The sequence below is a fragment of the Ahaetulla prasina genome, chromosome 12 (assembly GCF_028640845.1).
Source record: "Ahaetulla prasina isolate Xishuangbanna chromosome 12, ASM2864084v1, whole genome shotgun sequence".
Taxonomy (NCBI): Eukaryota; Metazoa; Chordata; class Lepidosauria; order Squamata; family Colubridae; genus Ahaetulla; species Ahaetulla prasina.
In genome coordinates this window covers 6,749,706-6,821,274 of record NC_080550.1, presented here as the reverse complement: position 1 = coordinate 6,821,274, position 71,569 = coordinate 6,749,706, and the positions used below count along the sequence as shown (strand labels likewise).

Sequence of the window (71,569 nt, the reverse complement as noted above, 5' to 3'; positions counted from 1 at the left end):
GCGAACTGGTAGTATTTCACCCCTGATTTGATCCCTTATCATCAGCTGTACTGGAGGAAAGATTTCATGAGATCCCTTATTCATAGAGACTTTGCCCATGTGGTACCCAGGAAGTAGAAACTATATTTATTTATTTATTTATTTATTTTATTTATTTATAATTTAATTTTTATACCGCCCTTCTCCCGAAGGACTCAGGGCGGTTTACAGCCATATTAAAACCAACATAAAATATAAACACATATATTTAAAACCAATTAAAAACCAATTTACAGTAGGCCGAAACTCTAAAACGGTCATAGACCGAATAAAACCCATTAAAATTTCATTTAAAATTTCGCTTAGGCCAGTCCCGAACGATGAAATAATAAAGTCTTAAGTTCGCGTTTGAAGGTCCGGAGGTCGGGGAGTTGGCGCAACCCTGGAGGCAGCTCATTCCAAAGGGCAGGTGCCACCACAGAGAAGGCTCTCCCCCTGGGGGCCTCCAACCGGCATTTTTTTGGTCGACGGCACCCTGAGAAGGCCCACCCTGTGGGAGTGCACAGGTCGTTGGGAGGCTATTGGTGGCAGAAGGCAGTCTCGTAAATAGCCCGGTCCTAAGCCATGGAGCGCTTTAAAGGTGAGAACCAACACCTTGAATTGCACCCGGAAGACTACCGGCAGCCAGTGCAGGCCACGCAGGAGAGGTGTTATATGGGAGCAACGAGCTATATATTCCCATATGGTGTTCTTTCTATGGTGCCCCAAAACCTGCCCTGATCACCCCAAACATTTCCAAATAGAAGGATCATGCAGATAAATTTTATGCTTTTATGCTGCCCTCTGGGAGGAGGTTTTCTAGGTATTTCTAGCAGGACAACCAGATTCTGTAACAGCTTTGTTCCCTAGGCCATACATCTGGTAAACTCGCAAGATTAGTTTTTCTCTACATTATACATCCGAACTAGATTGTGTTGTTTCTCTGTGTCGTGTATGTGGGTATATGCATATATTTTTTTGTTATGTTTATGTAGTGTATAGGGACGTGGTGGCTCAGTGGCTAAGACGCTGAGCTTGTCGATCAAAAGGTCGGCAGTTCAGCGGTTCGAAACCCTAGTGCAGCATAATGGGGTGAGCTCCTGTGACTTGTCCCAGCTTCGGCCAACCTAGCAGTTCGAAAGCATGTTAAAAAATGCAAGTAGAAAAATAGGGACCACCTTCAGTGGGAAGGTAACAGCATTCCTTCCGTGCGCCTTTGGCATTGAGTCATGCCAGCCACATGACCACGGCGACGTCTTCGGACAGCGCTGGCTCTTCGGCTTTGAAACGGAGATGACCACTGCCCACTAGAGACAGGAATGACTAGCGCATATGTGAGAGGGGAACCTTTATCTTTACCTTTACCTTTACCTATGTAGTGTATATTGGAGGTGGTGACCCTTTGAGAGCTGCATGCAATGAAATTTCATTTTGATGCATGCTGTGTACATTCAAAGTGAAAATAAAGTTATTCTAAGTTCTGCTTATTATTTTTGAAAGGATGCAAACCCTATGCTCACATATCAGGAGGCCAAATATTTTCTCCCAGTTACACAATGGTGGAAAAGTTTTTGTTAGCTAGGCTGTTCTACTCTCCTATGACTATTTTGCCCCTAATAACTAATTGCTGTATTAAACTATTTCTCCTTTTTGACTATACTCTTATTGTAAAGGCAGGTCAAAGACCCTAATAATATTTGATATTATATTTAGAGCGCTGAAATAATTTTAACTTGGAATGCTAGGGGAAGATTGCATAGAACACACTGAGTTAAGCCAACATTTACAAACCATGATTGCCGGATACATGCAGTACATTGAGCAGAATTGTCATCTTTTATTTCTTTTCAAACCCGCCATTTCTCCAAATATTTTAATCTTCCTCATCGCAGAGTCAATATTCTGTAGTGCAGGGGGTCATCAACCTGCGGCTCTGGATTCAGTTAATTCTAATTCAGTTCTGTCAAATCCCCATGCGCCCTAATCCGAGCTTTCTGGAATGTAAAAATGGACTTCAATCCCTTTAAAAAGGCCAATCCGTTCAAATTCAGTACTGAACAGAACGAGAACGAACCAATAAGGGCAACTGAATTCAGAACCACAGATAGGTAGTTGTGTTGGATCACAGTTCTTAGCAGTGCCTTTCCAATGGTGGGGCTGATGCAGGAGTGGGCTTCAAAAATTTTAGCAAGGTGTTCTCTGCCTAGTTACTGAGTGGGTGTGGCCATGGTGGGTGTGGCCTAGTTGGCCTCTTGCTCCACAGCAGTGGGGGCGGCATTTTTGCCCTCCCCGGGCTCCGGAGGATTTTCTTGAGGCCCTCTGGAAGCCAGAAATGGGCCTGTTTCTGGTCTTCCTGAACTTCCAGTAGGCCCATTTTTTGCCCTCCCCAAGCCTCTGTGCATGCGCTGCACTTACCTGCATCCAAAATGGCCCGCGCGGGGACTCCTGGGCGGGGAGGGTTGAGGTGGGTGGGGCCAGCCAGGGGTGGGCTTTGGGGGTTCTCTGAACTGCACAGAATCTTAGCGAGAGGTTCTCCCGAACCCCTGCAAACCCCAGCAGCCCACCCCTGGGCTGATGGGATTTGGGATGCAAAACATCTGGAGGACAGCAGTTTACCTATCTTATAAAATGGCTTACCTGGTTGTTTGGGGGTCTCTGTTGCTTCCTGGGTTGCTTGAGGTGAATTCATGTTTTCATAATCATCCTCTTCGCCAGAATGGATGACTTTAGGAGGCTCGGATGTCTCTGAGGGTTCTTCCTGCCCTTCTTCCACTCCTGAGTAGGACTGGTCTTCATCCATTGTATAGCTTCCAGAGGGAAAAAATGTAATTGGTACGTATAATGGTGGGTGGGAATGACTTCAAAAGGTGGAGGGGAAAGATGCTGTCTAGGGAATGATGCGATAAGAGAGGACATGGCCCACAGATGCATAACAGACAGAGAAAAAAGCCTCCCCAAGTTATCAAACAGATGGTGGGAGATTTCTCCTATCAGACTTGTAAGGTTTAATTAATGTATGGTAGCCTTACAATAAACCGTAAGGAAGGCTGAGCGCCAAAGAATTGAGGCCTTTGAACTCTGATGCTGGAGAAGACTCCTGCAAGTCCCTTGGACTGAAAGGTGATCGAACCGGTCAGTCCTAGAGGAGATCAACCCTGACTGCTCTTTAGAAGGCCAGATCTTGAAGAGGAAACTCAAATACTTTGGCCACATAATGGGAAGGAAGGACTCACTGGAGAAGAGCCTAATGCTGGAAAAGATTGAGGGCAAAAGAAGAAAGAGACAGCAGAGAATGAGGTGGCTGGATGGAGTCACTGAAGCAGTTGGCGTGAGCTTAAATGGTCTCCAGGGGATGGGAGAGAACAGGAAAGCCTGGAGGAACGTAGTCCATGGGGTCGCGATGGATCAGGCACAACTTGGCAACTAACAACAACAAGCCTTACAACAAAATAGAATTAGCTCATCTGGACATGTTTCTTTGTCTTTAAAGTTTTTTATTTTAAACACATTAAAACGAAAGACAAAACATATAACATTTATGTTTCTTGTTTGCTGTATCTGAGAAAGCTTACAGCAGCGGTCTTCCAACTTGGCAGCTTTAAGACTTGTGGACTTCAACTCCCAGAATTCTGGGAGTTGAAGTCCACAAGTCTTAAAGCCGTCAAGTTGGAAGACCTCTGGCTTACAGTATATCACAGAAAGCTTTTCAGACATGTTTTCACCATATTTCGTTGAATAAGGTGCAGTTCACGCAAAACAGAGAACGGATGGAACTGACTTACATCCATCTAACCTCCTCCAACAGGACAAAACAATACAGTTATGAAGAGACATAGTCCTAAGCAAAAAAAAAATAAAAATCACAAGCAACCACATCCCACTAGTTTGAAACTTACCGACTCTTAATTAAGACAGACAAAATCCTGCCCCAGTGGAACTCTGGAAAGGATTTGATAAAGTTGTGAAGATACGTTGCTTCTAAAACACAGTTTTAGCAACTCTTCTGGCTTCCTTTTGAAATCTCCAGAGACAAATAAACATTGAGTTTCACTTTAGATATCTTGGTCAACTTCTCTATTTTATTTTAATGAAGGAAGTTTAACTGAGCTTCCTCATTTTTAATCTCGTCTGTGCTGTTCTAAGAAGGTGGTTTACTACGAAAAGTCCTGAGTTCTCTCAATTTTTTTTTTTTTTTGAAATACGATACCTGGTTCTTTTTATATGAGGACAAGGTCTTGGTACACTCCCAATAATCTGGTCAGTGTTGAGAATAGCAATCGTCAAATGTCTGCATGTAAAATAGTGAAGTTGGAATATGTATTGGTTGTTCCCGTTAACTATTTTCCTCCTTTTCCACAAAAAAAGTCTGACTAGATAGCACAGTGGCAAAGACACTGAGCTTGTCGATCAGAAAGGTCAGCGGTTCGAATCCGTAGTAGAGGTCTCCTGAGTGAGCAGGGGGTTGGACTAGATGACCTCCAAGATCCCTTCTGACTCTGTTACTGTTAAAATTTCCATCAGAAATGTCTGGATTTATTGAGCTAAGAACCAGGACTCCAGAAACTGATGAAAGGCAGATGAATTTTTGAAAACTTTTTTACTTTTTTTCAAACTATTTACTAAATCTGCACTACTATTAATCTTCTCATCGTTCCCGTCACCCATCTCCTTCCACTTATGACTCTAACTTTGTTGCTTGTATCCTTACGATTTATACTGATATTGATCGTTTCCTGATTGCTTATTTGTAGCCTATGACTATAACATAACATAACATAACATAACAACAGAGTTGGAAGGGACCTTGGAGGCCTTCTAGTCCAACCCCCTGCCTAGGCAGGAACCCTACACCATCTCAGTCAGATGGTTATCCAACTATCATTAAGTTTTGTATCATTAAGTGTCAAATTTGTACCCTATGACTATCATTAAGTGTTGTAAATGTTGTACTTTGATGAAGATTTCTTTTATGTACACTGAGAGCATATGCACCAAAGACAAATTCCTTGTGTGCCAATCACACTTGGCCAATAAAATTCTATTCTATTCTATTCTATTCTATTCTATCCTATTCTATTCTATTTAAGATCGGTGGCTTGATATCGCTTTAATCTCATCTATGATATTTTCACTTCTTTGTTCTTAGGGATTGTGTCTACTGGTCTTTAAAAAGAAAAATACCGTATAAGCAGCTCCAAAACTCAGCAATAGGGCAGAATGGAAATACTTTCCATTCATCAGAGTTAATTGATGATGATGACGATGATAGAATTTGGAGCATATTTCAGAGTTTTACATCAAATGTTTATTTGGAAGGAGATTCACTTCGTTTTGCGAACATCTCAGATAAATACCATCTTAGAATGCCTATCCAAGTAAGGTCAACTTACTGTGGGCTTTATGTGGCTTGCTTGAAGTTGTGAGTGCTTCATTGCTGGAGGTTTTTAAGAAGAGATTGGACAACCCTTTGTCTGAGGGTTGGACTAGAAGATCTCCAAGGTCTCTTCCAACTTTGTTATTCTGCTTTTGGATTTTGTGGATTGAACATTCATTTTTTTGATCATCTGCTTCTTGCCGAAGACTCCCCGAGTCAGATTTCTGCCCAGGGAGTTGTCACCAACCAGAGATATTTCTAGGCTACAATTACCCAGGTGCATCAGGTCCCCTTGAACTTATTAAAGTAAGTGGAAATGAAGGAACGACTCTCCATCCCGTCTCTGCATTTTAAAGGATTATTATTTATCAGTTATTGCCTGTTAAGCAGGCCGTGGTTGAAATAAGCTCTAGTGATACGTGAGCAGCCAGCTTTCTGACTATAAATATAACGTTCAAACTGCTTCCTGTCAAAACTAATAAAAAAACCAGTAGCCAAGAACTTTCTGATTTACCAGTCTCTAATCCAATCTATCAGCAAAAGATAAAATGGCTTAAAATAGCTGCTACCGTCTAATAATAGAATTGTGCTACCAGAAGTCTCTCACTGTTGTTTAAATTTCTGAGAATTCTGGCTGGTAAATTCCATTCCAACGTGATTCTTTTTCATCTGTGGTGAACCTTGAAATAGGTTGTTTGATGTTGGGGTGAGGTATTTATTTTCGAAAGGTGAGATTTGGGGCCCTAAAGGATTTACACACACACACACACACCCCAAAATATGATTGTGGGAAACTTTCTTCATTTTGCGGAATTCAGAATTATTGATCTCCTTAAAAATGCAGTGAGCAGATCATTTCTTCAATTCATAGCGAGAAACTTTTCAAAAGAAAGAAATCTGAAGTTAGTTCTCCAAACTTTCAACTAAAAGTCTAGATCCCCCCAAAAACCCCAGCAGCTTGGATAACATATTATTATCCTTTGAGTTTAGTTTGTTATGTGAATTCAGATACTGTGATCTGTCAGCTGAAGAATATGGTTTAAATCCTGCATGTTCACACCCCTTATTCAACAAAATGAGCTTTCAAAAATGATATAGAATAGAATAGAACAGAACAGAACAGAACAGAATAGAATAGAATAGAATAGAATAGAATAGAATAACAGAGTTGGAAGGGACCTTGGAGGTCTTCTAATCCACCTCCCTGCTTAGGCAGGAAATCCTACACCACTTCAGACAAATGGTTATCCAACATCTTCTTAAAAACTTTCAGTGTTGGAGCATTCACAACTTCTGGAGGCAAATTGTCCCACTGATTCATTGTTCTAACTGTCAGGAAATTTCTCTTTAGTACTAAGTGGCTTCTCTCCTTGATTAGTTTCCACCCATTGCTTCTTGTCCTGCCCTCAGGTGCTTTGGAGAAGAGCCTGACTCCCTCTTCTTTGTGGCAGCCCCTGAGATATTGGAACACTGCTATCATGTCTCCCCTGGTCCTTCTTTTCATTAAACTAGACATAGCCAGTTCCTGCAACCCTTCTTCATATGTTTCAGCATCCAGTCCCCTAATCCTCTTTGTTGCTCTTCTCTGCACTCTTTCTAGAGTCTCCACATCTTTTCTACATCGTGGTGACCAAAACTGAATGCAGGATTCCAAGTGTGGCCTTACCAAGGCCTTATAAAGTGGTGGTGATAAACTATCATTGTGTCAGCGTTCTAGAAAAAAACCCAACTCAAAATAAAAACTGTGAAGCAAGCATTTTTCAAAGTTCTATTTTGACAAGTCACTGTACATTCTTCTACTTTGTGTTTTTGTAAATAGCGTCTAATAAAACACTCCTGCCACCACCAAACCTCAGTTGGAAAACAAGATTCATATTTTTTAAAAATGCTTTTTTTGGGGGGAGGTGGGTACAGTGTGAGATGAGGTGAACAGCCAGCCAGGTTTAAAGAATGCCGTTTCAAATCTTCTGATAGAATGGAAGTTTATGGCCCTTATCAATATTTTATATGAGGACAATGGATCATTGCATTTCCTCCCTTCCTTGACTGGTGGAATTCTTCAGCGTTTATTTTATTTATTTATTTTTTATTTTATTTGAATTTATATCCCGCCCTTCTCCGAAGACTCAGGACGGCTTACATTGTGTAAGGCAATAGTCTCATCCTATTTGTATATTATATACAAAGTCAACTTGTATTGCCCCCCCCCCGCAACAATCTGGGTCCTCATTTTACCTACCTTATAAAGGATGGAAGGCTGAGTCAACTTTGGGCCTGGTGGGACTCGAGCCTGCAGTAATTGTAATTGCAGGCAGCTGTGTGTTAATAACAAGCTGCATTAGCCTGTTGAGCCACTTCCCAGGCCAAACGCAAACGCATGTTTGCGTTTACTTACCTTCCTTGCATTTTAAAGAATTCGAGGGTTTTTAAAGCCTTTATTGAAAAAAGGAAATAAACAGGGTAGAAACGGAGCACGACACAAAATCACTAGTCAACAAGGTTTCGAAGAAATCCAGAATCGGCGAATTTTAAGGGTGCTACACCTGCACCTGGCGAGGTGCCCTTTTCCAAATCTGCCTGCAAGTCATAGTTTAGACTTCTCAAGAGAGGGACCCATGCTAGTCTGCTCTGAACGATTCTGAAAAAACGAATATCGGAAAGATAACGAAGCGCAAAGAGACCGTCGTTAACTTCACCCACTGATTAAGATCTACCCACACGGGACCTTCTGCAGAAAAAGTCACCCATCCCTCCTCTAGGTTCAGTGTTTTTAAAAAAAGATATGAAAAATGTCTCGCTGATATAATCAAATAAATAATTGGTTGGGATTTGCTCTAGGCTAAAGACCTGAAGACTGCCTCGATTTTAACCGACTGGGCTGAAGTAACGTTTGCGTATAAGCCAAGATCCCTTCTTCTCAGAGTCAAAGGAAATAACTTGCATAAGAATCTTCTTGTGAATCTTCAAGGCCCGATAAGTCATGCAGTTTTGTCCTTCACCCCTAGTTTCTTATTCTTCTCCTGGGGGTCCAGAATGACTTCTAGATTCTTCTCCTGTCTCTTTAGGTTCTTCTGGCATAATCCGATCCGTTGGGTCCACTATTGTCTCACCGGCTTTGAGGTCGTGGCCTGGAAATGTACTATATCCTTTCCATTCATCTAGATAGTCTTGGAGATCGACGGGCATGTTGATGAGATCTGGGTCATCTTCTAGATTTAGGTCTGAAGTGCTATTCAAGAGATCGCTATCTTCTTTCACTTCATGCATCATCGCGGTAATTTCCATGCTATCATTGTCCCTGATATCTGGAATTCTGTCCGATAAAATGTCGTGGACTATCACCGGTTCCAGGCCTGGCGTGTACCACTTGGCTCCAGTAAACTCCAGGATTTTTTCCACTGAACTGCAGGGAAAGCAAATGATTTCATCAGATGGAGAGCCAATCTTCAGACTGCCCAACACAGATTGGCCAGTGGCCCACAGGGGATGGGATAAACCAGTGATGGAATTCAATTTTTTTTTTACTACTGGTTCTGTGGACGTGGCGTGCTGGTGGTCAGGGCAGGGGAAGGATACTGCTAAATCTCCATTCCCACCCCACTCCTGGGGGAAGATACTGCAAAATCCCCATTCCCACCCCACTCCTGAGGGAAGGATACTGCAAAATCTCCATTCCCACCCCACTCCAGGGGAAGGATACTGCAAAATCTCCATTCCCACCCCACTTCAGGGGAAAGATACTGCAAAATCCCCATTCCCTCCCCACTCCTGGGGGAAAGATACTGCAAAATCTCCATTCCCTCCCCACTCCTGGGGGAAGGATACTGCAAAATCTCCATTCCCACCCCACTTCAGGGGAAAGATACTGCAAAATCCCCATTCCCTCCCCACTCCTGGGGGAAGGATACTGCAAAATCCCCATTCCCTCCCCACTCCAGGGGAAGGATACTGCAAAATCCCCATTCCCTCCCCACTCCAGGGGAAGGATACTGCAAAATCCCCATTCCCTCCCCACTCCTGGGGGAAGGATACTGCAAAATCCCCATTCCCTCCCCACTCCTGGGGGAAGGATACTGCAAAATCCCCATTCCCTCCCCACTCCTGGGGGAAGGATACTGCAAAATCCCCATTCCCTCCCCACTCCAGGGGAAGGATACTGCAAAATCTCCATTCCCTCCCCACTCCAGGGGAAGGATACTGCAAAATCCCCATTCCCTCCCCACTCTGGGGGAAGGATACTGCAAAATATCCATTCCCTCCCCACTCTGGGGTAAGAATACTGCAAAATATCCATTCCCACCCCACTTCAGGGGAAAGATACTGCAAAATCCCCATTCCCTCCCCACTCCTGGGGGAAAGATACTGCAAAATCTCCATTCCCTCCCCACTCCTGGGGGAAGGATACTGCAAAATCTCCATTCCCACCCCACTTCAGGGGAAAGATACTGCAAAATCCCCATTCCCTCCCCACTCCTGGGGGAAGGATACTGCAAAATCCCCATTCCCACCCCACTCCTGAGGGAAGGATACTGCAAAATCTCCATTCCCACCCCACTTCAGGGGAAAGATACTGCAAAATCCCCATTCCCTCCTCACTCCTGGGGGAAGAATACTGCAAAATCTCCATTCCCTCCCCACTCCTGGGGGAAGGATACTGCAAAATCTCCATTCCCTCCCCATTGCTGGGGGAAGGATACTGCAAAATCCCCATTCCCACCCCACTCCAGGGGAAGGACACTGCAAAATCTCCATTCGCACCCCACTTCAGGGGGAAGGATACTGCAAAATCCCCATTCCCTCCCCACTCTTGGGGGAAGGATACTACAAAATCTCCATTCCCTCCCCACTCCAGGGGAAGGATATTGCAAAATCTTCATTCCCACCCCACTCTGGGGCCAGCCAGAGGCGGCATTTGTCAGTTCTCCAAACTACTTAAATTTTCTGCTACCGTTTCTCCAGAACCTGTCGGAACCTGCTGGATTTCACCCCTGGTCTAGAACCCAGCCTGTATGATTTCTTTCATCTAGGATCCAAAACCAATATTGGATACGAGTTTCTCCATATTGTTCCCATTTGTCAACACTGTTTTAGCAAGCCAAAGAACAGGAAGAAGAGCGGGTACCTTCTCCTCGTCCTAAAACAGCAAAGGCAACATAAAATAGTTCCATGGAAGCATCTCCAGCACTTCGCCGTCCTCATTTGTTTGAGCTTTTGAGGTGGCACCAAGACCTCTTGGAAAAGACACCCGAGAACAAGGCTTCTGCACCTTGCGGTCAAGTCTACTGAAGTCCTAACACTAGACACCCAAAGCTCCCTCCTAGCCTGGATGGAGATACCTGAGTGAATGACCCACCTCTATGACCCTGGACTCCCTGGTGTTGCCTTTATGACACCTTTCAGCTCATGCTTTCTGTCTGCATTGTTCCAAATAATTTGCATACTGGCATCACATTGGTGCAGACGGGCCAGCAAAGTAGCATCTTTCTAAAAAGCTAGGGCTGAAACAGTGAAGGTTCTCCAAAGAAGGAGCTCTGAGATGACAGAAACCTCTTAACCCAGGGGTAAAATGCTCCCGGTTCGGACCGGATCACCCCATTCGGTAGCGATGGCGGTGGGTGGTTCGGAGAACCGGTAGCAAAAATCCCTGCCCCCCCCCAATGCCCAGCTGAGCCACGTGATCAGAGGGTTTTTTTTTAACTTTTAAAAGCATTTTTTCTTCGGATGAAGAGGTTGTAGAAAAAATGCTTTTAAAAGTAAAAAAAAAAAAAAAAGTTGGCCATGCCCACCCAGTCACATTACCCCACTACCCCCACCACAAAGCCACACCCACACAACCAGCAGTAACAAATTTTACATTTCACCACTGTCTTAACCCCATGATCATCATCATGATAATTTAACGACCCCATAATCCCATGCGGGGTACAGTCTGGGCAACTGGATGGAGCTAGCAGAGGATTTAATGGCCGGATGCCCTTCCTGTCACCAATGCGGAGTTGGTGTTCCCATTGTGCCCAGAGAAAGAGAAATATCTGCCTCTACCTAGGATCAAACTCACAGCCTCCTGATTGTAAGGTGAGAGCTCCACCTCTAGGCTACCGCACCACTCTCCCTTAACCCCATGATGATTACTCAATTTTCTAAGAAGAGGGTATTGCCGTTGAGTCAAATCTTTTTGACTTGGCCAATAAAGAATTCTATTCTATTCTATTCTATTCTATTCTATTCTATTCTATTCTATTCTATTCTATTCTATTCTCATTCCCATTCCCATTCCTATTCTCCATATGGCTCTTATAGCCCAGCATTAGGCTCTTCTGCTATGGAGAAGAGCCTAATGCTGGGAAAGACTGAAGGCAAAAGAAGAAGGGGCCCGCAGCAAATGAGGTGGCTGGATGGAGTCACTGAGCTTAAATGGACTCCAGAGCAGGGGTCACCAACCTTTCTGACCGCAGGGATCACTAAATTCATAATTTTAAATCCCGCGGACCACTAATAAGGTAAATGCAAAGGTTCCCCTCGCACATACATGCTAGTCGTTGCCGACTCTAGGGGGCGATGCTCATCTCCGTTTCAAAGCCGAAGAGCCAGTACTGTCCGAAGACGTCTCCGTGGTCATGTGGCCGGCATGACTCAACGCCAAAGGCGCATGGAACACTGTTACCTTCCCACCAAAGGTGGTTCCTTGCATTTTTACGTGCTTTCGAAACTGCTAGGTTGGCAGAAGCTGGGACAAGTAACGGGAGCTCACCCCGTTACACGGCAGCACTAGGGATTCGAACCGCTGAGCTGCCAACCTTTCGATCAACAAGCTCAACGTCCTAGCCCCTGAGCCACCTATGGACCACTATGGACCACTAATATGAATGTTTTAAAAAGATAAATAGGATTTAGTGCAATATAAAAATGCAAATAATTTTTCTGCGGACCGCTAAAATTTTCTCACGGACCACCAGTGGTCCATGGACCACCAATTGGTGACCGCTGCTCCAGAGGATGGTAAGAGGATAGGAAGGCCTGGAGGAAAGTTGTCCATGGGACGGACACAACTTCGCAACTAACATGAAGACTCAGTCTAAGACATAAATTACATTTATTTTCATTATCTCTCTCTAGCCATCCATCCAGCCATTCATTGACACACAGAACTTTATATCCATTTTATTATATTTGTGTACATGTATCCTTTTATGTCAACGTTTAAATATAGAGCACATATTCTACGCAGAGATTTTAATACGTTTTTAAAGAATCTGTACGAAAAGGTCTGCATAGATTTAGAAAGAAATCACCTATTTTAAACGAATTTTATGCATTCATAGGGATTTGCACACACTCTCAACAGGTGTTCCTCCATTTTTATTCTTTGCTTTTCAATTGTGCCTTGTTACTTTTATTATTATTATTTTTGGGGAGAAACAAAAGAAATCAAAGTATCCCCCAACAATGATCCTACAGTATAAATTATAAGCGCCGATTACGAATTATTATTAATATGCAATAGCGACACAGTCACATGGCCCCGCCCTCCCTCCGAATGACGTCATCAATGTGGGGGCGGGGGCAGGAGGAGTAGGAATGGTAACTTTTTACCTTTTAGAGCCTCCGCCCCCTTTTCCCTCCGCTCTTTCGCTTTTAATCCAATAGAAAGCGAGGTAGGTGAGTGCTGGGATAATCCGCCCAATCAAATCAACCGATCTCGGCGCGTACGGGGGACAGGCATCGGGAGGGCCTTTCTTCCCTTTTTAGCCACTCATCGAACAGGAACGTATCCGGCCAGCCAATCCAAACGAACTCGTCGCTACCGTTCAACCTAGCATGCTGGTAAGGGAAAAAAGATGGAAATTCCCTCCGTCTGACAGAAAGCGAGAGCGAAAGGGAAGGGGAACCAGTCGCAAGGAGCGACGCCTGCTCCCGCGTGTCCTGATTGGTTAAACGCGGGGACGGAGGCGGGACGGAGCGGGCGCTGGCAACCCAGCCAACGGGGTTAGGGTGCGCTCGGCGAAGCCGCTCGGCGAAGCTCCTGAGGGGATGGGGATGGTGGCGGTCGTCGCCGTCGCTCCCCTCCTTCCCCTCGGGGCGCCGGGAGGCGAAGAAGCCCCGCTGCGGCCTCCTGCGAAGGGAGGAGAGAACGGTAATGGCGGGAAGCGGCCGGAATCGTAGCCGGTCGGGAGCGGGATGCGCCGGCCATGGCGCTGAGGGGGGAAACGCGTCGCGGCGGGCTCGGTCCCTCCGCCCTCCTTCCTTCGGGGTCCTCTATGGGTCACGTTTCTCCCCCCACTCCCAAAAAAACAAAAGACTGCGGCGGCCGGCGAAGCGCTTCTTCGACATCGCTGCACAACAGCCCTGCGAGGTAGGCTGGCCTGAGAGGAAAAGCGGCCGGCCCGACTCGCTTGCGTGAGGGGGGGGGGCGACACACGGGGGCCCCTCAAATGGGGGCTTTGGGGGCGCTATTATTATTATTATTATTATTATTATTATTATTATTATTATTATTATTATTATTATTTTACTATTATTATTTATTAATTAAACATGAAACTCAGTCAACTGAACATTCAAAAATGCATTACAAATACCATTATCATTATTATCATTATTATTGTTATTGCTGTTGTTGTTATTTACTTTATTCATTAAATATGAAACTCAGTCAACTGAACATTCAAAAATGCATTACAAATACCATTATCATTATTATCATTTTCATTATTGTTATTGCTGTTGTTGTTATTATTTACTTTATTTATTAAATATGAAACTCAGTCAACTGAACATTCAAAAATGCATTACAAATACCATTATCATTATTATCATTATTGTTATTGCTGTTGTTATTATTATTTACTTTATTCACTAAATATGAAACTCAGTCAATTGAATATTCAAAATGCATTACAAATACCATTATCATTATTATCATTATCATTATTATTATTGCTGTTATTATTATTTACTTTATTCATTAAATATGAAACTCAGTCAATTGAACATTCAAAATGCATCACAAATACCATTGACTGGTGCTGATGGTTGATACGGGTTGCTGCCAGCATCCTAGTTGTTGTTGTTGTTATTAGTATTATTATTATCATCATTATCATTATCATCATCATCTTTATTCATTAAACATGAAACTCAGTCAACTGAACATTCACAAATGCATCACAAATACCATTGACTGGTGCTGCCAGCATCCTAGGTATCAACCAAGTACCTTCTTGAGATGTACGATGTTCCAAGTAGCGCCGTTTTTTGCAGTTCCGCTGGTGTTATTGCAGGAAGCTGCAGTTTGTTGATGTATCTTATAAAATTCTTGGACATCATTATTGTTGTTGTTATTGTTGTTTGAGACTGGTGGGAATTTAGTCATTCAAGTTCTAACCAAGGACCTAAGGATGGTTAAGGTTTGAGGACGGAAGCAGTTCCAAGCCAGGGTTTTGGGGTTTGTTTTGTAAAATTAGGTTTATATATGTCTGATGAATTCATGGGTGACTTTTGGGCCGGTCCTCTATCTCTCTCAGTCCAATCCTCCCCCCAGGGTTGTTGTGGTGGGGAAAAGGGAATATTGGGTATGTTTGCCACCTTTGAGTTATTTATAAAAAGCGATAAAGGCAGGCTATTTAATAAATTGATAGATTAGATCTATTTATCATCTATGTATTTCTGTCAGTTTGTGTCTGTCTATATCTATCTATCCAATCCATGTGTATCTGCCTATCTATCATGTCTGTCAGTGTGTCTGTTTCTATAGCTATCTCTATATCTATCTGCCTCTATCTATCTATCTATCTCTATCAATCTATCAGTCATCTCTCTCTCTCTCCCTCCCTCCCTCTATTATCCATCCATCCATCCATCCATCCATCCATCCATCCAATCTATCTATCCATCCTATCTATCTTATCTATCTATATCTCATTTATCTATCATCCAACCATCCTAGGAAGTCCTTTAAGTATCACTCAGAGGGTTCCAATCAAATTGGTATAATGGCAAATTTCTTTTCCCATAAGAATTCAACTTCGATCTGCACGTCCCAATATTTTGTAATTTTTTCCAATTGTTTTTCCTCAGTTCTAGCATGACCCAGAAAAGCAATGTCAACCAAACAGGTTTTTTTCTTTTTAGTAACTGTTGTAGCAGGCATGTGATGAACAAGATGCCTTTAGGATCTTAAAAGTCCCATAAAACCTTAACCTGTTGTTTCTCCAAAACCTTCCCAACTTGAGGATCCCAGGAAGCTGGTTTCCCCCCCCCCCCCCGCTACATTCAAATTCATACTTTTGGCAAAGTTTCCAATGAATAATTCTGCAAGTTGGTCATGTGGTTGCTTGAGGTTAGCTTGTGAAATTTTGCTGCAGTCTCTGATCAAACAGTCAGTTGTTTTATCCTTTTCACTACAAAGGCGACTGTTTGCTGTTTGTTTCCTGTTGAATTTTCACGTTCTTGCAATTAGTTGGCAAAGTTATTCTTCACGTTGTTATGATGGTGCTGGCAGCTGCTCCCCCTGACTATTTCCTTTAGGTTGGCTTCTCCATTATATAAACACACACACACACACACACCTTTCTGTGCTTGAGACATAGAGGGAGCTCCTTAAAATGTTTGGAATATGCTTTGTGTACAATTTCAGATAAAGTTTTCTACCTCCTCCCCTTGTCTTCCCTTTCTGGTTTCACTTTCTCATTTGAGGAGCCTTCTGGGTAGGTTGACAAAACTGCCTAAAGTGTGTGTGTGTGTGTGTTTATGAGAATATGTGTATATGTGCCCATTTGCCTGTATCTATCCATATGTGTACCATATATGCATAAATATATGTGTATATGTGTATGTGTGTGTGTGTGTATGTACTGTATATGTATGTGTGTTTCTGTGTGTATGTATGTATTTATGCCAGCCAAACACACATCATTTTTCATTTCATTTGTTTTCTTCAGGGTAATGAATCAAAAAAGGGGATCTAGTTTACTTCTAGCCAGGATCTTAAGATTTTTCACTCAGAAAGTTGTTAACTTTTCTATAGATATCCTATACTTAAAAACAGACAAAGGTTCTGTGATTTCATTCTTTTAAAATATTTATTCTGAAGAATGGTGGGTTTTTTTTTGGTGTGTGTGTGTGTGCATATCTATATTATAAAAATATTTCTTCTTATAGTACTTACATTACTTCAGCAGAGTTCTTGGGTTTGTCTTTTGCAATGAGGAAACAAATACTGAGGTCACAATATCACATAACAGAAAGAGATTTATAGGGGAATCACGATCATGCCTGTTCTGGAATAAAGTCTATCAAGTTCAGTCCTGCTTCATTGTGAGTTAGCCTGCACAAAACGGCAGCTGTATTGTGGCAGAAGCCTTTGTGGACTAGAATCTGTTTCTGCAACATAAGCCAGGATGGAGTGGCTGGTTTGCTCAAGCTGAAACTTCAGACTGAAGTGGTTCATGTCTTTATTTAGTGAGCTTAAATGTATATATGCAAGTCTTAAGATCACATGGAGTCTCTTTGCATAAGTCATACTGAACCACAAATTAGCAGTGAGCTGCAGTTTTCCCCACACTAAAAGTAAAACTTTGGTTAATAGTTCTTTGGGGAGAAACCAGAGTTTTATATCTGTTATTTTGTCTTTTCTAAATCATTATTTTCTGGTTCAAGTGTGTGGCAATGATAGTTTTTTCACCATAGACCAGTCTTGAAAGGTGCATTGAACCTCAGTTTTTACTGGTGGATGCTTATTTGTTCATAGCATTTCTATACAGTCAATTTTGAACAGATTCTGGGTGGCCTGCAACTCTATACAATCCGTAAAATTTTATGAAAATAAAATAACCACTGGATACGAAACAAACTTTGGTGTCAGAGTGACTTCTGCTTTCCCCCTTATGTGGTTGGATCATTTAGATAGTTGTGCTTGACATGGAGGAGAAAAAAAAAACTATTTTTTTTAAACCATTCTTTTGCCTCCCAGGCTCATAATTGAACCCTTTGTTTCAATTCCCTTTATTGATCTTTGGTTCAAACATTACACCCTAAGGTTCCTTCTTTTAATGAAGTTTGGAAGTTGGCTGTTCATTGCAGCTGTTAATTACTGGTGTTTTAAGTCTTTGTACCTCCTAGGCTTTCCGAAAATAACACTAGCCTTTCCTCAAAAAGTTTTCCATTCTCAATTACCTCTTTTTTTTCTTTCTATCCCTATTCCCAAGATTGAGGGGATGCTTCCATTTGTTTGCATACTTAAGAGGAAAAAAATACTGCTTTTGTGAAATGCTGGTGTATAATAATGTATTATTTGTAGTTCTACTTAAACTGAAAGATAAGTGATATGTGGAGTTTATTTTAGGTAATGATCAAGTGTCTCAATTCCAAATGATTACAGATGTGATTCTTCTTTTGCATCTTGACTTCTATTGGTAAATAAACTATGAAGTACATTGATGGCTTTCCAATTGCTTAATAGTTTTACAGATTTTTTTGTCTAATGTTATTTAGCTTGATTTTTATTTGGAAGCATATCTTCCTTAAGAGATTATTCTGATTGAATCAGGGTATAGACATGCTGCCACTCAGATATTTCCATAAATATTCATGATACCATATTTGCAAAAAATGTGTTATTCTAAGTACTACCTAAACATATATTTTTGTAATTTTTCCTCTATAGTCGGATTGTGAGATTAACAAAAGTCCTGCCTTACCTTTATTTTTCCCCCCAAAAAAATTCAAAAATGTTTTGATTACTAAAAGGGGGGATGGAAAAGCTCTTATTTGTGAGAGCAGCTGTCCACTCAGTTCAAGATACTAATAAGGATTGCAAAGCTAAAACCTACATGGTCAGTTCTGTGGTGGCGGTGGTGTGATGGTGAACCTATTAGTCAGTCAATTTTATTGTGCAGAGAAATTCTTCAGCATGACCTTTGTAGCTATCAAAACATGTTCTCATTCTTGCCAGCTGGATGTTGTCATAGGTCTATAAAAATCAGTGGTGATGCTTGCTGTCAAAAGTGTCTTGTTTTCCTGTCCTTTATTATTCATATTCATATTTACTCTTACTATGGTGTCCTTTAGCCTCTAATGATGTTTCCCTTTATTTTTATGCTTCAGGTCATCTATTCTGGATTTAGCTCAGTAGGACATGAATGAAGAAAATTAAGTCATTATTGGAACTGGAACTTTTTTTTAAAAAAAGCCCTCATTTACAATTATGCTGCCAACTTAAGTTTCTTTTAAAGATTCTTCTTTTCCATCTTTTTACAAAGCTTGAACCACAATGACTTCAGGTTTGTGGAGTCAAGAGAAAGTGACCTCTCCATATTGGGAAGAGCGTATATTTTATTTGCTTCTTCAGGAATGTAGCATTATAGACAAGCAGACGCAGAAGCTATTAAAAATACCTAAAGGTAGCATTGGTCAGTTTATTCAAGACAGGTCTTCCAGTGGGCACATCAGGAATAATCCTTCATCCAAAAGCAAGAAGCTTCAAGTAGGAATCAAGATTTTGGAACAGCCCCACGTGGTCCTGTACGTTGACGAGAAAGAGGTCGTCGATATAGATGAAAAACGAGCTGAGCTGCTGTTGGCCATCACCAACTGTGAGGAAAGATACAGTATATTTAAAAGCAGAAGCAGGCTGCGTAAGGGTCTCCACATCGATGTTGGTTCCCCAGTGAAAGTGCAGCTGAGATCAGGAGAAGAGAAATACCCTGGAATAGTTCGTTTTAGAGGACCCTTAATACAAGAGAGATCTCTGTCGGGTATATTTTTCGGAGTGGAGCTTCTGGTAAGGATTCTCTTTCCTTTTTTTAAATGTACATTGATGAAATATACTTTCTGGTATAGTTGAGCGTGCCATTCTGAAAACCCGCAAAGCGTTAGGTTTAATTCATTCATTACATTTGTTATCCCTGTCTTCCTTTTAGGATTGATGGATTGTGTGGGATGGTCCATACCATTTTATCCTTGCAACATAGCTGAAGTAGGTCATGTTGAGAGAATGCCCGCGTGCCAGGCATGAGTTGCTTTTATTATGAATATCTTTGCATAAATTTCAATTTCTCATTTTGCTGGATCCCTGCAGTTTGTTACGCTAAAAAATAAACTCTTTTATGGTGGTTCAGCACATTGCGCGAAACAGGTCTCTCTAATCTAAGGTCTTCTCTTGAGTTGCAATTTCTATCAAGGTTATGAAACTTGGGGCCTTCCTCAGCTCAACATTTGGCTGAACTTCGCAATTCATTTTTCTTTTCCTTTTGTAAATACAGGAAGAAGGTCGTGGTCAGGGCTTTACTGATGGACAGTACCAAGGCAAACAGCTGTTCAGATGTGATGAGGACTGTGGAGTGTTTGTTGCACTAGACAAACTAGAACTGATGGAAGATGATGACAATGAACTGGAGAATGACTATGCAGCTCCAGTTGACTCAATGCAGGTAGACCTTCCTCCTTTGGAGCTCAACTCCAGGGTTTCTGTGAAGATAGGGAAGAATATAGAGTATGGGACAGTTATATTCTGTGATGTCATACCAGGAAACGAGAGTTTAGGATACGTTGTTGGAGTGGACATGGTAAGAAACCAAGATTTTTATGATTTTTTGCATGTGTGTTTAAAATAGTACATGCAATATTGCTGGTGGGTGGAATCCTTAAAAGCTACTTATGCAGTTGTTGCCATGTGTAAATCACTCTAGTGTATTTTTTAGTATCAGATAAAATGTATGTTAATTTGCTTTTTGGGGGGTGGGATAATCATGCTTCTTGGATTACAGTATAACACCAGAGAATCTCCTCTAGGGCATTTGAATCTTACAGTACAATATTACTTTGTTGGGCAACAAACAATGAGCAAGATTACATATGATTTTAACAGGATTTTCTTATTGTTCAAAATGACTTGCCAAGTTTTTTTTTAAAAAAAATTGTTCTTGATTCTAATGATGAGCCTGTTTTATTGAACTCAGTTCTTTTCTGAGAAAAGTGGCGACGTATGTAGGTTTTAGCCTCTTGAAGAAATATAAAAAGACTGTTTGGGATGAATTTGAATTCCACCTCTTAATTTGTAATGCTCAAGAGCACTTCAATAATAGTACTTGCTATTCCTCACTTATGTCCTGAAGTTTGTTTCTATAATTGGAAAACATACAGTAGCTTCCAAGTAAAAATACTGAAATCAAATGTTCTACTTGGCAAAATATCCATAAGCATTTGATGTAGCAAAATGTTGTTTGCACACTGAATATAATGGGTTGTGCTTGCATAGCCTCACTTGGTTCCACTTAGAACTATGAAAGATCAAAACAGTAAACTTTCTCCTCAACCTTTCTATTTTCTCGGTAACCAATGAGAATGGCTATGTTTGTGTAACTTCTCTAATTGCTTACAAACTGGGCTTTGTACCTCAGTAATTGGCAGTTTTTTCTTAATAGCGACATGATTATTAGTAGACAAATTCTTTTGTGTTTCTGTCTGTGAGAGATGGGTTGCCAGCATTACAAGAATCTGCCTTTTTTTGTGATGGTTTGTGCTTTCAACCTTAGCTTTGCATTGCCTTTGCAAATTTTAGTAACATCTTGGTTTTCTTGAATGCTTTCAGCTGTTCTGTTGAGTTATAAGGATAAACATGTTATAAAATGCTTTTTAGGATAATCCAATTGGAAATTGGGATGGAAGATACAATGGACAACAGCTCTGTAGTTTTGCAAGTGTTGAAAGCACACTTCTTTTGCATATCAATGATGTTATCCCAGGTAATATTTTATTTTGATTTTGAGAAGAGTTTCCAGATTTTAGCAAGTTGATTAATGTCTGGTTCTAGTTTTAGATTTGATTAAAATTTGGCCTTTTGCAGTTCATTCTTAAAGTAGATATTTGAATGTCTACTATATTACTTGGTGTTGGGGTTTTTTTTGGTTTGTTTGTTTTTTTTGATAATGTGCATTTCCTTTTAATTCTGGAAATGTTTTCAGAATCTTTAAAATGTCATGTATTTTTTCCCCCCATAAACTCATTAAGAGATGCTACAACAATGCATTACAGGTAAGTCCGTGACTTATGACCACAACTGAGCCCAAAATTTCTGTTCCTAAGTGAGACAGATGTTAAATGAGTCTTGCCCCTTTTTACAACTTTGCCACAGTTATTAAGTGATCAGTGCAGTTGCTAAGTTAATATCACGGTTGTTAAGTGAATCCATTGACTTTGCTTGTCAGAAGGTCACAAAAAGTGGCTCACATGACCCCGGGACATTGCAGCTGTCATAACCATGAGTCAGTTGCCAAGCATCTGGATTTTGATCATGTGACCATAGGGATGCTACAACGGTTAGTGAAAAACTGTCATTTTTCCCCAGTGCCGTTGTAACTTTGAACAGTCACCAAAGGAACTGTTGCAAGGCAAATATATTTGTCTTAATGGGATGCTGGCCTTCTCAACTATTTCCAGATGATAAAGCTTAAGAACTGAAAGCCCCATTATCTGGCAGTGAATTTTCTACTTGAGAAATTGTCTTTGTTTAGTAGGATAGTGTGTGGGCTAGGCAACCGGAACAGTGTTGAATGGAAACGATGCGGCTGCAGTTCACATTTGTGAATAATTATGCATAATGATTTAAAGGCTGCTTAAGAACACTTAAGAAATAATGCATAAGGTCTCTCCAGGTGATTCTGTTTTTTTGCACAGCGTTTGTGTATTGGATTATGGGATTGTTACACTTCCTTTAAAAGGAATATGTTCTAATGATGCCCACATATGCTCTGATCAAAGAATTGGTGTTTGCAAGGGCTCGGAACCACAGGCAATCTGTTCTTTTCTCCATATTATTAGAGTGCCAGTTTTTCTATTCACAAAGCTTTAATAATACTGTAACCCCTATGCTGCATGCATGAGTCAGCTGCTTTGCATTGGAGGAGTACAGTGACTTGAACAGGATCTACTGAGATTAGCTGACTTGCTTAGCAAGAAACCATAGAATCTTGTGTTACTAGACGGCCCTTTTTCAAACTCGACACTGGCGATGAAACTATTTACTTGGCTGCATTGCCAAGGAAACTGAAATATATGAGCAGTCTTTGCAGCCAGCAGATCATATATTTCTAGGGAAAGGACAGCTGGATTAGGAGTCTTACCTTTTGGCTTGGTCAGGACAAAGACAGAAGCTTTGTAGATGTAAACTGAACCTAAGGTTTTATTGGCTGAATTTGAGATATATGAGATTCAGATAGGTGTAAGAAAACATTAGAATTGCTCAGCTGTATTAGTATAAAGATTTATTTAGTCTGACAAACTGTTCCAACAGTGGCCATCTGAGAAAGCCCTTATTTAATATTTAATCATTAACCATTTTTAAAAAAAAACAATCTTCCACATCCTTCCTGGAGAATTGTAGCTTATATTATAGTTCCATTATGACAGGTATTATAATTGAGGTATCATGTTACAGTTTGGCTTATCTCTACCTGTAAAATCTTATACATCAGGACTTTTAGCCCTCCTGAGAAATGTCTAATGTTTCTCCTATTTTTGATTAACGTTTTGAAACTAATACATTATATTGTTGTATAGCGTGCTCTTATACTTTAAACTCTGCTCTGTTTTAGAGGCCGTGTCTCAGGACAGGAGACCTCCCAAACTCGCTTATACTTCCAGGGGTGGTGGTGACAAAACTTTCGGTCATAGCAAGCCAAAGTCTACAGGTACTTTGACTCAACATTTCAGTGAACCTTACAGTGTTGTTTCTTAAATGAGGATTGCCATGTGCAATCTCCTTATGTTGCTATTTAAAGGCAAGTGTGACTACTAAACAGTCTCTCCATCAACATCAGTGAAGATATTTAATGTGTTCTTTATTGTGTTCCTTATAAAGGTTTGAACATATCAGCAATTTTAATTGATATCTATATCTATATATCTATCTCTATCTCTATCTATCTATCTATCTATCTATCTATCTATCTATCTATCTATCTATCTGGAAAAATAAATTTGCTATTATACCAATTATGATTGGAGTTCTCGGAGTGATACTTAAAGGACTTCCTAAATGGTTGGATGAAAGATAGCTGAGATAGATACAGACAGATAGATAGGTAAGAGAGAAAGGTAAGATAGACAGACAGACAGACAGACAATGGCTATGATGTATGAATCAAGAGTTTTGGGGATTTGGCGATATGTAATTTTAAACAGCCTACCGATGTTCATTCCTTCTAAAATATTACGTCTGAAATCAGTGACCCGTATGTGGTATTAATCTTGTGGACATTATTGAGAAAACAGTTTCTTTTTTTTTCTTTTTTAAATAATTTTTATTACATTTTTTCCTTTACATAACTCTAGTACATAGTCAACAGACTGTGTCATTTTTATATGTTTCGGATCAACATTCCATACGATATATACATTATATATATTCAATATCTAATCCTCAATAGCCTTAGGTATATTTCCAATTTTTATTTCTATTATCTGTCCAAGTACCATTTTTTCCAAACCACATAAAATTCTGAATCGTCTTTTTCTTTTAGTTCTAGAGTAAGAATTATTACCTGATGTAGCTTTGCTTTCTAAAGGGTACTAGGTGCATAGCTTGAAATGTAAGCTGCGAACAGAGCTGTTTGGTTAAAGGGTTCGGACCGTATGAAATCATGCAGTGTTGCAGTGATTGGACCCGACAACCTGTGGTTGTGTTTCTTCCATAAAAGTTGTACAGCTCTGAAGCAGTTTTACAGACTTTCCTAACAACATCAAAGCTTACTTGTGTATATTCTTCCCTTCTGACATGGCCTGTTTTTCAGGTGCACTCTCTGATCCTGGAAACAGAAACAGAACAGAATTTTTCTACGCTTTAAATGGCTCCTCAGTAGATTCCCAAGCACAGCCAAAATCAAAAAATACATGGTACATCGATGAAGGTAACAAATTGGATTTTGATCACAGATGTAGTAACAAAATACAACTAATGATGCAGAGAATTCTGACAACTGTATTGACCTATATTTTTGGATGCGCTCTGATGCATCCTCCCCCCACCCCAAACTGCAGCTTTCCTTGTATTGCTGCTTTGAGTCAAGATGAGCATGGTCCATAATCCACTACTTACTTCCACAATAGTACTTCACAACACTACTTCAGAGCAGTGGTGAAATCCAATTTTTTTTACTACCAGTTCTGTGGGTGTGGCTTGGTGGGCGTGGCAGGGGAAGGATGCTGCAAAATCCCCATTCCCTCCCCACTCCTGGGGGAAGGATATTGCAAAATTTCCAGTCCCACCCCACTCTGGGACCAGCCAGAGGGGGTATTTGCCAGTTTTCCAAACTACTCAAAATTTCCGCTACCAGTTCTCCGAACTGCTCAAAATTTCCACTACTGTTTCTCCAGAACCTGCTAGATTTCACCCCTGCCTCAGAGGAATTATTTTACACTCTCATTGGATTCAGCAACTTATCACAAACGGCTTTTGAAAGTTGCCCTTGACTTTTTTTTTCTTCTTTTTTTAAGCAATTCCTTGTAGTAGCAGTCGCATGGCTTTAAGATGATTGGGGGGGGGGGGGGAATCTAAATCTCTTTTGGTTAACTCCCAGTTCCTTAGTTCATGGCTGCAGTTTGTCAGATAACTGAAGACTTTTCCTTCAGCCCAGGTTTTATGGTAATTTCTCAGTCATGGTAGAAAATGCCCAACATTGCATGACAGCTTGATCTTACTCTGTTTATTAAACCAGTTGGGTTGCAGGCAGAGCGTGCAAGAGGCTTATAAATAGTAATGTGCTATTATACCAGCTTGTGACCTCATGTACTGAGCTTTGACTCATGATTTATTTATGTGTCTTCAGGAGACAAGTTGGTGAATGTGTCCTTTAGGGCCTCTCCGCCACTGATTGTACGAATTCACGAGAGGTGTAGATTTCATTTTCGTTTCCCGGTAAATCTTCGCTTCCCGATTATTAAGATCTAGAGCACTGTTTCCCAGCAACTATGCGATGCATAGACTTCAACTCCCAGAATTCCCTAGCTTGCACAATGTAGAATAGCATTTTTAAGCAAATAGCTTAAAGTTGACCAATAAGCCTTGATTTTTAAATAGCTGACACCAAATGCACACTAACCCTTGAATATTAAATAGTCCTTAAATGTGTTGAATAAGATGGAATTGCAGCTTCAAAGGTTTTTATGTTCAAGATTTTTTTGTTGTCACATCAGCTGTTCTGCTGTGCCCAGCTGCCATAGAGTGTAGGAGTCTGAGAAAACTTGAGGGACAATACCCAATTTATTTGGATCATGTATTAAGCTCTCATGATATTCTGTGTGAACTTGGAATGAGTCCAGGATACCAGTTTTTTCCACCCAAGTTTGGAATTGCTGTCACCTGCTGTAATCTATCACTAAGAAACTTTGTAATAATTATTTATGAAGTTTTATTCGGTTTGCTGATTGGTATAGCAGCAGAAGCTCTGATTCTTGGTTATAGTCAGTGGTGGGATTCAGCCAGTTTGCACCACTTCGGGAGAACCGGTTGTTAACTTTCTGAGCAGTTTGGCAAACTGGTTGTTGGAAGAAATCATTAGGGCAGAGAACCGGTTGTTAAATTACTTGAATCCCACAACTGGTTATAGTCTTTGATCATAATATTAGTAAAATCTACCTGTTAGCTCATTGTGCTTAGCAAGTGCCAATAAACCGTTTTAAAGCAATTTATTCGTACATGAGAGAATCTAGTCAGAGAAAGAGAGAGATTCCAGCACATTTTACTCATTTTTATGTGAAAAGTGCGTTACATCAGTTCAGGTACCTTAATAAAAGTCGTAATTTGTAATCTGTGGCGGTTTCTTTGCTTACCTCCAATTCAACAGTGGCTGAAGATTCTGCAAAATCACTCAACGACTCCTCTTCTGGCTTTGGAAATTCTTCCCCACCGCTGCAGCCTGCCCCGTCAAATAGTTTATCTTCCGAAAACAGATTCCATTCCCTGCCTTTCAGCCTAACCAAGATGTCAAGCACCACCAACAGTTCTATATCGCACAGCCCCCTCTCCTTATCTGTTCAGTCGGTTATTGGAGAAGGGACTTCCGGGCCAACCCAGGAGAGCCCACCAGCCACAGTAGCCCCCATCAACATGCATGGCCTCGAAGCTGGCTCTTTAGCGGAAGTGAAAGAGAATCCTCCCTTCTACGGAGTCATCCGTTGGATCGGGCAGCCGCCAGGGGTCAACGAAGTGTTAGCCGGGCTTGAACTGGTAATTACGGTCAGATTTGCAAATCTGTGGGCCAATTCTTGTCCATCTCTACCCTGCAGGATCTTTCCTGGCTACAGCTTGACTCTTGACGTCAGGCCAGGTGGAAAACATACTGCCAGGCTGAAGCCAGCTCAGAATTCTGATATACGGATAGCCTTTGAGTTACGACCGTAAATAAGTCTGCAGTTACGGTTGTAAGTCATGATGGTCGTAATATAGGTCTCCACGTGATCAGACCCAATTTTAATGATTTTTTTTTTGCAGCCGTTGTTAAGTGAACCCGTCGTTAGCTACAAGGCAATTTTTGAAGGAAATAAAAGCTGGTTTCCGGCAAAAATGCCTGAAATTGTGGTCATGTGACGGCAGACAAACAGCCATAAATGCAGGCCAATTACCAAGGGCCCAAAATGTCACATGATTGTGTGTGTGTGTGTATGTCTGTGTCTGGACTTTGGAACTTCAAAGCCGAGTCGTAAGTCACGTTTGGGTCCATTGTAATTCTGAACAGTCACTGAATGACTGGTTGTAAGTCAAGGACTAGCGGTTCTAAGACCCATTGTGCTAAGTGGGGAGGGACGGAGGTAACTAGGGACACTACATCAAAGGAAACCGTGATCTCACTAGGAGCCATGTTTAAGCTTCGTGGTTTCATCAGAAATTGTGTGGATGATATGAGTGTGCTGTTCGAGCGTTGAGTCGGGAAGCGTAAGTGTTGTGACCGCCATTTAGCTAGGTTATACGGATGAAAGTGTCTCGTATCACTACAATTTCTATAGGTGTGAGCATTGACCGAGAAGTGCAAATTTCTCATTTGTTTTTTTCAGGAAGATGAATGTGCAGGTTGCACCGATGGGACTTTTAGAGGGACTCGTTACTTTACCTGCGCACCAAAGAAAGCTCTTTTTGTCAAACTGAAGAGCTGTCGACCCGATTCCAGATTTGCTTCATTGCAGCCGGTGTCCAATCAGATTGAACGTTGCAATTCCTTAGGTGTGGTCTACCTTTCTCTCTCTCTTTCTCTGTCCAACTTTGCTTTAATTCCGAATTGGGGGGGGGGGGGAAACCATTTCTAACGATCAAGGAAGTTGTCTCTGTGTGTGTGTGTGTGTGTGTGTGTGTGTGTGTGTGCTTCTGGCTTTAAGCTTGTATATATGTGCACATTTGTGCGAAATAAGTCAGAAGTGGGTTTTAGCAGGTTCTGACCAGTTCTGGAGTACCGGTAGCAGAAATTTTGAGTAGTTCGGAGAACTGGTAAATACCACCTCTGACTGGCCCCGCCCCCATCTATTCTCTGCCTCCTGAGTCCCACTGATCGGGAGGAAATGGGGATTTTGCAGTATCCTTCCCCTGCCATGCCCACCAAGCCACGCCCACCAAGCCATATCACACCCACCAAGCCAAGCCCACAGAACCGGTAGTAAAAAAAATTTTGAAACCCACCACTGAAATAAGTGTACATGTTTCTGTCAAAACAATGCTGGTCACTTTGCTAGACTTCGTATTGGGCTTTTGATATTTCCATTGTGCTTGTTGCTAATGTGGGATTATGAAAGAGTATAGATGTAGCTTTAATTTCCTGATTTGTTTTTCAGCTTTTGGAGGCTATCTCAGTGAAGTTGTTGAAGAAAACACTCCTCCAAAAATGGAGAAAGAAGGATTGGAAACAATGATTGGAAAGAAAAAGGGGATCCAGGGTCATTATAACTCCTGCTACTTAGATTCCACCTTATTCTGGTAAATAAAAGAAAAACTCAGGCATTTCAAGCCTAAGATGAAGAAAACACACAATATGCATTTTTAAAATTCAACGAAGTTACACAGAACCTAATGGCATCTGCATGATATTTTTGTGAAATGCCCAAAATGTGATCAATATGACTGTGATGGTCATATCTGTGAGGACTACAAGAGGTTTTTCAGTGCCTTCGTAACTTTGAATGGTCATTAAACAGGGTAGTCATTAAGGGTGTATATTAGGGACATAATATAAGTGTCCAGATCTTAGTTTACAGTTTGGGGAAAGCATTATGTTTAAGTGACACAATCAAAATTAATAACTACTTCTTGTCCTGGATTTTTTTTCTCGTTCCAAGTGTTCCTTTCTATTTCTTTCTCTGCTGATTGAGCCTTTGGTATTTGATATGTCTCATATTCTCTTTTCTAAGGCAAAATTGTCTGAAATTTGACTTAATTACGGTGAGCTTAGCTGCTGGCAAGGTTCAGATTACACTTCCAAAACGTAAACACTGTTCCTGGAAACAGATAATTGTTAGAATCGCACAGAATCCGTTAAAAACATCCCTTTCTACAATAGATTTTGGGACAGTTCTCGACCTGAAGATGGTTTCTCCCCCCCCCCCCCCGTTTTAAACTTACTTTTTTCCCCTGCTGTTTCAGCCTGTTTGCATTCAGTTCTGTTTTGGATACAGTCTTGCTTCGGCCCAAAGAGAAGAATGATGTAGAATATTACAGCGAAACTCAAGAACTGCTACGGACAGAGATAGTAAATCCTCTTCGAATGTAAGTACAAATGAGCTACCTGTGATGCATGCCAGCTTTGGTGGGAAATATCGAAAAGCTTCTACAAACAGGAAGATGTTTGAAATGGTTTCTGGAAGGCGGGACAAGAAGCTTGAAAATCCCTGCTATGGTTGACTACTTCTGGCCCCTCTACAATTTTTAACTGGTTTTTAACCTCTTTTTGTTTATTTTTCCTTTTGGTTTGCGGGCAGCAGATCAAGTGGTTGTAGATAATATTTGGGACTATGTTGCCTCTTCAGATTCTGCCTCTTGGGGGCTCGGTGTGCTTTTTCAGACTTTTCATCTTTTATCTTCTAGATACGGATATGTGTGTGCCACAAAAATAATGAAGCTGAGAAAGGTCCTGGAAAAAGTTGAAGCAGCATCAGGCTTCACATCTGAAGAAAAAGGTAAGTTCATTCGTAATATTGTTAATGAGGAAGAACTGAAAGGATGTTTCATGTTATTAAATGTAAGTCTAGATAAGATCTTACCAGCACCACAATAAACCTCTTTTTGTTCATTTGGTAGCCCATCCTTGTTTTAAAGACTGTGCTTAAAATAACAGATTAATGATTAAAGACAAGTGTCAGATCATCCCAGTTATGTGGTTAAGAGTTCACATTTTTAATTGCTATTAAAACCCACGTTTTGAGGCTTGGTTTCTGGCAGTGTTTTGTAACTTTGTATTTTTGCTATTATTCTTTTTGATTGCCTGTGCTTTGACACCCTGACGAAACTCTCTCTTTTTTTTCAGATCCAGAAGAATTTTTGAATATTTTGTTTCATCATATTTTAAGAGTAGAACCACTCTTAAAAATAAGGTAAACCTAGTCCTTGGCTCACACAAGAGAAATTTTAAAGCCGCAAGAGTTATTTTATTATCTATAATTTATAATCTTGAGGATAATTTCCGACAAAAAGTTATGGCTGGGAACACCCTGTAAACATCTCCATTATTTTTAATTGTGTTTAGTTTTGTAAATTGTGAACATTTAGCTATGCCTTTATCCTGAGAACTTGGGGATATTTCAAAAGCTTTTATTGCTGTTTCATCTCACTTGCTTAACTGATAAATGTCAGTTACATCTCAACCTTGTATTTGCTATAATAGCATCAGGTGTGGAGAACTTGTGGTCAGGTCAGTGTTGCTAAATTACAACTTGCAGCACTTATCTATAGACTCAGTCTCTCTATATAAATATAAATTCAATAGTTCACAAACTGGTACATATCAGCTGTTTAACTTTTGAAATAATCTCTTTATCCGTTTAGGGAATAATTTAGTCCAGAATCAAATCTGGGTTGGTCACTGGGGCCAGAGCAGGGGTGAAATGTTCCCGGTTAGGACCGGATCGGCTGATCTGGTAGCGATGGCGGCGGGTGGTTCGGAGAGCCGGTAGCAAAAATCCATCTCCCCCCCCCCCATGCCCCACTGAGCCCTGTGATCGTTGGAGCCTTTTTTGTTTTACTTTTAAAAACATTTTTTCTACAACCTCTTCAGCTGACAAGGTTGTAGAAAAAAATGCTTTTAAAAGGCTCTGAGGATCCCAGCTGAGCCGCGTGATCGTCAGAGGCTTTTTTTTTTACTTTTAAAAGCATTTTTTTACAACCTCTTCGGCCAAATAGGTTGCAAAAAAAATGCTTTTAAAAGTAAAAAAAAAAATTGCGCACCACAGCGGATGACCCTCCCCGTGCGCTATTCTACTTACCGCATGCCTCCTTTTGCCGTGCACTGCGCAGGTGCACCTCACATTTGGTACGTGGTGCACACTGCGCATACATGCACAGCGTGCATGTGCAGCCAGCGAACCGGTAGTAAACTGGTTCAGTTTTCACCACTGGACCAGAGGTTTAGTTTTCTGAGCTTTTAGACTCGTGTTGGAGCCTATCTTCAGGGAACTTTTCTCTAGCAGAATGTGTTATTTGATATAAATATATGAATAAATAATTTACTCTTATATTTATAACTAAAGGTTTGGAAAGGAAAATCCAAGTGATCTGGCTTCTTTCCAGATGTAGGAATCGATTGCTGCAGGATGCTGCTGTAACCCTGAAGACAAATCTGGTTGCAGTAGCAGATTGTACTTTTGAAAATCAATATCAGGTGTCCCCAGCGTCAAATATACTTATCTCTCTCTTCTTAGATCGGCAGGGCAAAAAGTCCAAGACTGCTATTTTTATCAGATTTTTATGGACAAGAACGAGAAAGTTGGAGTGCCTACCATACAGCAGTTACTGGAATGGTCTTTCATCAACAGCAATTTGAAATTTGCAGAGGTTTGGAGAAAGAGTCCTCTTTTTATAGTTTTACCAATCAGTGCACATTTTGCTGGCTGCGGTTGATCAGCTTTTGAGAATCTGAAGCATGCCACTGTCTCCACAGTCGTTCAATAAAATCTTAATTGATTAGGAGGTGACTCTTCATTATGACGGATGAGAGATTTGCTTCTTCAATAAATACCAGAAGAACTTCCTTGATGCTTTGCTTGAGCTATTTGTGCAATAGCTCAAGCAAAGATGAGCAGGGAGCTCAACGTATCCAGATGTTCCTCAGCTTAAATTGACTGCTGCATTGTGTGAATGACTAGTGGAAAAGGGATTCTGGGAGTTGTAGTTCAGCATCACCTGGAGGCCCATTAGTTTCCTTCTTGCTTTAGATCAGACTGTCAAACCTTGGCAACTTTAAGACCAGTGGACTTCAACACCCAGAGGCTGCAGAATTCTGGGAGTTGAAGTCCACGAGTCTTAAAAGCGGCCTATTTGGACACCCTTGCTTTAGATTTAAGTCAAAGATAGGACTAACCTATATGGCTGATTATATGTATATCAAACTGTAAGATCTTTTTGGTTCCTTGCTTTTGAAAAAGCTATTTTTTAACTTTACATCACGGGCAATCGGGATTTAATATACTGAAACAGAGAGAACGAAGTCTCTTGGCTAAAACATATATCCTTTTTCTGCTGGGTTTTACTAGGCCCCATCGTGTCTGATAATTCAGATGCCTCGATTTGGCAAGGACTTCAAAATGTTCAACAAAATTTTCCCTTCTCTGGAATTGAATATCACAGACCTGCTTGAAGACAGTAAGTTTAAATATGCTTCATGATAGTGCGATAAGACTGAATTTTCAGTTGAAATGAATTCCATGACATTTGATGAACCTGGATACTTCATCAATAAAATGAATCGCCCTTCAAAATAATGCAGAATGCAGTTGCTGTGGACCCTAAAAATCTTGTTTCAATGCATATACATAAATATAATCAGGGTCTGAAATCTTCATTGCAGACTTTAGCAGAACCGTACCAACGGTTGACTCCAAGACTGCTCCAGTTTTGTTCGTAATACCTTTTCTCAGCTTTCTAAACTAAACAAGTTCTGACTTCCATTAGGAAATAAGGGTACAGATATCCTAACTCTTTAGGAAATAATCTTTTACTAGCTTGTCTGCGGGCTAATTTATTCTGTTAGGATTTTGATGGAATGTGTTTAAGTTGCACACCCACTGTATCAACACAGAATTTTTTAAATTTTTTTTTAATTTGCATTTATATCCCGCCCTTCTCCGAAGACTCAGGGTGGCTTACACTATGAATGAACAAGACTTAATTTCTCCAACAATTCCTGGAGAAATTGTGAGGGGTTCCCCCCCGCTCCATTCAGCTCTTGTTTTCACCCGTTCCTTCCTATCTGCCACACCTGTTCAATTCTCAATAGAAAATCTAGAACAACTCTAAACTTGCAAATACGACAGGACACATTCTTTAAATTTGAAATATCTGTGCACGAATGGAGTGAGCTAATTTTTTTTTTACTCAAAAGTTTTATTTTCTATTTTTTTTAAAAAAACAACAAAACGGAGATGTGGGTTCTGTTTATTCAGAATGATAGCATCCAGTACAATGGGTGTTTTTCCTCTTGTAAAATGCAGCCCCGAGGCAGTGTCGTATCTGTGGAGGACTTGCGATGTATGAATGTCGAGAATGTTACGAAGATTCTGACATTTCCTCTGGTAAAATCAAGCAGTTTTGCAAAACTTGCAATACACAGGTAATTTTTTTCTTTTCTTTCCCAAATGTCCTAAGACAGAGGTCGGCAACCTTAAACATTCAAAGAGCCACAGAGGTCCTAACCAGGAGCCCTCGTTCAATTCTGGAGCCAAACGGAAGTCCTATATCCCCATCATAGTCTCCTCCTAGCACAGCGTCCTTTTTCCTCTATCTGTCCTAACCAAAAGCCCTATTAATTGTGGAGCCGACCAGCAACAGGGAGCCACAGTAGAGGGATGAAAGAGCCACATGCGGCTCCAGAGCCGCAGGTTGCTGACCCCTGTCCTAGGATTTCGTTTTTGTTATTGCTGTCTTGTGTGAGAACTGGGTTCTTTCAGAAATGGGCAAGGATGTAATTCCCTTTGCTAAAAGTTTCTCCCCTCCATCCCATGATAGGTTCATCTTCACCCCAAAAGGCAGAGTCATAAATTCAATCCAGTGTCACTTCCGAAAGATTTACCAGACTGGGATTGGAGGCACAGCTGCATACCTTGTCAGAAGATGGACCTCTTTGCTGTTCTTTGTATAGAGACAAGCCACTATGTGGCTTTTGTTAAATATGGCAAGGAAGACTCCTCTTGGCTCTTTTTTGATAGCATGGCTGATCGGGATGGTATGTATTCTCTTTTGTGATGTTTCAACTACTAGCCTGGCCCTTAAATTAATGAACTTCTTAGGATTTAACATCTGTCGTGAGACAGGTCATAGTTGAAGCTACATTCCCCAGCCTTTCAATCATGGCATCTACATTTGAAACCTTGTCAATGTTCCCCAGATTGTAGGGCACCTTGCTGAGAAAATCTAGGTTAATGCTGTAGACTAAGGCCAGGGAATTCCAAAAATTACATCTAAAATGAAATTGGATGGTGGCAGGATATGGAAAGTTGAAGGAGACAATATAATAGAATAATAGAATTGGAGAGGACCTTGGAGGCCTTTTAGTCCAACCCCTTGCTCAAGTAGGAAACCCTACTCCATTTCAGACAAATGGTTAATCCAGTCTCTTAAAAACCTCCAGTGTTGGAGCACCCACAACTTCCGCTGATTAATTGTTCTCACTGTCAGGAAATTTCTCCTTAATTCTAGGTTGATTCTCTCCTTGATTAGCTCCAATCCATTTTTTCTTCTTCTGCCTTCAGGTGCTTTGGAGAATAAGTTGATCCCCTTTTCTTTGTGGCAACCCCTCAAATATTGGAACACTGCCATTATGTCACCCCCAATCCTTCTTTTCCTTAAAGTAGACAAACCTGGTTCTTGCAAGTGTTCTTCATGTTTTTGCCTCCAGTCCCTTAATTACCTGTGTTGCTCTTCTCTGCACTCTTCTTTTTGTGAAACTCACGTGGTATATTCCATAATGGATAATTTTGGACACAGGCTGGAGATTTAAGTTGGCGTGAAGCAGAATGCTTCTTACCGGGGATTACATATAGATGTCATCATCTCCCAAAGGAGCTTTTTTTTTTCAAGAGGCAACTGGACTTTCTAGTTTTTCTTTGAAGATGTTTCGCTTCTCATCCAAGAAGCTTCTTCAGTTCTTGGATGAAAAGTGAAACGTCTTCAAAGAAAAACCAGAAAGTCCAGTTGCCTCTTGGAAAAAAAGCACCTTTGAGGACAGCCATGACCTGGATGCTTGAGAGTCTCCATAGACATGTGGTCATCTCAGAACAACATAGTTTGGGCTGTCTTATTGTCCTGCTGGGGTAATCCCGTGTCCTGCCTTCTTTTCTCTCCCAAGGAGGTCAAAATGGTTTTAACATCCCTCAAGTGACTCCGTGCCCAGAAGTTGGCGAGTATCTGAAAATGTCTCTCGATGAATTGCACTCTCTGGACTCGAGGAGAATTCAAGGCTGTGCGCGGAGGCTCCTTTGCGACGCTTACATGTGCATGTATCAGAGCCCTACGATGAGTTTGTACAAGTAAGACATGGAGGACTCTCATGAGAAATGAGCCTCTTGCCAGGGACTAGAACTGTGGCCCAAGAAAGCTCAATGGAGCTGTCGGCTTCTCAGCTTGTGCGTCTGTTGCTGGCAATGGATGCTTCGAAGGGTATGGAAATCAAAGAACTAGAGAGAAGAAACAGCTATTTTGACAGAAAGAGGGAATGGTGCGGTGTTGTGTTGCTAAGACACTCAAGTGTTTTCGCTCTTGGACACTGTGTGTGTGTGTGTGTGTGTTTAAATAAAAAAAAGTCTAAATGAAGTGATTGTAATGTTTAGGTTGTGTTTCAGAGAAACTGTTTACATAGACCGAAGATTACATCCCCTCTGGAGCCTTCTGTTGATTCTTCTGATCCTGCACAGCCTAAAGGAAGAGGACTATATTTGGGGGGTGGATGGGGTGGTTGTATGTTTCCCAATGTTGTATCCATCATGTCTGTACGACCAGCCTTATGACCTTGGCATCAAGGGTCTTTTGCTTCCTATTTTGACCTGGAATAAGTTAAATCACAAAACCCAAAACATCACTGAGTTGAGTGTATCAATGCAGATATACGTGATCAGTTCATCAGTCCAGTCCAGCCCTGGACCAAGAATTCTCATGGTTTTCTTCGAAAGCAAATGGGTACCTTCCAGGAAAAGGAAGAATAAGGATCTTGCAACCTTGCAGCAGTACTCGGAATGGCCCCCCTTGGCAAGATTTGCCTCCCTTGCACAACTTCCTGAATCCTGTTCCATGCGCTTGATGTAAGGTCATTTTGGAAATGTGTGGATGAACCAGTAGGACGTCTTTCCATGGACATGCCCATCTTCAAGGCTAATCCTGAAAGGCATTAATTCCATTGCTGTCTTCAAGCTTGATTTCCATAATGGAAGAATCCTGAAAACCTGTTTCTCTCTCTCTCTCTCCCTCTCCCTCTCTCTCTCTCTCTCTCTCTCTCAATGAGTTTTGGCAACTTTTTCAGCATGTATTCTGCATGCCTTAGGGAAGAATCTTGGTCAATTTTTCAGAAAGTACCCAATTACTTGGAAGGTCTGAGGCTATTCTCCTTTCCTCCAGTGACCGGGTGGGGGGAGACCCTCTGACAACTTGCAATTCAGTGTGGTTAAAAAGGGGATGAGATCAATTCATATCAGTTCGAGAGCTGTCGTAGAGATCATTAAAAAACCCCACTCCATTACATTATCTTTCTGTGTTCTGTTAGGTAATAGCTTATGGGTTTGCATGCTTCTGCATCGAGAGGGCAAATTTGGATTATGCAAGAAATCCAGTCTTCTAATAGATTCGTTCCACAGTTCTGACCGAAGGAATATGAGTCAAGCTTAATCCCATCAAGATATTCTTTGCTGTTTCGCTATCAGAATAGGCTGCCTTTTATCGTTATAGTTGATGAGCCCAATGGGACTTTTAGGTACTGTATGTTGATTGGATGGATTTGACATTGTCTTCAGGTCTACGACAATTTGCCACGGACAACTCATCACAAACAACTTGCCGTGGGATAAGAGCTACACTAATATTGAAGAAATAGTGGAATAGAATCATTAAAGAATGCCAAAGGAGGGACAAAATGAAATGTGAATGACAACAATTAAAATATTTTTTAAAATTTATTTTAATTAACTGAATTGTTGATGTGTTCCGTGGCGAGTTGCCCATGGTGAGTTTCTTGCATCGAGTTGTCCCACTCCAGTGTCTACAAAATAGGGTTGTGAGAGCAATAGTCAGCATATCGTGCATTTGGGATAAATATACCCCAAAGACATCATATGTAATAGCATGTTTAAGACCACAGTTGCTAGTTGTTATTGTGTACTTATTTTTTTTGTCTCAGGGAATGCCTTGGAAATGAAATCTGTTGTCTATTAAATGGAAGGCAAACATTGTATTTTTTTTCTTTCGGTTTTGTACTCACACATTTATCATCTCAAAGGATTATATTGAGCCAGTGTGTAGTTAAATCATTTGACTTGCTGTTCAGTACATGGCAAAACATTACTAGCTTGTTTGAAGTATTCAATGTCGTATTGAGTAATTTTATGAACTGTAGCTGCAATAGCTTTTCTGCAGTATGGAAGAAAACCTGCTATCGTTGCCTTAGCTACATTTTGAAAACAGTAGCTGAAGGCATGTGTGAGGTGAGGAGAAAACAAACAAACCCATGAATGATCTAGAGACGGATTGTACGTTATGAAGTAGATCTTTTTTTTTTATAAAAAAAAAACAAAATTTTAGGATGGATGGTTGGTGTTGAATGTAATTAGTCTTCTAAAGCTTTTTTCAATGGTTTCTAATTGCACAGCAGGGCTGCCAACTCATTGCATTAATTCTCATTTGTGTAACTTGTGATTGGATGCCCTTCTTGTTTCTACTTACCCTGCTTTTCCTTTGAGCATTCGTGGGAACCTCAGAAGATAGTTGGGAAATTGTGGTTTGAGAGCTCCAGTTGCCTTGGACTGAGAGGGAAGCGGCAATCTTGATGGACCAGCAGGATGAAAGAATGTGGGCAGGTAATGAACTCAGTGGAAAGAGATACCGATCAGAAAACAAGCTGCGTCTTTTTGTCAGGTTGCAGGGGTGTGGAGAATAAGGATTGGAACCCATCCCTACATCATCCAAAGTCATTCTTGGGTCATCTGAGGATGCGGACAAAAGTTTATAGGGAGGCGAGATCTGAATAAAACAACAGGGTCTAGAAAGCCGGTGGCCAGCTGAATCTTGGGAACTTGTCTCCCTTTTAAATCAAATCACATCAGAGGTGGTGTATGAGATATGGTTCGGTGGTTTTGATAAATAATGATAAGTTTGCTTCCTGATGTTGCAATCGGAGGGGAAAGTCTTCGCTGGTGATAGATTCTCCCTTTTGAATGTGCAGTGCAGTAAAAACAGACGTGGCAATTGCTCCCTTTCCTGTCCCTTTCTATTTCCTCTTCTGTTTCATCCGTTGTGATTTTGGCATTTTTGATACCCCTCTCTAAAAGGTCTCCAGCGGTACTATGAGAAGTGAACTTTTAAGCCATGGCCCTGCAGAAGCAACTCAACAGAAGTGAAAATCGTTTCATTTCTGAGATCATGTTTTCTATGTCCGCACAGACTTTGGTGTGTAAAGCAAGACGTTATAAAAGTGTCGCCTTTTCGGTTTCCCCAGGGCTGGGATTGTCATGAAGAATAGCGCTTGAATCAATATGAAAGCTGGATTGGATTTTTATCTTGACCTGAACTGCCTCTTTCGAGGTTTGGGTTTTATTTATTCTGCCATTGTAACAAACTTAACGTTCTGCATTGGCTTGCACAATTTTTAGAAGAACAAGAATAAAGGTTTTGTGGTTTTGAATGCCGTTGTCTCCTCTACTGAGTGTCTCAACTGAGAGCTTAGGAAATTTTTCAGATTGCATGTGTGAAGCCTTAATTTCTTCAGACGAGAAAAGAAATGAAACCCTATATTATTTCTGTACTAATATTTAATAAACCCATCATTTTTGTGGCTGTGTCATTTATTTAGAACGCTAGAAAGGGTTCCAAAGTTTGAGGGGGAAAAATGACCACGTTAAAACATTTTGTGCTTTACTTTACTCACTGCTTTTGTATATGGTGCAAGAGAAAAGAGTGATAAGATAATTGAAGAAGCTTTAGACTTAAGCATGCAGACCTGACAGTTACAGCCTGAAAGCTTATTTATGCTGAATCCTGTCCTGGGTTATCCTGTTACGTACATGTGCGTTGGGTTTGGCATTTTGCAAGACTCCCAAGATGCAAAGAAAGTGACTGGAACCCTTTGATACATTCCCAGAAGGAGTCCACCAAAATAAGGAACGTTACAAGAGAATGTAAGGAAATGATATTTTTTTGTTCCGAATGTTGAAAAGCTCTTCCGTAGAACAGAATGGCCTAGTGCACAATTGCATTTATGGTTGCAATTTGCAGCTCTGTTGCCTTTCATAAACGAGCATCATCCGCATGTCCCATCCGGTGGAGAATGGAAGATGGGCAAACTGCTTCTACTGATCTTGTATAAGATGGACCGATTGATGGTCTAGATCAGGGGTGTCAAACTCGCGTTGTCATGTGACGTATTGTGACTTCCCTCCCCTGCCTTTCACTCAACTGGGCGTGAATGTGGCCAGTGCGTGATGCAATCCAGCCTGCGGGCCGCCCGGGAGTTTGACAGCTCTGGTCTAGATGGTCCAAACTCTGACAGCCAAGACATTTCTCTATGATCTTATGCCTGTTACAGGTTTCTGGCTATCAAACCTGGCATAGACGCATAAAACTGCATGTCTTTTCATTGCCTGACAGGCTTTAATGCCCTCATTACATATTCTCAGCACCAATTTCAGCTGTGGGTTTCTAAGCATAGGTGCATTTACACTAAATCTATTTTTTAACTCCTTTAATATATCTTGATGTTTGAAAGACAACCTTGCATTCAGTTATGTTTGCAGCTACATTAGGTTAAAAAATATATATATGCTCCAGATGCCACCTTGTGGAATTAATACACAACTGCTGGTTGATTATTAACACACACACACACACCCCTTAAAGGGTGGGGGGACACTGGAATGCTTTGTAGTAGCATTTGGAGTGCAACGGTACCACATTAATTTTTCTGAGTGCCAATTAATTTGTTCGCATATACCCAGATGTTGTACATATTGAGGCAGTAGTATAATTACTGGGTTTTATTTTTAAAAAATTATCCAAAGGTTTTGGTGAGTGAGACAATTGCACTTGTACTTCATGCTTTTTCAGTAAGGTTAACCGAAGGAAATACCATTAGCTGATTAAAATATTTTACATCCTGGGTGTACTTGTGAGATAATGAGATCTAGTGTCTTTATGATGAAGTGAATATCCTACCAGCTCAACAGTTCTGTACAGCAGTTGTACAAATGAAATGTTCGGGGAGATTAGAACTGCTGTTGCTAGAATGTAGCTCTACTTGGGGGTTGGAAGAAATTTGAGACTTTTTTTAGGCCAACTTTATGAATTCATAGCAAATACACATTTTTGTGATTGTGACTTGACTTGAAATTCACACTTCACTATGGATCAGTTCATTGAACATATTAGATCACTTCTATGGAGACGTTCGTAAATTACGCACCTAACCATATACAGGCAGTCCTTGACTTACAACAGTTTGTTTAGCGACTGTTCAAAGTTACAACGGCACTGAAAAAAGTTGACTTATGACCATGTTTCACACTTACAAACTTTGCAGCATCCCCACAATCATGTGATCAAAACTCGGAGACTTGGCAAGTAACTCGTGTGTGTGTGTATGTATGTATGTATGTATGTATATATGTATAACCTACGAAAAGAAGCTCCCAACCAGAGCTTCAGAGGCTTTTTTTCTGAAGTTCTGTTTTGGAGGCTTTCAGAGGCAGAAAAAAGTTTTTTTCTGAAATGGAGTTTCAGAGGCAGAAAAAAAAGCAAAAAAAAAAAAAAAGCAAGGCACAGAGCTCACAACCAAGGAACCTGTTGCTAAAATTCACCTCTGGGAACAGCTGATTGGGGGTATTCCAGGAGGCCAATCCACTTGCCAATCCACTTTTTTCTTATTTTCCTCCCCAAAAACTAAGGTGAGTCTTATACTCCCAAAAATACGGTATATATGACAGTCACAGTGTCCTGAGATCATGTGATCACCTTTTGTGACCTTCTGACCTGGGAAGTCACAACAATTTTTTCTATCTTAACAACGGGCAGCCCTTCCCTTAACAACTGTGGCAAGCAAGGTCGTAAAATCAGGCAAAAACTGACTTAACAACTGTCTCACTTAGCAACAAAAAAATTGGGCTCAATTCGACCTCGTAAGTCGAGGTCTACCTGTAGATGCCCCTTATTCTTCATCACAAATTGGAATAGGGCAATGATGGCTAACCTTTTCTGGACCAAGTGCCCAAAGCGCACGAACCCCTAAAATGCAATGCGGGTGCAACTTCCCCCCCCCCACATGCGCACCCCGCCCCCTGCATGTGCACATGCCCTGCCACACATGCACGGCAGAGACCTGAAGACCAGCTGGCCAGAGGGAGGCGCGTTTCCATGCGCAGCAGAGCTGAACTGGGTCGACGGCACGCGTACCATCAGAGGGGGCGCTGCGTGCCACCTCTGGCACATGCACCACAGATTCACCATCACGGGAATAGGGGAAAGGAAACAGAATAACTCCTTTTAACCTCAGTTAATCTTTGCCTGTGACCAGTAGGAGGCAAGCAATACCAAATAATTTCCTTGGAAAAATTTTCCGTGGAATATGCTTCCAGATTTACCTCCTCAACAGGAGTTGGAAAAGTTCTTTTCTGGAAAAGCAAGGTGTTTTTCTTTTTCTTTTTAAATGAACTTATTCTAAGGCGATTTTGACTTCCCACCTTAAATCAAAACCCACCTTAGTTGGTCACTAAGATTTCAGGGTCACAGCCGCGCAAATTTTCTACATTTTGCAAGATACTATCACAAGCCCTCGAGAGAGACCAAGCAAGAACAAGCATACTTGAGAGTTCACTGCCGCTTGAGGAGAAGAGAAGAAATTTTCTGATAGTTAACTGGAAATCCTCTTTTGTTTGGGGTTGTGGTCTCACTATGGCTTGGCTCAGCTCTGAATATAAAATAACAGAATTGGACGGGACCTTGGAGGTCTTCTAGTCCAACCCCCTGCTCAAGCAGGAAAACCTATACCACTTCAGACATCTGGTTATCCAACATCTTAAAAGCCTTCAGTGATGGAGCACCCATAACTTCTGAAGGCAAGTTGTCCCACTGATTAATTGTTCTGTCAGGAAATTTCTCCTTAGTTCTAGGTTGCTTCTCTCCTTGATTAGTTTCCAACCTTTGCTTTTTGTCCTGCCCTCAAGTGCTTTGGAGGATAGCTTGACTCCCTCCACTTTGTGGCCGTCCCTGGGATATTGGAACACTGCTATCATGTCACACCTAGTCCTCCTTTTCATTAAGAGCTCTGACCATCAGGTCCCCCACCCAAACAGACCACCTTGAGGGAATTTGGCTCTGGATTGGAGGAGGGGGGGAAAATGGACTTTTAATAAAGCCATTTACTTGCCATCCAAACTTCTGGCAGGCAGAAGCATCCGGAGCGAAGCCAGTTGGCCGAAGTCCCTCCTGAAACAAGAATTGAACCCAATTAATCAAAGGGGAGGGATTTGAAGGACCAGCCTTGGAAAAGGTCCACCGACTGAGTTCAATCAACTGTCGATAGAGCCTGAGGTTCATCTTTATTCCCTGAGCCACAATTTTTAATCTTAACTCTACTTATACATGACAAACATCTACGCAAAAAATGATTTTTATGGCAGCATAAACTTAGTTGGTTGGTTCTTTTGTTGTGGCTGCCCTATTCGGTGTTACTGATTTGCAATGTTCTGCTGTTGCTTTGACAACTTTTCTCAGGAGATCTTATGTTGTATGTATGCATGTTAGTTGCGAAGTTGTTCATGACCAATCGCAATCCCATGGACAATGTTCCTCCAGGCCTTCCTATCCTCTACCATCCTCTGGAGTCCATTTAAGTTCAAGCCAACTGCTTCAGTGACTCCATCCAGCCACCTCGTTCTCTGTCGTCCCCTTCTTCTTTTGCCCTCCATCGTTCCCAGCATTAGGCTCTTCTCCAGTGAGTCCTTCCTTCTCATTAGGTGGCCAAAGGATTTCAGTTTCCTCTTCAGGATCTGGCCTTCTAAAGAGCAGTCAGGGTTGATCTCCTCTAGGACTGACTTGTTTGTTCGCCTTGCAGTCCAAGGGACTTGCAGGAGTCTTCTCCAGCACCAGAGTTCAAAGGCCTCAATTCTTTGGCGCTCAGCCTTTCTTATGGTCCAACCTTCACAGCCATCCATTGCAACTGGGAAAACCATAGCCTTGACTATACGCACTTTTGTTGACAGGGTGATGTCTCTGCTTTTTAGTACGCTGTCTAGATTTGCCATAGCTTTCCTCCCCAGGAGCTTTTAATTTCTTGGCTGCAGTCCCCATCTGCGGTGATCTAGGAGCCCAGGAAAATAAAATCTGTCACTACCTCCATGTCTTCCCCATCTATCTGCCAGGAATTGAGAGGGCCGGATGCCATGATCTTAGTTTTCTTAATGTTGAGTTTCAAGCCAAACCGAGTTTCAAACCGTCATAAATATGAACCAGTTGCCAAGCATCTGAATTTTGATCACATGATCAGGGAGTCATAAGGATGAAAACAGTCGTTAAGTCATGCTTTTCAGTGTAACTAGGAACGGTCGGCAAATAAACTGTTGTAAGCCAAAGAGGACCAGTACCTGTTACAATCCTCCCCCCTCTCCCCCCCAGAAAATCCCACTACCACCCGCTCCTGTCATACCATCTTCTCTGCAATCGTGGCTCTTCTCATTCCGTTGCACGAGTGTGCAAATGTGACGGCATTTGCACCAAGCGTGCATCAGGGTGAAGCGGAGGAGAGAGAAAACCAGAAGGCCCAGGCCAGCAGCTGAGATCTTCCTCTGGTTTGTGTGGCAAAAGTTGCTTGGAGATAAAGTAATATGCTCTGTGAATATGTTTCCTCCAGCCTCCTTCCCTTCAACTCCTTCCAAGCGGGACGCCCGTTTTCATGAGGTCATCTCCTCCCCCATCCGTCCCCCCTAGTGTCATTTTCTACCAAGGTACCGTATATCACCTCTTATGGAGGTATCGGTGTTGTTTGTTGTTGAACACAGATGAGCCCGTAATGGTCCATCTGCTTTGATTTTATTTAGGGTTCCCTCAAGGGCCAGGGTGGGTGGGGAGGCGGAGGGAGAATAATAATGTTCCATCCCATCTGCTTTTCCTACAGTCAGCCCTCGTTTGAATTATCACATGTTCTGAGTGGCTGGCATATGCTGTCACATAAAGCGACGCGGAAGTGTTGTTTTCCAGCTGTTGTGTTGACGTAGTTTCCAGCCAGTCATTAACTTCCAAGAACCAGGAAGGGAAAGGTGTAGCTGACACGAAAGAATTGGGGGGGGGGGGTTATTTCTGAGAATTGTCAAAGGAAGGCATTCTCCACACCCCCACCCTGCCCTGCCTATTGCTTATGCTAGATCCCAAATCTGGAATTGACAGTGTCGCCCAGCCAGATACGTTGGGGCAATGTATTTTATTCTCCTTATGTACACTGAGAGTATATACACCTAAGACAAATTCCTTGTGTGTCCAATCGCACTTGGCCAATAAAGAATTCTATTCTATTCTATTCTATTCTATTCTATTCTATTCTATTCTATTCTATTCTATTCCATTCCATTCCATTCCATTCCACTCAATTCTATTCTATTCTATTCTATTCTATTCTATTCTATTCTATTCTATTCTATTCTATTCTATTCTATAGCTTTCTCCTGAATGTAGGCCATGCAGTTGATTAATTAATTAAATTAGATAACAGTTCTACTCTTCAATTCCAGGGTTTTAACCTCCAATATATAGCTCCCATCTCCAATGCGATCTTAAATAATAGAATAGAATAGAATAGAATAGAATAGAATAGAATAGAATAGAATAGAATAGAATAGAATAGAATTCTTTATTGGCCAAGTGTGATTGGACACACAAGGAATTTGTCTTGGTGCATACACTCTCAGTGTACATAAAAGGAAAGATCATCAAGAATTCTAAGGTACAACACTTAATGATAGTCATAGAGTACAAATAAGTAGATAAAGCAACATTTTTATGTGCCCCAACTGGTTCAGTTAAACATAAATTCTAAATTCTTTAGAAGAAAAAGTCTGGGAGGAGGGTTTCTTAACATTGTGTCTCAGTCAGGCATGGCTTGACTTTTATATATATATATTTGCATTACAGGCATGTTTAAAAAGCATGTCGTTTTTGCCAAAGCTTTGAATTCTTCAATATGACTTAGCGCTTGGCTGTTTTGCAATATGACAGCACCGAGTTCAAGCCGGTATGTTGCAATGCTAGTGGCAGTTTTTTTTCTTCTTCTGTTCCAATCATTATTTTATTACGTCCTACGACTTATGAGTTCCAGCTGTAGTCCTCGCTTTCATGTATTCTGATCCCCTGACTACCATATGAATTGTTGATTAGATTCCCTTTGATTCAGTTGATTACCGTGAATAATAGGGCAAGGAATGCTATCAGCATTTTGACTTTAACTATAACTGTTACAATTAATTATAGGTTTAATTAGCATACATGCCTGGCAGCAGAGAATATAACATTTCATAGTTAACAGATGACAAGGCAGGAAGTATGACACCAAACTCTGTGACGGAGAATTATTAATAAATGGCTTCTATTGTTTGATGTTCTTATTTATACAAATTAGCAAGCACTACATAATCAACTTAAACTGTATAATTTATAATAATTGATTTCATTTTGACTGACCACCGGTCAGTCTCTGGAAGAAAAATGGCCCTATTAGGATAACTTTAATCCTAAACATAGCTAATGAATCCTATTACTTTAAGGTCATATTTGAAGCTTTTGTTAATTGTCAGAACCATTTTAAATTGATTAGAGCTAAATTAAATCAATGTAATGTTTAGAGAAAACAATATTTCTAATGGATGAGGCTGGGCTGACCTCGAATAAACATATTTATCAACCGATTTCAGTGAATGAGATGGCTACCAGCCGGCCTCATAATTCATGATTGTCTATAATATGGGAAATGTCACTATCTCGGCAATTAATTATGTCAGGTTATAAATCTGTTGTTTACCATTCACCGTTTGCCAGTCGGAAGACTTTGACAATTTAGAAAGCAAATGGGCTGGGTAAGGTCTTAACTTATTTTAATATATGACCTTAAAAAAAAAAAAGAAGTGGGGAATTCTAGAAGTCAAACTTCTGTTTTGGGTTAAAAAAAAATATTTTTCTTAAATTGCAAGCAAGAAAACTTATCCTAAGAAATGTTCCCATCACCTGTCTAGATAGCGAGATATGCAAGATACAAAGCGAATGAATGAATGAATGAATGAATGAATAAACAAATAAACAAAAATAAATAATAATGCATGCAAACTTGTAATAACTTGATCTCTGACTTCAGATTGTCTTTTCCACAACCCTGGGATGTGGAAAAGATGTTGAAGGAAGAGAGCAGACAATAATGGGGCTGGAAGGGACCCTGGAGGTCTTCTAGTCCAATCCTAAAAGATGAAAGGCAGTGCAGCCAATGGGCAACGCATCAAAGAAGAGATCCATGAAAACAAGTTGAGATGCCAGCCTCAGGATCCCAAACTCTCCAATTGAAGGAGAATCCCCAAACCCATCCTGGAGCCTGGTAGAATACAGATAGTCCTCAGCCTACGAGCCTATAATTTATGTCGCTAAGCGAGACAGTTGTTGAGTGAGTTTCCCTCCCTCTTTACGACCTTCCTTGTTGCAAATTTCGCCCCATTATACAACCTTGCTTGCCATTGTGTCAAGCGAATCACGGCAGTTGTTCAGTTAGTTACACGGTTGCTAAGTGAATCCAGCTCCTCCCTCCCCCCCCCCTACATTTCAACTTTTGCTTGCCCGAATGTCGCAAAAGGGTGACCCCCGGGACACTGCAAACGTCCTAAATATATGCCAGTTGCCAAGCCTTTGAACTTTCATCACATGACCACGTGGATGCTGCAGGGGTTGTAAGTGTGAAAAATAGTCCTAAGTCACTTTTTTCCTGCACTGTTGTAATTTCGAACGGTCACTAGATAAACCAGGGGAGAATTTGCTCCCGGTTCGGATCCGATCGGCCAATCCAGTAGTGATGGCGGCGGGTGGTTCTGAGTACCGGTAGCAAAAATCCCTGCCCCCCCCCCACATGCCCAGCTGAGCCACGTGATCGTCAGAGCCTTTTTTTAACCTTTTAAAAGCATTTTTTTTACAACCTATTCAGCGAAAGAGCTTGTAGAAAAAATGCCTTTAAAAGGTTAAAAAAAAGGCTCTGACAATCACAGCTGAAGCCTGCTAGGCAAAAAATGGGGGGATGGGGGTTCGTTTTTGAGAGAGAGAGAGAGAGAAAGAAAGAAAGAAAAAGAAAGGAAGGAAGGAAGGAAGAAAGAGAAAAGAAAGAAAGAAAGAAAGAGGGAGGGAGGGAGGGAGGGAAGGAAGGAAGGAAGGAAGGAAGGAAGGAAGGAAGAGAAAAGAAAGAAGGAGGGAGGGAGGGAGGGAGGGAAGGAAGGAAGAAAGAGAAAAGAAAGAAGGAGGGAGGGAGGGAGGGAAGGAAGGAAGGAAGGAAGAGAAAAGAAAGAAAGAGGGAGGGAGGGAGGGAGGGAAGGAAGGAAGGAAGGAAGGAAGGAAGGAAAGAAGGAAGGAAGGAAAGAAGGAAAGAAGGAAGGAAGGAAAGAAGGAAAGAAGGAAGGAAGGAAGGAAGGAAGGAAGGAAGGAAGGAAGGAAGGAAGGAAGGAAGGAAGGAAGGACTACAAACCTGGCACTAGACGCAGCTTCAGAGGATAATCCAGGGCTGGAAGGGACCTGGAGGTCACCTAGTCCTACCCTGCTCCAGCAGGACATTGTTCGTGAGCTTCTTTCTTTTGATCCCCCCAGTCACATGGTTACATAGCCACGCCCACCCAGTCACATGACCTCCCACCATGCCACGCCCATCAAGCCACGCCCACAGAACAGGTAGGAAAGAAATTTTAGATTTCACCACTGAGACAAAGTATTTGTAAATTAAGGACTCTCCCAATTCTTTGCATTCTTGGCTGGCTCCCTCTGCCTTGTTTAGCTATTCATTAGGAGTTTTATTTGGCCGGGGACAGGTAAATGAGGACCGAGTTTTACCTGTGAATGCCTCCATTTGACTGCTTTTCAAAACTTAATAACTTTACCAGCAGCATCACAGCCCCTGTTTGGCCTCTGAATTATTACTGTGGGATGAAACATGTCTTTAACCAAAACCAGTCCTTTAATATCTCCCCCATCTCTGTTATTAGATGGACAAATGAATTTTCGCTTTGAACATAACGCGCGGCATTGTCTGAAAATTGCCGGTGTGAACCGAAGTTGGCAGGTGCTTTCGGCCTCTCCTGGTTGGTGATTGTCATTTATTATATGTTGCACCTTTCTCTGTCAACCGTCGCTCTGCGTGATATTGATTTGTGTCTGCTTGCACTCAAAGGTCACTTTGATCAACATACTACAAAACCAGAAAAAATAGGCTTCTCTTTTGACATTTCATTACCTGGGTGGGGTGGAGGGAGAAACCAGAGGCCTAAAATAAATAAGAATATGTTTGAGAATCGAACGGAGTGGCAGAGTGACTATAATTAAGAAAAAGACTGCTCTTGCAGGTTAAAGGGGGGGGGGAGCAGGAGGAGGAGGAGGAGGAGGAAGAGGAGGAGGAGGACTGTGGGGTCCTTGGTGCTTTCTGAGTTTGTTTTCCTGCAGACGTTTCATGACCTAACTAGGTAACGTCATCAGTGGTAGAAGGGAGTGGGGTGTGTGGAGTGGAGGAGAACTGTTGGGGAGGGGGAGGAGGAGGAAGAGGAAGAAAGGAAGGAAAGGAGGAGGAGGAGGACTGCAGATGATCATGTAAAGTCTTAGTACCGTATTATTTATTTATTTATTTTGTCACAACAGTATATATAGGCATAAGCATGAAAGTAACAATATAATATAGGAGCATATATATATAAGCATAAGTACGTAATAACTATATTAATTGGATATAATGAAAGGAAACAATAGGACAGGAACGGTAGGCACGTTTGTGCTCTTATGCATGCCCCTTACGGACCTCTTAGGAATGGGGTGAGGTCAATAGTAGACTGTTTTTGGTTAAAGCTTTTGGGATTTTGGGAAGAGACCACAGAGTCAGGTAGTGTGTTCCAAGCATTGACAACTCTGTTACAGAAGTCGTATTTTCTGCAATCAAGATTGAAGCAGTTAACATTAAGTTTAAATCTATTGTTTGCTCTTGTATTGTTGTGACTGAAGCTGAAGTAGTCTTTAACAGGAAGGACATTGCAATAGATGATTCTATGAGTTAAACTCACGTCATGTCGAAGGCAGCGGAGTTCTAAGTTTCTAAACCCAAGATTTCAAGTCTGGTGGCATAAGGTATTTTGTTGTATTCAGAGTATAATTTGAATTGTATTATAAGGCCTTGATAAGACCACACTTGGAATATTGCATCCAGTTTCAGTCACCACAACATAAAAAGGATGTTGAGACTCTAGAAAGAGTGCAGAGAAGAGCAACAAAGAGGATTAGGGGACTGGAGGATAAAACATATGAAGAATGGTTGCAGGAACTGGGTATGCAGTGGTGGGATTCAAATAATTTAACAACCGGTTCTCTGCCCTAATGATTTCTTCCAACAACCAGTTCACCAAACTGCTGAGAAAGTTAACAACCGGTTCTCCCGAAGTGGTGCGAACTGGCTGAATCCCACCACTGTGGGTATGTCTTGTTTAATGAAAAGAACAACTAGGAGAAACATAATAGCAGTATTCCAATATTTGAGGGGCTGCCACAAATAAGAAGGGGTGGGATGTCAACCTATTTTCCAAAGCACCAGAAGGGAAGACAAAAAACAAAGGATGGGAAATAACCAGGGAGAGAAGCAACCTAGAACCAAGGAAAAACTTCCCTACGGTGAGGACAATTAGCCAGTGGAACAGCTTGCCACCAGAAGTTGTGAGTGCTCCAACACTGGAGGCTTTTAAGAAGAGACTGGACAACCATTTATGCCTGAAACTGTATAAAGTCTTCTGCTTGAGCAGAGGATTGGACTAGAAGACCTCCAAGATCCCTTCCAACTGTGAGAGTGTTCTATGCTCCCAATGCCTTCTCTTTGGAATTTGCATTTTCATAAGAAGCTGGGGTGGGGGGAACAGAACGGGACTGCTGGAGAGAGTATTGCAGAACGCCAAGCAAGACATTCGCAGATATTCCTTGGGCCCTTGAAACCAAATCATTGCAGTGTTTGGTCCACTTCAAATGCCTCTTATCCTCAATTGAAGATAGCAGAAACTATTTCATCGCCTGGCACTCCAAGCTGATGATTATCTGGGGTGTCAGCTGAACATGTTCAGCCTACAGCTATGTTTATAACATCAAATAGCAAAGTTTGACTAGCCTTTCCCTTTGATTGCTATCATAGCATAGGTTATACTCGGTCTCTTTGTTTTGGGGGTCCCTCCCTGCTTCAGATTCTGGGGATGGGTTAAGCTGGTGGTGACAATTAATAATCATTATTTTATTGACCTGCAGTTGAAGATGTTGAGACTCTAGAAAGAACGCAAAGAGTAACAAAAGATGATTAAGGAACTGAAGGCTAAAACACACAAAGAATGGTTGCAGGAACTGGGTATAACTAATGAAAAGAAAAACTAAGGGGTGACATGATGATAGTGTTCCAATATCTGAGGGGCTGCCACAAAGAGGGAGTCAAGCTATTCTCCAAAGCAGGGGTCTCCAACCTTGGTCCCTTTCAGACTTGTGGACTTCAACTACCAGAGTTGAGCTTTGCTGGCTGAGGGACTCTGGGAGTTGAAGTCCACAAGTCTGAAAGGGACCAAGGTTGGAGATCCCTGCTCCAAAGCACCTGAGGGCAGGACAAGAAGCCATGGGTGGAAACTAATCAAAGAGAGAAGCAACTTAGAACTAAGGAGAAATTTCCTGATGGATAGAACAATTAACCAGTGCAACAACTTGCCTCCAGAAGTTGTGGTTGCCCCATCACAGGAAGCTTTTAAGAAGAGATTGGACAGCCACTTGTCTGATACGGTATAGGGCCGTGATGGCGAACCTATACCATGTGTGCCACAGGTGGCATGCAGTGGCCAATGTGTGGGCACGCGAGCTGTCACCCCAGTTCATGCATGCACATGTGCCTCCAGCCGGCCAACTGGTCATCGGATCTCTGCTGTGCATGTGGGGGGTCTGTGCAAACATTTGGGGATGTGTGCAGGGTTGGGGCACATGAGTGGAGGGGCTGTGTGCACATGCGTGGGGCACATGCATGGGGGAGCACATGCATGGGGGCATGTACATGCATGGCGGGGGTACATGCACAGGGGGGGTGCACATTGTATTTTGGGGGTTCGGCTGCATGCGTGCACTTTGGGCACTCGGTCCGGAAAAGGTGGTATCACTGGTATAGGGTTTCTTGCTTGAGGAGGGGGGTTGGACTAGAAGACCTCCAAGGTATCTAGGCTGTGGCCTAGAGGTGAAACTCTTGGCTCACAATCAGGAGGTTGTGAGTTTGATCCTAGGTAGAGGCAGATGTAGGATCTCCTGCTTGGGCAGTGTTGTGATCCAGGCCCAAATAGTTATTACCAGACACGATCAGTCCTAAACAGACATATTTTATCAGAACAGCTGAGAATGAGCTGAGAACAGCTTAGTCCAAATTAAGTCCAAAACAAAGTCCTTCAGAAAAAGTCCTTCAGCCTTATCACAAACCTTTGCCTTCTTTGGCACCCTGCCAAAGGCTTTTCTTGGCAAGAACCCCACAAATTTCAGTAACAGGAGACAAGAACCAATTATAGCAACGTTGCTTTCCTACAAAGACCCCAAGAGCCGTTGCTGCTCTTTTAAGCCTTATGGGAGGGACCAATCATCTCCTGGCCTTACTCCCGAGTCATCCTTTTTGCTTCAGCTGCTCTTGCTTTCTGGCAGCCCTTTGCATGTGTGCACTAGGAACAGGCTCCTCCTGTTCCTGTGCCTGTCTGCTGTCTGCCTCTGGAGACTCCAGAGTCCCTGCATTGGTCCCAGATGGCCCTGGCCCCATTTCTGCCTCGGATGCAGAACCCTTGTCCGGGCCTTCCCCTGACTCCAGGATGGGCTCACTGTCCTCCCCAGCTTCCTCACTGTCCGACTTCGCTGCCAGCTCCGCAGGCTACTGGTGGACCACAATAGGCAGGGGGTTGGGCTAGATGACCTGCAAGATCCCTTCCAACTCTGTTAATCTGTTCTTCTGTCCTTGAATTTGCTTCAGTGCTTTCTTTCCTCCCTCTCTTATCTCACAGTTGCAAAAGGAGCATTTTTAATTATGGTCCTACTTTTTTCAAGAACCTTACATCAATTCCCCAACTCCCGAATCCCATCCTCTGATTTGTTTTCCCGTTTCACCATTGAGTCCCAAATCCCAAATCTCAAATCACGATCCCTTTGGGAACCACTCAAGAGACTTTTACAAATTTAGTCATTCAGCCTTTTCTTTTTTCTTTTTTGGCCCCATTAGAACGTTGGAACCCTAGAATTTTAAATGGCAAATTTCCCAGCATGTGATTCGCAGAACGTGGTTCTACGTTAACAGAGCAAATCGTGAAACCAATTTCCCCACCGATCCGAGCAGGGCAGAAAAGAGGCAGATCGCGAGAGCGAAACGTTTCTCTTGTCACACAAACCGCTGGTGGCATTTCTTCGCTAGCTTGCTTGCTTGCTTAATTAGCCCAAAGCTGAAATTTCCAGGTCTTTGAAAAGGATCCGTTAATCTTCCCCCTCCATCCCCAGTTTTTGCATATGACATTAATGCAGCTGGAGCCGGTGTCAATCATATCGTATTGACTCTCCAACTTGTAAACAAAGGCACGAGACAATTACAGGTTCAATAAGATCACTGCCTTTGCCAACACCTGTCAATTTACTCTTTATGGCTCAGGAGACAAAGGGTTGCCCCCCCTCCCCCAAAAAAGTCCACATCGAGGGAGGGAGCAGGGGGGAAATGAGAAGAAACTTCTCCTCTTATATCAAGCAAAATACGTCCTCTGCTATTGCAAAAAGCAAAAACGGAAAACCCCCAAAGCAAACCAGCTCTGTTTACAAAAAGAAGGAATCTGGAGCAGAGGTCACCAACTGGTGGTCCGCAAGAAAATGTTGGTGGTCCGCAGAAAAATTATTTGCATTTTTTAAATAGTGCACTAAATCAGGGATCCTCAAACTATGGAATCTGGGATGGATACTTGCAATGAACGTTTGTGTTGCTGCAGAGAGTCTCCCCCTTCGGGGTCTTTTTGTGTGGGTCGGAGGGGGACAGAAATTCCGACTCGTGGTCTGCTTCAGCCTCCTGGTGAGGGGCTTTGGGCAAAGGCTGGAGGGAAGTGCTGCTGGTGGCAAAGAGCCAGAGGGCCTCATTCCAGTGGGACTGCATCATGGCCTGGAACTGGCTGACCGTCTCAGCCCGCTGAGCCTCCAGGCGCTGGTACCTGGCCTTGCACTCCTGCAAGTTTTCCCTCTGCTTGGAAAGCCTATGCTCCTAGTCCTCAGTGAGGTGCTTCTGCTGAGCCTCCTTCTCGGTCAGATCCAATTTGAACTGAGCTGTTTTGCCAACTCTTTCTCATGGTGGCTGCTTAGCTCCAACAACTGCTTCCTGTTGGGGCCCTAAGGAGCCCAGGCAGGGAGGGGAGGAGTGACCGGGAGGGGAGGGGCGAGTACAGGCCGGTGAGGCCTCCCCTCAACGTGAGTGACATCGAGTTGGCCAGGCCCACCCAGTCACATGACCACCTAGCCACGTCCACCCAGCCAATCATTAGGCAGATCGTATTAGTGGCCCACAGAATTTAAAATCATGAATTTAGTGGTCCCTGAGGTCCGAAAGGTTGGTGACCCCTGATCTGGAGTGGTTTTGTGGAGACTGTTCTCCTTTCAGGTGGCTTCAGATAACAACAACAACAACAACAACAACAACAACGTTGAAAGTTCCCTTCAGGCATAAAAAGTTATTTTTGAGAAATAACTATTTTTTTGAGAGGGGAAGATCTCTAGCTATTGGGAATGCAGGTGAGCTTCAAAAGTGCCCTTTTTAACCAACTGACTGTAATTTCTTTGGGGCAGATTTATTTATTTATTTATTTGGATCCCCCTTTTTCTTTATAAGTAACTCAAAATGGCGAATGTATCTGACACACCTTCCTCCTCCTGTTTTTCCCCACAAGGGTTGCTTTGTGAGGTGGGATTGGACTGAGAGAGAGAGAGAGTGACAGGCCAAAGTCACCCACTTGGCTTTCATGCTTAAAATGGGACTAGAATTCTTCGTCTCCTGGTGATTGACCCAAAATCACCCAGCCGGATTTCATCCTAAAGCAGGGCTAGAACTCCCAGTCTCCTGGTGCTTGGCCCAAAATCACCCAGCTTTCATGCTTAAGGCAGGACTAGAACTCCCAGTCTCCTGGTGCTTGGCCCAAAGTCACCCAGTGTTGTGACTCGTCCTCCCTCCTCTCCTCAGCCGGGCCCCTCCCATCTCCAGCCGGGCCTTTTATCAGACTCCGAGTCTGATAATGAAGATGAATAGCCTGCCATGCCTCCAGCCCCCACCGGAGAGGATTCCAGGAGTGGGAGGACAAGCCCGATAAACCTCACTCATACAGCGTGTGTTCCTTTGGCTCAGCCGTCAGAGCAGGACGTCAGCCAGGTGCTAGAATTACTTGGCCCTACTCCCTCTGACCCCTCCCTTTCCCAGAAGCTGACAGCAGATCCAGCTGAAGACAATTCACAGTAGGAGGACCCTCACTTCCGGAGATCTGAGAGGTGACGCCAGCAGAAGGAGGGGTGGGGCAAGCCTGGATAAATGCTGAGTCATGGAGCCACACCCCACAGCCTATATAAAGGATCTGCTTTTGGCATTCCAACCTTGAGTCAAGCAAAGTCTTATCGAGTTTGCTGATACCGGACCCTATCTCTGAAGTCACAACTTGGACTCCTGCCTGCCCTGATAAACCTTGAAGGAACTTGGCAAGCTGCAGAGGCTTTGTTGCCAAGTTTGTCACGGACTTCCTTGACTCGTTCGTCGGAGTGGGGGTGGGACACGACACCCAGCTTTCATGCCTAAGGCAGGACTAGCACTCCCAGTCACCTGGTGCTTGGCCCAAAGTCACCCAGCTTTCACGCCTAAGGCAGGACTAGAATTCCTAGTCGCCTGTTGTTTGGCCCAAAGTCACCCAGCTGGCTTTGATGGCTAAGGCAGACTAGAACTCACAATCTCCTAGTTTCTATCCTGGTGGCTTATCCACTTGACCATTCTGTCATTTGTCGGATGTTTTATACTGTCGATTGAACTCTTCCTGAAAGTGGCCGATTAATAATTTAAGTTGGCCGGATTGCTCTCCATCCAAGGCCTCGATTTCAGGCGCCACAGCCAAAAACTTACAAAATCTGCAAATGTATAGATACGGTGTGTATTTTTTTTTTTTACTTCTCCACCCCTCCCTTCCACATAACATGTGATCTCATGCACCGCCCCTCCCCTCCCTGCATGTATTAAGCAAATTGCACAGCTGAATAGCTTTTCTTAAAAACTGGACATTCACCAAAAAGAAGTTTGGCAGGAAAGACAATTCAGCGTTCTTCTTTTAACAATGGACTGACTGACTGGCACATTTGAAATGCAAGGGGGAATTTCTCTCTCTCTCTCTCTCTCTTCTTTTTTTTTGGTGCAGTCTTTGTTCCTCTTTTCGCCCTTTGAGCTGATAAAGAGAAACAATGGGAAACAGCTGGGACAGGAAAACATTTGAGGCTTGGATTTCCAAAGCCGAGCAAGAAGTACGTGTGCCAGTTCGCATCTCCTGCCTTGGGAGAGGGGGGGGTAGTTGGCAACCGAGCTGGAGTTTTTTTGGGGGTGTGGGGGAAGTGAGGGAGTGGGGAGCCCGGGGTGGGGTGGGTGGTGGGGAGAGAAACGAGAGAAATACAATCCATATTTTTAAATCAAACATTACATATTTATTAATGTGCAGCTGTCCTTTTGTTGTGCGTGATTGCTACACCCTCCACGCCTGTTGGATGTAACACACTCTGTCCATTGCTGGGGGGGGGCAGGGGGGGAGAGAGAAATGTCCTTCTGGAGTTGTGATGAATCTCTAAGAATGGAAGAACTCTTGAAAGAAGAAGGAGTTTTTTCACGGGATGAGACATGTACCTCGCGGTGATTTGATTAAAACCGCACCTCCTCTTTATCCTGGTTTTGGGGGACGATCCAGTTTTCAAAGGCATCTGATGCTGCAGAAGTCAATCGATACCTTCCCCACCCCTCCCCCACCCTCGGCCCCGCTCATCAATTGAATCCGTCTTTTCATTCAGACAAATATTCAGGCAGAGGGAGGTGGTGCTTTATTAGCCAGGATTCAGCTGGCTTCAAGTGGGGCCTGGCGTGTCAATTTTCCAGTCTCCTTTTTATACTCCAGATGGACACAAATGGAGATACGGCCACCCTTTTGTGGGGGGAGAGGGAGGGAGGGAAGGAAGGAAAGAAGGAAGAATAGAAAAGGGAGGGAGGGAGGATAGGAGAAAAGAAAGAAGGAAGAAAGAAAGGAAGGAACGAAGGAATGAAGGAAGGATAGGAGAAACGGATAGATGGAGGGAGGGAGAGAGGGAGGGAGGAAGAGGAGAGGAGAGAGGGAGTAAGGAAGAAAGGATAGGAGGGAGGGAGGGAGGGAGAGAGGAAGGAATCAAGGAAGGAATCAAGGAAGGAATCAAGGAAGGATAGGAGAATGGGATAGGAGGGAGGGAGGGAGGAGGAAGAGGAGAGAGAGAGGGAGGGAGGGAGGAGTAAGGAAGGGAGGGGGGGAGGGGGAGAGGAAGGAATCAAGGAAGGAACCAAGGAAGGAATCAAGGAAGGATAGGAGAATGGGATAGATGGAGGGAGGGAGGGAGGAAGAGGAGAGGAGAGAGGGAATAAGGAAGAGACGATAGGAGGGAGGGAGAGAGGAAGGAAGGAAGGAAGGAAGGAAGGAAGGAAGGAAGGAAGGAAGGAAGGAAGGATAGGAGAAAGGGATAGATGAGTGGAGGGAGGGAGGGAGGAAGAGTAGAGGAGAGAGGGAGTAAGGAAGGGAGGATAGGAAGGAGGAAGGAAGGGAGGGAGGGAGGGAGGGAGGGAGGGAGGAGGATAGGAGGAAGGAAGGAAAGAAATTCAACTCCAACAGTTGCTTGAGCCGAGTCTGAACCGTTTTGCCTTCCTGATAAACTTTCCAACGGCACTCAATGGCCAGTTGATTTTATTTTGCTGAAGTTTGGACTTGTCAAATGTCTTTTTCTTTTCTCCTCCAATTTTCCTAATACAAACGGGCACCCTGGAACATGCGCTCCGAATCAATAAAGAAAAGACAAGAAGACATGGAAGGATGTGAAGAAAGCCAAGGCAAACAACTTGCAGGATTACTTAAACTCCGTCTTGATCTTCCCCTTCAGAGGAAAGTTTTGCAGCCCGTCGCGGCAGGCGTCACGGCAAAGATTCCTGCCTGTTCGTTTCTTCCAGGGTTTGGCATTGTCAATTTCCATTGACTGCCAGCTAAAAGGCACACTTTATCATCATTTGTCTGGTGTATAGACCGTCTTTGATGCTGCCTTGATTCCTCCTGGGCTGTAGCTGTCATAACTTCATTGGCTTTATAGGGGCGAATCCTGCTTCCCGGCCCCTTCGGTAATTGCCTAATAGACTCGGTTTGCTTTTAATATTTGTTATGCCGTGTGCAAGGAAAAAAGAAAATAGCTGTTGACATGACAAGGAAGGGATGGCTAGGAGCTCCGGGCGTCTTAAGGTTGGCTGCCAAATATGCATATAGGGGCAAAGAGGATTTGCAGAAGAGATCGGGGGTGGGCTGCTGGCAGTTTACAGGGCTTCAGGAGAACCTCTAGCTAAGATTCTGTGCAGTTTGGAGAACCCCCAAATCCTATTCCTGGCTGGCCATGCCCCGCCAACCCCTCCCCTCCCAGGAGTCCCCATGCGGTCCATTTTGGATGCAGGAAAGTGAAGGGCGTATGTGGAGGCTCAGGAAGGGCGAAAAACGGGCCTACCGGAAGTTCAGGAGGGCCAGAAATGGGCCTGTTTCCAGCCTCCAGAGAGCCTCCAGAGCCTGGGGAGGCCATTTCGCCCTCCTGGAAGCTCAAGAAAAGCCTCTGGAGCCCAGGGAGGGCAAAAACGTGCCCTCCCCCGATGTGGTCTGGGAAGTCGACTAGGCCACGCCCACCATGGCCACACCTACCCAGCAACCAGGCAGAGAACCCCTTGCTAAAATTTTTGAAGCCCACCCCTGGCTTTACTCCTTATCTACCTCCTGCTTTCCACTCGTGGGTTAATAGTTCTTCCTATAGTAATTTCTACTGAGTAAATACTTTTGTGCTCTGCAGATCATACCTACATACATACCGAATAGAGCTGGAGGGGACCTTGGAGAAGTTCTAGTCCAGCCCCCAGCTCAAGCAGGAGACCTTATACCAGGGGTGTCAAAGTCAAGGCTTGGAGGTCGGATCCGGCCCATGGGGTGCTTAGATCTGGCCCATGGGGCCAATGGGGCCCCTGCCAGTGAAAATGGAGCTCGCAAGGGCTGTGGGAGGCTCCATTTTCACTGGCAGAGGATTGCAGGAAGCTGTTGCAGATGAAAATGGAACTCGGGAGCCTATTATCTCTGACAGAGCACTCGGGCCACCACATGCACTCCCGACACGAGTGACGTTGAGCCAGCTACACCCACCCTGGCCTCCCAAGGTCAAACACAACCCTGATGCGGCCCTCAATGCAGGGCTGAAATGAGTGGTGGGATTCAAGTAATTTAACAACCGGTTCTCTCCCCTAATGAGTTCTTCTAACAACCAGTTTGCCAAACTGCTCAGAAAGTTAACAACCGGTTCTCCCGAAGTGGTGCGAACTGGCTGAATCCCACCACTGGGTGAAATTCTGCAGGTTCTGTCAGGTTCTGGAGAACCTGTAGCGGAAATTTGGAGCAGTTCGGAGAACCGGCAAATACCATCTCTGGCTGGCCCCAGAGTGGGGTGGGAATGGAGATTTTGCAATATCCTTCCCCCCAGGAGTGGGGAGGGAATGGGGATTTTGCAGTATGCTTCTCCTGCCACGCCCACCAAGCCACACCCACCAAGCCACTCTCCCTTCCTCTCTCTCTCCCCCTCCCTCCATCCCTCCCTCTCTCCCTCTCTCTTTCCTGCTTCTATTGATTCAGTGATCTCTGCTATGCATTCAGACGCATCAATGTTGTGCTTTGTAAAATATACTTTAAACAAATCTCAACACAAACGGGAGCAGGTAGAAATAATGTCTCAGTTCTGCTTGGAAGCAAGATATAGAATAGAATAGAATAGAGTAGAGTAGAGTAGAATAGAATAGAATAGAATAGAATAGAATAGAATAGAATAGAATAGAATAGAATAGAATAGAATAGAATAGAATAGAATAGAATAGAATAGTTGTCACTTTGAATGTACACTAACCGGCATACATTAAAATGAAATTATGTTGCGTGCAACTCTCAAAGGGTCTCCACCTCTAATATAAACATAAACATGACCAGATAAATAAATAAATACAAAATTAGGCATGTCCCCGCATATATTATAGATCTGTAACACTTGAAGGTTGAGGGTCCTTTAATTGAAACTCATTCCATCGGCTTTCTTAAGATGATGTCCAGGAATTTCTGACCAGGTTCCCTTCACCATCGTTGCAAACAAGAAAGGGCAAGATTTGGGTTTTTGATCTCAACAGTCAACCTTGTCCTTGCACAACAGTTCTTGGAATGAGGAGAATTTCCTGTTTCAACTCCTACCCTCAAAAAGACGCTATAGAGCACTGCACACCAGAACAACTAGACACAAGAACAGTTTTTTCCCGAAGGCCATCACTCTGCTAAACAAATAATTCCCTCAACATTGTCAAACTATTTACTAAATCTGCACTACTATTAATCTTCTCATCGTTCCCATCACCCATCTCTTTCCACTTATGACTGTATGACTGTAATTTTATTGCTTGTGTCCTTACGATTTATACTGATATATTGACCATCAATTGTGTTGTAAATGTTGTACCTTGATGAACGTATCTGTTCTTTTATGTACACTGAGAGCATATGCATCAAAGACAAATTCCTTGTGTGTCCAATCACATTTGGCCAATAAAAATTCTATTCTATTCTATTCTATTCTTTTTGCTGGCCACGAAAGAGTCCCGTTTCCCCCTGCTTCTTCTGCTGCCCCCAAACTCACCCTGGGAAGACTTTTCAAGAGCAGATGGCCGCAGCGCTTCTGAATAAACCAGCATTTTTTCCCCCTCTGCCATCTGCCCAGCACATTGAGTTGCCAATATCAGACGCTGCATTTTAATAAACTAGCAGAGTGGACTTCTCTAAAATCCCCTGGCTCTCTCTTGGAGTTTGCTAAGGGTAGCCTCTTCTGGCAGCTTGGCTGCTATCAGGAGAACTTGTTGGATGTGTGGAACGGAGGGCCTCAGGTTAAGGCCTGAAGGCTTAGGATCAAAAAAGGGAGTGGAGGAGAAGGAGGAAGAGAAGGAGGAAGGGAGGGGAGAGGAAGAGGAGGCTGGAGAGAGCAGGAGGAGGAGTAGAGAGGAGGAGGAGATGGGGAGAGGAGGAGCGAGAGAAGAAGGAAGGGGGGAAGAGGAGGAGGGAGAGAGGAGGAGGAGAGAGAGGAAGAGAAGGAGGAAGGGGGAGAGGAGGAGGTGGAGAGAGGAGGAGGAGGAGAAGAAGGAAGAGAAGGAGGAGGAGGAGAGGAAGAGGAAGAGGAGGAGGAGATGAGGAGGAGGAGGAGGAGGAGGAGGAGGAGAGGAGCAGGCAGGAGAGGAGCAGAAGGAGGAAGAGGAAGAGGAGGAGGAGGAGGATGAGGCGGGGAGGAGGAGGAGAGAAGAAGGAAGGAGGAAGAGGAGGATGGAGAGAGGAGCAGGAGGAGGAGGAGGAGGAGAGAGAGGTAGGGGGAGAGGAAGAGGAGGAGGTGGGGAGAGGAGGAGGAGAAGAAGGAAGGAGGAAGAGGAGGATGGAGAGGAGCAGGAGGAGGAGGAGGAGGAGAGAGGTAGGGGAGAGGAAGAGGAGGAGGTGGGGAGAGGAGGAGGAGGAGAGAAGAAGGAAGAGAAGGAGGAAGGGGAGGAAGAGGAGGATGGAGAGAGGAGGAGGAGGAGGAGAGAGGAGGAGAAGGAGAAAGAGGAGAAGGAGAAAGAGGAGGAGGAGGTGGGGAGAGGAAGAGGAGGAGAGGAGGAGCAGGCAGGAGAGGAGCAGAAGGAGGAAGAGGAGGAAGAGGAAGCGGAGGAGGAGGAGGATGAGGCGGGAGAGGAGGAGGAGAAGAAGGAAGGAGGAAGAGGAGGATGGAGAGAGGAGCAGGAGGAGGAGGAGGAGGAGAGAGGTAGAGAAGAAGGAAGGGGGAGAGGAAGAGGAGGAGGTGGGGAGAGGAGGAGGGAGAGAAGAAGGAAGGAGGAAGAGGAGGATGGAGAGAGGAGCAGGAGGAGGAGGAGGAGAGAGAGGTAGGGGAGAGGAAGAGGAGGTGGGGAGAGGAGGAGGAGGAGAGAAGAAGGAAGAGAAGGAGGAAGGGGGAGGAAGAGGAGGATGGAGAGAGGAGGAGGAGGAGGAGGGAGAGGAGGAGAAGGAGAAAGAGGAGAAGGAGAAAGAGGAGGAGGAGGTGGGGAGAGGAAGAGGAGGGAGAGAGGAGGAAGAGGAGGAGGTGGGAGAGAGGAGGAAGAGGAAGAAAAGGAGGAGATGGGGAGAGGAGGAGGAGGGAGAAGAGGAGGTGGGGAGAGGAGGAAGAGGAGGCGGAACAAAAAAGCAGGCACCACTTTTCCAAGGGCCATCAATTCCTTGCAGATCTCGTGTAGACAAAAAATAAAATAAAAATAAAAAGAGCGACAGAAGAAAGAACAATTCAGGAAGGCCTCTTTGAAACTTGTCCTGTCTCTTAAAAAAAAAAAGAAGAAGAAGAAGAAAAGGAAAGGAAAAGTTAATGGCCTCTTCCCGCTTTTGTGTGTACCTTGTGCATTTTGCTTTTTCGAGCGAGAAGGAAGATCCTATACTTGGACATCAAGTGTCACAAGCTTTCAAGGTTATAGAGATACGCAGAAGGAGCTTACTGCATTGTAGATGCAGGGCCAAGATTTCCCTCTCTCCCACCCGCTTAGCCTGGAGGATGATAAGGTCTTCGGTCCGCTCAGTTTCTGGAGATTGTTCTTGTATTTATCATATGATTCCTTAAACCCAGGATGAATATGTAAATCGTCCTCGTTGTCGCCATACTGCTAACGTAAGAGGACGTCGGCTTCGCACCCCGGCAATCCCCTCCGTTCTAAAATTGATTAATATTTGTTTTCAAAATGACACGGCGGTGATGTATGGATCCTTTTTCCAACTTAAATTAATACTTTAAAGAGATGAATGGTCTCAACGGAGGATGTGAAAGTTCAAGCCGGGGAAATTTGCATATTTATATTACAACCCACTGATAATAATTGTTGAAACAGAATGTAATGTAGTTCGTTTTTCATTTTAATCTGGTCCTACTCAAACACAGGACCTCATTAACTTTGCGCAACTAATACCGCGCTATCAGTCCAGGTAGAACAGGTTCCCCCCCCTGAATTTATGAATTTCAAAGACCGGCTTTCATCAGCATTACAACAGGTGGGTCGGGCACCGACCCCTGTGCTTGTAGAGGACTGTGTGTCACAAGAAACTCCAACTTACTGGAAAATCTAACTGTGAAGGAATCCTTAGACTAATTCATTAGCTGGGGATGTTGGAAGGATCATTCTTAAAGCAGTTTGGAGCATAGGCACCAAAGGCAAATTCCTTGTGTGTCCAATTACACTTGGCCAATAAAGAATTATTCTCTTCTCTCCTCTCCTCTCCTCTCCTCTCCTCTCCTCTCCTCTCCTCTCCTCTCCTCTCCTCTCCTCTCCTCTCCTCTCCTCTTCTATTCTTCGAACAAGATGAAATTAGATACAGATTTCCCTTCTCGTTCTTCTACCTCCCTTGTAAAATTAAGATTATAGCTAAGGAGAGGAGATGGAAAATATGGTAGGTATGTTTATTGAGGGGAGAGGGGGAAGAGTTAGTAATGGCTCTTGCAATTTCTTTTCCCCAAGGTTGGGTTGTTTGCTGAACCATGCTTTGCTTAATTAACCCACCTTGGGGGTTTGTATAACAGACTGAAGTGGGAATTAATCCCATGGGTTGTTCACAAAACACGCTAGATATCTAGATTTTGCTTTGTTGTGCAAAAAGTAATCTTGCTGTCGTCAACATAACATAGCATGCATCAACAACCACTTTTGGAAATGTCTTATGGAGCTAAGATGCTGAGCTTGTCAATTGAAAGGTCAGCAATTCAGAGGTTCAAATCCCTAGTGCTGCGTAATGGGGTGAGCTCCCGTTACTTGTCCCAGTTTCTGCCAACCTAGCAGTTCGAAAGCACATAAAAAATGCGAGTAGAAAAATAGGGACCACCTTTGGTGGGAAGGTAACAGCGTTCTGTGCACTTTTGGTGTTGAGTCATGCCGACCACATGACCACAGAGACGTCTTCGGACAGTGCTGGCTCTTTGGCTTTGTAATGGAGATGAGCACCGCCCCCTAGAGTCGGGAACGACTAGCACATATGTGCGAGGGGAACTTTTATCTTTACCATATAGAGATTCTCAGTCATCCAGGTCATGGTGGCCTCAAAGATGCTTTTTCAAAAGGCAACTGGACTTTGTTGTTGAAGATATTCTTTTCTTGTTTTCACATTCTGCTGAATTGAAGAAACACTGAAGCCTAACAATTTGAGCCACGGCCTTTCTCTCTTGTAGAACAACATATTCAGAATGTATATTTTTCAGAGGGATGTGTCCATTCACAGGATTGTTTCGAGTAGAATTCAAATGATAAAAATTTAGAATGGTAAAATCGGTATCTTCACAGTTCATGCATGGTGGTGTGTTGGACCGCTAGAAAAAGTTGAACGAATCATGTACCTCGGTTCTAATTTACATGAAAGTTGGAACATGACCACTGAAGTAAAAACAAGGATAGAGAAAGGTCAAACAGCATTCTTCAAAATGAAAAAGGTCTCCTGCATTCACAACATAAGCCTAAGATTGAAAATGAGGCCTGTCAGATGTTACATCTTTTCCACCCTACTCTATGGAGTGGAGAATTGGTCTCTGACAGAAAACCACTTGAAGAGACTAGAAGCACTTGAAATGTGGATTTACGTATAAATTGGGTTGACAAAATCAGAAATGAGGAGGTGGTAAGTTGCCTGGGAAAGCTGAGGGAAATCATCAAAACCATTAAAAAGCTAAATATTTTGGCTATGTGATACGACACCCGGAAAAATACATCATTCTTCGCTTAATCCTCCAAGGAAAGATTGAAGGCAAATGAGGTCCAGGCAGAAGAAGAATATCATGGCTTCATAATTTAAGAGACTGGTTTGGACAAAACTCAGCAGCACTTTTTTGTGCTACTGTTGATAGAAATAGGATTGCCAACATGATCGTCAACATCCGATGAAGAAGAAGAAGAAGAAGAAGAAGAAGAGGAGGAGGAGGAGGAGGAGGAGGAGGAGGAGGAGGAGGAGGAGGAGGAGGAGGAGGAGGAGGAGGAGTGGAAGAAGAGGAAGGAGGAGAAGGAGGAGGAGAAGGAGCAGAGGAGGAGGAAGAGAAGAAGAGTAGTAGTAGTAGTAGTTTTGGATTCTGAACAAAAGACAAAACTCAGTGAGTTTTTTTCTGGATTGGAAATGAACACTATTTTCTTTGGTGGTAGGCATTGCCTTGCTGGAGTTGGCTGATTTCTAATTGTGTATTTTTCTTTTATGCTTAAGTGTGACAAATAAAGTGAGTTTGATTATAGGTTAATTGTGTTGTGATGTTATGGGTTTGACATTATTTGTTCTTAATAAGGATGCTTTAATTCTGGGGTATGGATGTTCTTTTTTCAGACTTACTGTGCAAATTTTATTTATATATTTATCACATACTGCAGATATTTTTTTTGGTTTATCGTAACCTACCTTGAGCTGATAATGTAATGATGGTGGCATATAAATTCAATAAATAAGTTTTTTTTTAAAAACCTTGTGGATATTTATTTATCTATGGAATGTTTACTTACTGCAATCAAAAGGCTTTTTAGTGGCTCCCGATATCATTTTGCAAACATGGCTTGGGCATCAGGAATGCAATCTAATACAAGACTGCGTTAAACATGATTTATATTACAATGTGTATTTCAGTAATATTTGAGGTCAGCTTTTTCAGATTTGCATATTATGTATGGCCTGGTATCATAGTGAAGAAATAATATTTTGAAGAATGTAGAACAAGGAGAAAGAGCCCCATGTATGAGGGCCATGCCAGGAAATTTTCTTGCATTTCATCCCTATCAGTTCTCACCCAACCTGATGAAAAATAAGTCAGTTTAGAACTTCTTTCTAAGAGGAGGTGATTTATAGAAATTCTCGTGGGGGGAGGATGGTCTATCCTTGCACTTTTTAAGGAAGAGATGGTGAAAGGATAGGTGTGAATCAGGGGTGAAATCCAGCAGGTTCTAACTGGTTCTGGAGAACCGGTAGCGGAAATTTTGAGTAGTTCAGAGAACCAGCAAATGCCACCTCTGGCTGGCTCCAGAGTGGGGTGGGAATGGAGATTTTGCAATCTCCTTCCCCCAGGAGGGGAAGGAATGGAGATTTTACAGTATCCTTCCCCTGCCATGCCCACCAAGCCATGCCGCACCTACCAAACCACGCCCACAGAACCGGTAGTAAATTTTTTTTTAAACCCACCACTGGCGCATTGCATTATTTCTTTTCTTTTTTTTAATTTCTTTTCGTCACAACAGTATACACAAACAATTGTCATAGATAAAACAACATATCTTGAAGAAAATATATATATATATATATATATGTAAAAAATATGCATCAACTATATCAATTTGATATAATGAAGGGAACAATAGGACAGGAACGGTAGGCACTTTTGTGCTCTTATGCACGCCCCTTATAGTCCTCTCAGGAATGGGGTGAGGTCAATAGTAGACAGTTTTTGGTTGAAGATTTTGGGATTTTGAGTAGAGACTATGGAGTCAGGTAATGAGTTCCAAGCATTAACAACTCTGTTACAGAAGTCATATTTTCTGCAATCAAGTTTGAAGCGGTTGACATTTAGCTTGAATCTATTTTTTGCTCTTCTAATATTGCGATTGAAGCTGAAGTAGTCTTTTATAGGAAGGATATTGCAATAGATGATTTTGTGTGTTAAACACAGGTCATGTTGAAGTCGGCGGAGTTGTAAATTTTCTAATCCCAGGATTTCAAGTCTGTTGGTATAAGGTATTTTGTTGTTTTCGGAGGAGTGAAGAACTCTTCTAGTAAAATATTTCTGGACTCTTTCTATTGTATTTATGTCAGAGATGTGGTGTGGGTTCCAGACGGATGAGCTGTATTCAAGAATAGCTCTGGCAAATGTTTTGTATGCTCTAGTTAGTAGTGTAGAGTTTTTAGAAAAGAAGCTGCGTAAAATTAGGGCGGGCACCCGTGCGTGCTGTTTCACGCGATCGTGCGCGCTTTCAGCACGCGACAACGAAAAGGTTAGCTATCACTGATATAGACATTGGGATCCTGTGAGAGCATAGCTGCTCCACCTATGGAGAGGGCTTTCCTGCCATAAACTGGAAGGCCTCTGATATTTCTTACCCGCCTTGTCCCTCTCCAGCTGAGTCAATCAATGGCTATCCTGAGAAAGCTTGTTATGGCATGTTATGCATCACGGATTTTGATCATATCAATCATAATTGAGTCAGATGTAATCCATCTGACTTTTGCTCCATTGGAATCACTGGGGAAGTGATGCCTCACTTCACATCAATTACCTCGCAGAGCAAGGAGGTGGGCGAGCAATTCTCTTTGATGGTTTCCAGCTATAAATAATTGTATATTGCCGGTAGTTAAGCTGGCTCTTGGGCACACTACGCTACCATGAATTTTCATTTACTTTATCTAGGAAGCTGTTAGGCCTAGTGGGTTGAAATAGGGGAAGTTTTATGGTTTTATATCAATCTTCCCCATAAAGATGTTTGATTCTTACACTTACCGTTCCTTGTTACAGCCACGCAGCCGGCTTGAATTATTCTTGAGTTGACGCCTACCCTATAAAGCAATTAAGACTATTTCCAGATTAAACTAATGGAAGAAACATGGGAGGGGAAAAAAAAAAGATGCCAGAGGCCACAGTGAATAATTGGAGACTTATATAAAATATGCCAATAGGAACCAAAGCGAGGTGAAACATTGCCAGGGCCACCTGTCCTATCGCAGAGAAGTCGAATCAGCTGCCCCAGATGGTAGAGTTTGGAAGGCATGAAAAGGAAGCAAAATATTTTGGTGTGCAATTGTTGTATTTTCATTACCAGGATACAGAAAAATAGAATTGGAAGGGATCTTGGAGGTCTTCTAGTCCAACCCCTTGCAGGAAATCTTACAACATTCCAGACAAATAGCTGCCCAATCTCGTCTTAAAAAATCTTCAGTGATGGACCATCCACAACTTCTGGAGGCAAATACTGGTTCCGCTGATTTAATTTAATTTAATTCAATCCTTATGATTTATATTGATATACTGACCATCAGTTGTGTTGTAAATGTTGTACCTTGATGAACGTATCTTTTCTTTTATGTACACTGAGAGCATATATGCACCAAGACAAATTCCTTGTGTGTCCAATCACACTTGGCCAATAAAAAATTCTATTCTATTCTATTCTATTCTAAAATTATTTTCACTGTCAGGAATTTTTTCCCCTTAGGCTCAAAACCTGGCTGGTGACTTTCAGCCAATCACCAGGAGACTGGGAGCTCTAGTTCCATCTTGGCCATGAAAGTTGGGTGGATGACTTAGGGCCAATCACCAGAAGACTGGGAGTTCCAGTCCTGCCTTAGGCATGAAACCTTGCTGGGTGACTTTGGGCCAGTCCCCTGCTCTTAGCCCAACCCACCTCAAAAGATTGCTGTGGTGGGGAAAACAGAGGAGGATGGAGGTGTGTTGGATACATTTGCCACCTTGAGTTATTTCTAAAAAAAAAAAAAGTGATAATTTATTTGTGATAAAATGTGTGATGAAATAAGTGGGGGATACAAATAATAAAAAAAATAAATGAAAGTAGAAGAAAAGAAAATATACTGAAATTTCCATTCCCATAAGTACTGTATATACCAGGAGTCGGCAACCTTAAACACTCAAAGAGCCATAAAGGTCTGTGGTGGCTCAACAGACTAATGCAGTCTGTTATTAACAGCAGCTGCTTGCAATTACTGCAGGTTCAAGTCCCACCAGGCCCAAGGTTGACTCAGCCTTCCATCCTTTATAAGGTAGGTAAAATGAGGACCCAGATTGTTGGGGGCAATTAAGTTGACTTTGTATATAATATACAAATGGATGAAGACTATTGCTTGACATAGTGTAAGCCGCCCTGAGTCTTCGGAGAAGGGCAGGATATAAATGCAAATAAAAAATAAAATAACCGGAAGCCCCTCCCCCACACATTCAACTCTGGAGCTGACCGGAAGTCCCGCTCCCCCACCATAGAGTCTCCTCCTAGCACGGTATCCTTTTTCCTCTACCTGTCCTAACCGAAAACCCTATCAATTGTGGAGCCGACCAGCGACAGGGAGCCACAGCAGAGGGATGAAAGAGCCACATGTGACTCCAGAGCCACCGGTTGCTGACCCCTGGCATATACAGAGAGTTATAGCCGTGATGGTGAACCTATGGCACAAGTGCCAGAGGTGGCACACAGAGCCCTCTCTATGGGCACCTGCGCCATCGCCAGCTGCTCTTCTGGTTTCCAGTGTGTGCATGCATGCCAGCCAGCTGGTCTTTGGGTTTCCGGTGCTCTGGTATGTGTGAAGACCAGCTGGCCAGCACGTGCATGCGCACCAATCAGCCGGTCTTCAGGTTTTGGGTTCTCTGGTGCACGCATTTTGCGCGCATTCTGGTTTGGGCACTTGGGGGCCGAAAAGGTTCGCCATCACTGACTTATAGTCTTACAGGTTCAGCTAGTAGGCATCTAGCACACAGGAAGGTGCATCTTAAAGGCACTTACTTCCACTTGCATTTATATCATTCATGCTACAGTTTTCTCGGGGGAGAAGGAAGGTTGGGAAACCCAGGGTCAGAAATGGTACATTTTGGGACTGATAGTATTAGATGACCTGCTGGGAGTTCAACGGAAGCACCAACCACCTTTCCCTTCTTCATTACAAACGCTCCATTGGAGTCATTCATGTTCCAGGCCATTTCAATGCCTCTTATTCAACTTGTGAATAAATCGTAATGGATGCCCACTTAGAAGATCTACTATCTGTAAAGCTGGCTATCACTGTCTTCCGTATTCATCAGCAAGGATTTTTCCTTCCTTCCTTCCTTCCTTCCTTCCTTCCTTCCTTCCTTCCTTCCTTCTCTCTTCTCTTTCTTTCTTTCTCTCTCTTTTTGTTTTTCTCCTTCCTTCCTTCTCCCTCTCTTCTCTTTCTGTCTTCTTCCTTCTTTACTTCTTTCTTTCTCCCTCTCTTCGCTCTCTTTCTCACTTTCTCCTTCCTTCCTTTTCCCTCCCTTCTCTCTTCCTTCCTTCCTTCCTTCCTTCCTCCCTCCCTCCCTTTCTCTTTCTCTTTCTCTTTCTCTCTCTCTTTCTCTCTCTCTCTCTCTCTTTCTTTCTTTCTTTCTTTCTTCCCCTCCCTTCCTTCCTTCCTTCCTTCCTTCCTTCCTTCCTTCCTTCCTTCCTTCCTTCCTTCCTTCTCCCCTCCCTCCCTCCTGCAAGAATCCGGCAAATCTTGCAAACTGTCATAAGGAACAAATAATCGCTTTTCCTCCCCACAACCCCCCTCCCGCTCTTAAAAACCCAACAAAGGAAACACCCCTCCTCCCTGGAGCTGTGGTCTTTGTATAACAGTTAACGTTGTCGCTAGTAATCAATTTATTTCATTGGGAAGGACAGTAGCCTCGTGATGAGTCAAAGACCTTTGGAAAGCGGTACATCTGTGCCTCTTATTTAAGACTACTCTCCAGGCACAAAAGGGTGGAATACATTAGAAAACAAAAAATATGTCAGCGTACAGAAAGGACCTATTGTTATCTCTGACACAGAGGGTTTGAGACATGGCAAATGACACGGGATGTTCCCCCCCACCCTTGTTTGCCAGTCTCTGTAATAAAGTATTTTTGGGTGAAAACGCTGTAATTGATACCCAGAAGGCAAGGGATATACAGGCCCCATTTTTCTCCTCCTTTCCCTCTCCGGCGATGCCAACCATATTGTAGCTGGAACACACGTGGTTGTTGGTTTTTTTTCCTCCCTTTTTTTGGTCAATATCAGGAACCTTAAAGCGGAATCGATAGAATCCTCTTCTAATGCTTGGCTTTAATGGCAGCTGCTTTGATGTGTGGAGGGATCAATGCTTGTTTGCCTTCAATAGGAGCTGAAAACTCCAGGGAGGTTTTGGGGAAACCGAGCCATCCCTGGATGAGTCCACAAGCCTACATTTGACATCCGTGACTCCCCTTCCCCTCCCCCACCCGCATCCCTTTATTTATTTTCCTCGGGCGGCGGTTCCAAATAGGGTGGCATGGAAGGGGTTGCATTAACCTTTCATTTTCCTGTGGTGCAACGTAGCAGAGGTTGAGATGTAGGTGTTAGGGCAGGGGTGAAATCCAGCAGGTTCTGACAGGTTCTGGAGAACCGAACTGGCTGGCCCAAGAGTGGGGGAGGGAATGGTTCCCTCTGTTTTTTGATCTGCCTATCAGGTCAGCTTTCAAACATCTTAAAGGTAAACTTTTCTCCAGAGCTTCCATTAACATGGAGACTACTTCTAAATCCTCTACAGCGCTGTTTCTCAGTCATTAGGGCAGGAGTGGGTTCTTTTTACCTTTACTGTTGGTTCACATCGTGCCTGTGCGCAGATCGCTTTTGATGGTGTTCAGGTCAGTGGGCGGAGCCTCCTGCTGGTTTTACTACCGGTTCTATAGAACCGGTGTGAACCAGGGGCAACCCACCACTGCATTAGGGCCTTTAGGATAAGTGGACTTCAATTCCCAGGATTCCCCAGACAGCCATGCGGACTAGGGAATTCTGGGTGTTGAAGTCCACTCATCTTAAATTTGCTACGGTCGAGAAATACTGTTCTGCAGTGATCAGTCCTAAAGCTTCATCTGTAAAATGGGCATAAATAGTCAATTGCTACTTTAAAAGAGAAACTAACACAATCATAATTTTAAAAGGGGAACTAACATTTCTTCTTGGTGACTTTGTGCTTATATCTGAAGGAGATAATCCAGCTGCCTCAATGTTGCAGCCAACCTTTTTCTTTCTTTCTTTCTTTCTTTCTTTCTTTCTTTCTTTCTTTCTTTCTTTCTTTCTCTTTCTTTCTTTCTTTCTTTCTTTCCCTCCCCCCTCTCTTTATATATAATATAATATAATATAATATAATATAATATAATAAGATAAGATAAGATAAGATAAGATAAGATAAGATATAATATAATATAATATAATATAATAATATAATATAATATAATATAATATAATATAATATAATATAATATTATAATATAATATAATATAATATAATATAATATAATATAATAATATAATATAATATAATATAATATAATATAATATAATATAATATAATATAATATAGTATAATATAATATAATATAAAATAATATATAATATATATATATATAACAACAGAGTTGGAAGGGACCTTGGAGGC

At 42.7% G+C, this 71,569-nt stretch overlaps 2 protein-coding genes across 6 annotated transcripts in view; one reads left to right on the top strand and one right to left on the bottom strand.

Annotated features, from left to right (window-relative positions):
- SNX20 (sorting nexin 20) overlaps positions 1-4,061 on the bottom strand; it is a 6,759-nt gene extending 2,698 nt beyond the window's left edge. Inside the window, exons 1-2 of the mRNA XM_058155596.1 lie at positions 3,915-4,061; positions 2,656-2,825 (exon numbers count right to left, since the gene is read on the bottom strand). Coding sequence (XP_058011579.1) covers positions 2,656-2,818 — 163 coding nt within the window. The 5' untranslated portion in view covers positions 2,819-2,825; positions 3,915-4,061. The remainder of the gene's footprint in view (positions 1-2,655; positions 2,826-3,914) is intronic.
- A 9,302-nt stretch (positions 4,062-13,363) lies between these two features.
- On the top strand, positions 13,364-38,608 carry CYLD (CYLD lysine 63 deubiquitinase). 5 transcript variants are annotated; one of them, XM_058155178.1, is made up of 17 exons: positions 13,366-13,526; positions 18,497-19,172; positions 19,654-19,821; positions 21,030-21,135; positions 22,984-23,079; positions 24,181-24,297; positions 26,233-26,615; positions 27,440-27,605; positions 28,208-28,349; positions 29,013-29,135; positions 29,454-29,545; positions 29,893-29,959; positions 31,283-31,415; positions 32,114-32,222; positions 33,071-33,189; positions 33,585-33,801; positions 34,924-38,608. In XM_058155178.1, exons 2-17 carry the CDS (start codon positions 18,663-18,665, stop codon positions 35,106-35,108), a joined length of 2,733 nt encoding a protein of 910 aa, XP_058011161.1. In that variant the 5' UTR covers positions 13,366-13,526; positions 18,497-18,662; the 3' UTR covers positions 35,109-38,608. The 5 variants fall into 5 exon arrangements, with proteins under 5 accessions (XP_058011163.1, XP_058011161.1, XP_058011158.1 ...); XM_058155175.1 differs by having other exon boundaries at positions 19,654-19,956; XM_058155176.1 differs by lacking the exon at positions 13,366-13,526 and adding an exon at positions 13,537-13,745 and having other exon boundaries at positions 19,654-19,956.
- Positions 38,609-71,569: the final 32,961 nt, after the last annotated feature.

Bases quoted from the DNA above. Each gene is read 5' to 3' on its own strand.
- CYLD (XM_058155175.1), top strand. From the start codon at position 18,663: ATGACTTCAGGTTTGTGGAGTCAAGAGAAAGTGACCTCTCCATATTGG. The intron at 23,080-24,180 runs GTACTTTGACTC...CCTGTTTTTCAG, and splicing joins TAGCAAGCCAAAGTCTACAG to GTGCACTCTCTGATCCTGGA. The intron at 27,606-28,207 runs GTGTGGTCTACC...TTTGTTTTTCAG, and splicing joins TGAACGTTGCAATTCCTTAG to CTTTTGGAGGCTATCTCAGT.